The following is a 72,089-nucleotide window of genomic DNA, read 5'->3' as shown; positions in this document are numbered from 1 at the left end:
AATTTTTGTTGAGTGGAGAAATGAGCTCACCAGGTAGGCATGGATTGAGTTGGGGGATGCAAGAGGTTTATCTGAAAGGTATATGCATATAGGGATTGCCTTGTGGCCTGGATTATGTACTAAGGGTTCTTGGGGAATGGTTCCCTATTACAGAAGGAAGGGTGAAGGAGCTTGGGGCAAAGGCTGGTGTTCTGTGATTGCCCGAAGCAAGATAATCTCACAGTTTCTAACTTCTAACAGGGAAGCTAGACTAGAGGACAAAGAGACCTTGATTAACAACTGCAGGGTGAGAGATGTAGCTATCATCTTCCTCCAAGAGGTTACTAGAAAGTACACCTCCTTCCAGTTCCTAAAAGTCAGGGCCATGGCCTTGTCTAGAGTCCTGTCTTGTTTTGAAGAAGTCTGTGCTTTGGCACTAATGTTTGTTTTCCATCTTCAAAACCAAAATATACTCAGTCCTTGGGCAAACTATTCTCTGGTGGGGAAGGCTATTGAAGAAGCTCCAGCAAAAGCTGGACACTGAACCAGAAAGTGCCTTGCGCATTGTCCGAGGCGCCCAGCACAGGGGGATGGGGAGGAGAGAGAATTGTGGTGGTTATCTGCTGTCATCAATAATGTGATAACTGCCAAGTATTATCATTGTCAACATTTCATAGTCATGATGCCTTAACTATGCGCCAGGTGCTTTATTTGATGCCTTTACATGGACATTCTTATTTGTCTCCCAAAACAACCTCATGCAGTGTGGACGACCAGCATCTTCATTTTGCAGACAGGTAACTGACACCTGGGATAAATGACCGAACATTTCTCTGAGCCCAGCAGTCTGCTAAGCAGAGCATAGAGCCCATGGAATCCCACCATGGCTTCAGGAAGCAGGCCCTATGATCATTCCTCTCTTCCCTATGATCCATAAGGTAATGGACACCCTAAGAGGTAAAGTCATGTGCTCAGGTCTAGCAGGAAATGGGGATGGAATTGGAACCCAGGTCTACTTGAGTCAGAAACCCACCAAATCATTCACCTTCCTTCACAGCACATTTCTGCCTCCTCCATCAGATGCGTGTGTCTGCAGGCAACAAGTGATTTAGGCAGTATCTGGGGGTAGTAAGAGCAAGCAAGACAGCCTGAAGTTCAGAAACCTGGAGTGTTTTAACAAAAACAATACAAAAGTGCTCATTAATTTTGCATCTCTTGGGTGCAGGGACTTCACCTGAGTTATCTTGAGTTCTAGCAGTTCCTCTGAGATATGGTAGCCATTACCCGTGTTTTATTTACAACATAAGAAATGGAAACTTCAGAAGGCTAAATCACCTGTCAAGTGTTACTAAGCTGCTCAGTGACGAAGCGGGCTTTGAATCTGGCTCCACCTACTACAGAAATTGCATGGGTCTAGGCTCTTCCTAGAGACCTTTTCCCTGATTTTCATGTCTACACCCATCACCCCCACTTGATCTGCAAACCACAGGGCAAAAGTCTCTGGGAAGATAAAATTACACCCAGAAAGGTTAAATTTTTTATGGCAGTCAAAACAGTTGGCCACATAAGTACTTATAGTCAAGATTCATACCTGGAGCATCATTCCAAAAGGCTGGATTCATGCTTGTGCAGTCAGGAAAGTCCTATCGGGCCTCATGCTCAAAAGAGTCCCATGCGTGGTGTAGTACTATGCTGGTACCATTTTGGAATTCTCAATAAGCTTATCTTTGAACTTTGTGAATGAAGTCGGATGGCAACACTCCAAGCCAGCATCAAGGGTGTGTTAAGGAAGCTGCCACTGCCATTGACTGTTGATGTCATGCATGTCTGTTGAAAAGGTGAAATCAAATAGTTGAGTTTGTGCAGTGCTTCCACTGTTCTGGTAAGAACAGAATACATACACACGCATGGGCTACAAAATACAAATTGTGTAATATTGTTGATTCTGCTCGAGTCAAATGTTCTCACATTTGCACTTAACATGAAGTACAATATAAACACAGGAGCTAAAATTCATGCTAATAATTTACAATTGTAATTATGCTTTACTTAGACTGACATTAAATAACAAATAAAAACCACCATGGCAAGTCAAGGGCAAAGCTGTGGAAGGAAAGAAAAAAAAAAACCAACTTTACATTTTAGTACTTTGAATGGTACTTTTCCTTTTTGATTCTCCAAGTGGCCCTGCATTTCCCTTACACCATCAGCCTTGGTCCCTTGTGAGGACAGCAAGAGGCAGCCATTCCCAGCTTGCTGGTCCGCTCTGGGTTGCTGGGCTAGGGATGGGAGGAAGTGCTGAGCGTGTAGGTCATGGCATTGCTGTTTCAAGACTCCTGTGCTCTCCCAAGACTGCAGCTCTGAGTAGGATCTATTCCTAGTGGGTGCACAAATTTCCTAGGGGTCCAGGACTGAATTATTTAAAGAAAAGTTGTAAGTAAAGTGGCAGAAGGAAGAGAGACCCAGGGGATGTGTGGAGAATTCTTCTCATGGGTTTTGGTGATGGAGGCATGCCTGGCTTCTTTGCTGAGGCTCTGGGAGCAAGGTACCTGCGCACATCTGCTGTGCATCCCATGGCTTGGCTTTCTCTCAGTCGCAGGTTCCTAGGGGTGCCGCTGGGGCTGGAAAGGCAGTGTGTGGTGAGTGTGGCCTCTCTGCAGTATGCAGCTGTGTGGAGGCTGAGGCCCAGCTGGAGCTCATCAGAGGTCTGGCAGGTGGAACACCCTGCAGCATTTTTCTTGCCTGGACACTGGCAGCTCTCTGACTTCAAAGCTGGAACACACTGACCGGGAACACAGTGACCTTGGCAGAATTCCCTCCTATCTCTTCTCTTGCTCTCCAGGAAGAAAGGAGGGAGCCTAGCTCCCTTGCACTGGCTCTGCCATGCATGCAGGGCAGGTTTTCCTTAGGAAAGGAAAGGTTTTCCTTCCCTTGGGGAAAAGGAGGGCCAGTGGCACCTGCCCTCTTAGCACTGGGAAGCCAGACTGGATTCAGCCATACATGGAATTTGGAATTGTGATTCAACTGCATGTCTGTCTGTGAGGTTTTCTCTCTCCAGGCACCAGCTCTGAGACCTGATGATAGGAGTACCTGCTTAGACTTTAGAAAAAATAAAGAGTAGGGCCACCTTGTACCTGCCAGTCCCTGTCATCCAGCCTCTCAAGTGCCATCTGCTTATGGATGAGTCACATTCCATCTGATTGAGCTGACAGTTAGTAAGGACTCATCGAATCTCAATTTCCTCATCTTTAAAATGGAGAGAATAATAGGCACCTCCAAGGGCCTTAACAAGAATAGACGCTAATGCACATAAAGTGCCCAACACAATGCCTGGTGTAAGGCCACAAGCAATCAATAAATGGTAGCTTCTAATATCATCATCAGTTGCCATAATTATCCTAGGCTAACTCATTACATTTATCTCTTGTCTTGACTGATTATTCTAGGAAATGGGTAATGTTATGGACATGACCACTCTTTACCTGGGGACACAGCCTAGGAAGCTATCAAATGATTATCCCACCATCACATTGCTAGGACATGTTGCAAGAGGGCCATACATCCAAGTCTGCCCCCACTCTATCTTGGGGTGTTTTCTTTCTCTCTCTCTCTCACTGTAGGTACATGAATGAGATATGAGTATATTCCCCCCCCCCCTAGTTTGCTTCCATGAACAGTGGAAGTAGAATATAGTTTATGGTGTTGACATCTGTGGAAGGCTTACTATTCTCATTCTCACCATGCATATTGATAATAAACTTAGAGAAAGCTGCTGATGTTTGTAGAGGACTTGATATTTTAAAGATACTTCCACCCATATTGTCTTTTTTTTTTTTTTTAATCCACCATCCTGCTTTTGTAGATGGAAAAACAAAATCCAGAAAATATCGAGCCAATGACTTCATAACGGATAGTTTCTTCTGAATTAAGGCCTTTTTGCAGGGAATGATTAGCAAATTCCTGGGCTATGTCTTTATGTGACGTCCTTTAATCTCAATGATGCCATTTATGGGCTATGTGATCTCAGTCTGTGTCTGTTTCTTCATCTATAAAGTGGGGATGATTATAACAGTATGAAACAATGTATAAAAACTGCTATCAGTGCCTGCCACACATGACAGCTTGATCAATAATAGATACTATTATTAGGTTGAGAAATACTCATGTTCTGCTCCTTTTTGCAGCAGCTGGGTAAAATTGGACTTAAAGACATTGAGTTAGAGAATACCAGGAAGACCAGTGAGCACTTGGGGAACTGGGCAGAAACTCCCAGTGTTCTAGGATAACCAGAAACAACAGGGACCAAGGGAGGGGTCTTGGTTCAGGACCAAGGACAGGACCAAGGACAGTTCCCACTTGCTCCCTGCCCCCCTCACTGGGAACACTCTATTTGTAGGGTAGAAGACAAACCTATCTCAGGCCTTCCCTGCTCTGTCCTTGCCACAATCTCCCAACCCGTCTGCATTTGGCCAGCATTCTTCCTATCTGAAATGCTTCTCTTTCCTCTCTCAGCATGAAATATTTCTAACACAGTAAGAAGCAGGGGAACTGTAACAGTTCTCTTGCGCCTACCCCTTCAATTTAACACATGTTGGCATTTCTGGTGCAATTGATTGTGATATTTTATTTTTTTAAAGGAAACTTGACAGAGGCCATTGACACTCCCTTTGTGTCCCTCCCCATCACATACCTCTCCTTCCCACCCAGAGGTGACCACTGTTGTAAGCTGGTGTGTATCCTCTGGATCTTCCTTTCTTTGCTACCAGGTCCTATCCACTCAACAAAGTCCTATCCACTCACCCACTCCTCCAGCTCATGGTGACCTTTCTTATGGAGTGCTGTTGCACTCAATTTTGGAGGATTTTCTAGGATTTGTCATTTATCATCTTAATCATTTATCAAACATGTGCTGAACAGTCCTTACTCTGAGGCTGAGCTTTTCTATTCACTGGACTTGAGAAAATGAGTTCCACATGGTCTCTGCCTCTGAGCTCATGGGCTGTGGCACATGGCCACAACATTCACACAGGACTTAGATCTCACATAAACACTGGGGCCTTAAGACTGAAGACTGGAAGCAGAAGAGGAGATGAAGTAGAAGTACCCTGACATGTCATGACTTGAATGGCGTTCTCTGAATATATCATCTGGTTTAAAGTTTCACAACACAGGGAAATGACTGTTACTACCTTCCTTTTAACACATGCAAAATCCAGGCTTGGAGAACCACCAAACCAAGAGGATAGTTAGGAAATGCATCTCATATTTGAATTAGGGCTTTCTAAAGCCACTACCTGTCTCTATCAACTCCTTCTTTAGACCATGGGCAACTTGAGACAGAGACTGAGCCTAATTCATCTGTGGTTCCCAAGTGCAGCATTGTCACTTAGCAGATATTTGATCTATTAAAGTTTATGCTGTCATCCGTCTCTAGGGTACGGAGGAAATAAACACATGGGGGCCCTGCCTTTGAGGAGCTTACCATCCAGATGAGAAGGCAAGGAAGGAGTATCTAAATGCCTGTCACCAAACATGAGATTCCTACCCTGAATGGGAGATGAAATTATATTCTCTGTACTGATCTCCCCTTAAAAAACACTGGGACAAAGCACCCGAGACATAGTATGTGGTCGGGACCACTACAGGGGCTAGCCAGGCTGACTCTTCTCTCCCCAGATCTGACATCCCTGGTTCCATATCTATCTTCTCCATCTCCCCTCTCCTCTGTTAACCTTCCAACTTTGGACTCAAAGTTAGGGTTCTCAGCTCTCTTATCTCCTTTTGGTGTTTCTGACTATCTTGATGAAAATGCTCCAGCTTATGACACCCCACCAAGCTAAACCAAACCCCAATCCTTGGTTTTTATTATTCCTTCCATTTGCTACCTCCATTGTCAGGAAGATATGTCTTCAGATGTATGCTACTCCCTAAAGCCCCTTCCAGAACCTGTGTTTCTCCAAAACAGAATCTGGGGTAGGGGGTCTTAACCTCTGGGTGGCATGGATCACCTTGTCAGACTGGTGAAATCCAGGACCCCTCCTCAAGGTAAACTAGTTATCTTGAGATGCACTTACCAATCAGGAGATAGATAGATAGATAGATAGATAACTATTCATCATCTGTTGCTGAGCAATGAAGTTAGCATATTAGAGAAACAGATATCTATTATCTCACAGATTCTGTGGGCTGGGAATCTGAGCATGGCTTAGCTTGGGGCTTCTGGTTAAGGGTCTCTCCTGAAGCTGCAATGTGGGGAGTGGCCAGGGTTGTAGTCTCTTAAGATCGGTTGGGGATAAAATTGCTTTCTAAGCTCACTCACTCACTCTAAGGATTTGGTTTTTCATGGGAGGTTGAACTGAGGGCCTTGGTTCCTCACAGGCTGTTGGCCAGAGGCCACCCTTAGTCCCTCTCCATAGAGCAACTCACACATGGCAGCTGGCTTCATCAGAGTAAGCAGGAGGAAATGAAAGCAAGACAAAAGTCACTGTCTTTGTAGGTTCATTGTGTACACGACCTTTCACTCTTGCCCTACTCTATGTATTAAAATCAGATCACTAGGTTCAGTTCATATTCACAGGAGAGGACCGTCCAGGGTGTGAATACTAAGAGATGGGATCATTAAGGATCATCTCAGGGGCATGATTATGTGGGTATGGCGCACGCTTATTTATGAAGGCATTAAATAAGATCTAAGAGGTCCTATAACTAATGTCATTTTGAAGTAGACACAAATCCCCGCAAAGCTGACACATGACATGGAATTATTGGTGATTCCTACTGATGATAAAACCACAGGTTTTATTAATATTGGGGTTGTCACTTACATCCACTTGTGATAAAAATGCTGAATTTCAGTTGGACGTGGGTGAAAATAAAGGTATATTTTTATCACACCCAAATTCACAGATCCCTGGATATCTGTTCTCTGATCCTTGCAAAGTCCATAGACCCAGGTTAAAATCCCCTGCTCAAGAGATGGAAGGCAGGCATAGATGACTTATTGATGGATCACAGATGATACGGGCCACCTACTCTAAGTAATTCAACCTCCTTGGAGCTAAACTGTATTCCAAGAAGGTTTACAAGGTGACCAGAAGTTAGTGGGGGCACTATGGTCCAGGTTCTGGGTCTCATCCTTACATATTTGTAAAGTCATTTTTTTAGTATACTAAGGTGATTAGGATTTAGATTAAGGATTTAGATTAGGATTAAGATTTCTAAGAGGCTGTTGTATAATACACTCACTCATACACTAGTGCATTCAGTCATTCATACAGTCTTCCATTCTTCCAACACATATTTATTGACCACTACTGTTGGCCAGGCAGAGAGATATATGTTAGGGCCAATAGTATCCAAGATGTAATTTATGATCTCCAGGAGCTCATGATTGTTCACAGTGGTCTGTGACTTCCCTTTCTCACAGATGTGTGTGTGTGACCTTGACTCTATAGAGAACCATTCTCCTTTGCAACTATTCCTGAACTAACTTGCCTCCACATAGAAACTTCCACAGTCTCAGAAGAACTGGAGGGGAAGCGTCTAGCCTGGCTTCCACCTTCCCAAGAAAGAATGGCCTTTCTGACTGGTTAGGCTGCGACGAGGGCCCCTGGCTAGCACTGACATGCTATTTCTTTTTTTCTCTTCAGAGTCACACGTGTTCTCTCGGCTCTTACCTTTTCCATAAGTCAATCTGCTGGAGCAGACCTCACCCTGAGGTAGGGTGAAGGAGGGATAGAAGGAGTGAGGGAGAGAAAGGGAGAGGGGAGGACGGAGGCCTGAAATTTTAGGGTTGCGATGGGGTGAGTGGGCTCCTCAGAAGAGGAAGGAACAGGAAACCTATTCTGGACTCAGTTCTAAGCCATGTTCTTTAATCCATATTTACCACCCTAAGGCAAATAGTCCATCCCTACTTCACTCCCAGGTCTGTGGCCCACCTATAGGTCAGCTAGAGGGGAGAGGGGTAGAATTATCACCAAGCATTTTATCTCTTCCTGTGGCTGTATCCAGGGCACCACACATTTCACCATGCCCTGACCACAGCACATACTTATTTCTCCCATGCCAGAACGTCACTACTAAGGTCATAATTCGTTTCAATAGGCCTTCACTTGACAAATAAGTATTAGGCAACTACTATGTGCCAAACTATGGGCAAGATGCTGGAGATGGGAGAACAGAGACATGGAACAAATAAATAAATAAACAAACCTAGAGCCTGGAAGTACTTCATAAGAAAAAGGCAGCAGGCTGGAGAGAGAATGACCAGAGACACTCATGCTTGACATCGTGGCTAGGGAAGGCCACCCTCTGTGAAGGTGGCATTGGACTGAGATCTGTAGGGAGGAGCAGGGCAGGAGAGGGTTTGCCAGAGAACACTTCAGGTAGAGAGAACTTCATGGGCTCTGAGGCTTGGCATGTCTGAAGAAAGAAAGAGGTGTGTATATGTTTACCCAATTGTGTTCAAAGGAAATACATAGAATATGATGGGTTGGATGTGCCAGTAGTAGTAGATGCATACCTACTAAAATAAGTGTTCTTTCTGTAGCTATGGCATGCTCATTTTGCCTATCACACTTTGGGAAAACTAACCACTTATTTTTGACCCACATCTGAGAACTCAGAGTGATTCTAGAGACTCAATACCTACCAGCCTCAGTGCCTGTGTTTGTAGGACAGAGCTAGGTAACTCTTGTCTCAGACTCCTCGTTATTCTAGACTCTACAGACCCCTGCTTTATGTTGATTGACTATTTTCAGATGAACATACCTATGACTTTCAAGCAATCTGTTTATGTATCTCTTCCTTCATGTAACTTCATACAAAGAGACTGGGTTTCTGCACAGCTTTATGCCTTTTCTTTTTGTCCGTGGGATATCCTCTGCCCTTGAGGTTCTCTGAAATATTCTGAATATCCACCATTTTGCACTAAAATTCTCTTCTATAGCCGTTCATAAGGTTCCACCCAGGGAACCAGGCCTGCCAGCATTTCTTCCTCTTGTCCTTGTCTCTCATTGCCGCTAGGTCAAGCCACATTCCATCCATTTGGCAGACCTTCCTGTCTCCCTCTCCCTCTAGGTTCCCTTTGGCCCCAAATGCTAATCAAAGAGCCCAGAAAGAGGATCTAAAAAGGGGGCTTCCTGGTGGGCATCCGTGAATCACAGGCAGAATCACCGCACAGACAGCCCAACAGGGGCCCTTCTCCCCATGTGATGAGTCATGAGTGGATGGTCACCCAGACAGAGGCTGTGTCAGTCTGTCACTTCCCTCTGCCTGGCCCCAGAGAACACTTCAGGTAGAGAGAACTTCATGGGCTCTGAGGCTTGGCATGTCTGAAGAAAGAAAGAGGTGTGTATATGTTTACCCAATTGTGTTCAAAGGAAAATACATAGAATATGATGGGTTGGATGTCCTTGCATCTGGACCCATGAGAGACATTGGACCCAACTCTCTCAGAAATGTCAACTACTGAGGAAGGTAGGAAAGCTCTGTTTTCTAGAAGGTTGAGCTGCTACTGAAATATTGTAACATATAATGCCAGATGAGTTTGCCATCCTGGCCAGCAGTCACCTAGCCATGTCCTGGTGATTGAGGGCCATCTTCTTCACAAATATATATGCTCTACTTTTCATCTGACTATGTTCTCATGCTTAACATGTCGTTTCATAACAATGTGAACAAATGAAGGCTGCTTCCTACAAGGTGAAGAATAGTGACGGCTTCTGTGAATTAGGCGCCTACTCTCCGAGGCACTTGGCAGCTGTGGTCTTTTACTTCTTTCACTTTCTAACATGGGTACTGCTCACACCGTGGTGTAGACTGGGAAACTGAGGCTTGGGGATCTTCAACAGACTCCAGGCTCTCAGGGTGAGGAAGGGTAAGTTTGGAAGAAAGTGGCCATGTCATCCGTCACCCCAATCAGGACACTTTGGAGAATAAAAGGAGGGACTATTAGGAGTTTTGCCAGACAAAACATGTAAAAGTCGAATGTTCCAGAAAGTCAGACTATATGGATGCCTGTATTTTGAGACAGTCTTTTTGACTTCCAAACCCAGCTTTTTCCCACTCATCCTATTGATTCCTAAGAAGGTCACAGAAGAAACTGGAGGTTAGCTCTCTGCTCCTTTTGTGATAATTTTGCCTATTGATTCTTTCCCCTCTCTTCCCAGCCTGGGATGTTAGGATGAAGTCCAAACCTCTGTGCTTTTATGAAGCCCCCTGAATGATTCGGATGTGCTGCCAGGTGTGAGAACTCTTGAATACAATGCTATAAGCTTTGGGACTATGAAGTCACTTTTGTTCAGTATTGTATCTTAGTCACTGACATAGGCATGCAGCAGGCGCTTGATAAATGTTCCATGAATGAATGAAATCATGTACAGAGGCAAGCAGGGATGAGAGTCACCGTGTGTTGGGGGACGGGATATAAATTAGTTTTGAATGTCCAGCGTGGAAAGAGAAATGAAGGCGAGGTAAACAGCAGGAGCATCTGCCAGGCTAAGCTCTAATCGCATCCTTCATGCAGAGCCACCAAAGATTCTGAGCAGGAAATTGACACTCTGGTTTGCATTTTGGGAAAGAATACTCCCATGGTGGTGTTCTAGGTTCAGGCTGCAAGAAACTAGACACAGAAGGTATTTGAAACATGTTTTCAAAGGGCTACTGAGTGCCCAGCATAATATAACCTTTTACATATTTGAAAAGTCTCCAGGCTGGGGTAGCACCGCCCCTGCTCAGCTTCAGCCTCCAGACACGCCCTCGGCAGTAACCAGTGACCCCAGTGGGGCACCTGAGAGTCACTCTCTCAGGGGACTTGGTGCCCATGGTGTGTTCACTAGCTTCTCCCCCAATACCAGTAACTCCTCCCTGCGGGGGTCTAGCTGTGGAGGTGGGAAGGCCCCCTCAGATTCAGGAAAATGAGGAGCCATCAGCCAAATCGGCCAAATTGGTCCTTTCGCAGGAAGTTCTCCTCCTGCCACTTGCTGTCCGTGGCGTCCATCGGCAGGTGGGGGCACAGCACTGCAGCTCTCCAGCTGGGGACAGGGTACCTGAGGCGGTTTCAGACCCGGCTGTCCGCTTTTGCTCCAGAGGAGTGTTGTTATTATCGCTCTTCCAGAGCAGCCCAGGGGACCGTGCCGTTTGCAGCTCTGTGCCCTGGGGCTTCCCGCAGAGCTTTGCCCAGTCTGGCCGCCAGGACACCAGGCAGCGCGAGATGAAAGACACCGTTCACACTCACAGGAACTGGAATGCTCTCTCTATAAAACCCGTGGATGTGGAGACCAATTCATAAGCTCTTCTCAGTCCAGCGATGAATGGGGGATCCCTGTGACTGACACTTTAATGGGCTTCCCTCCTGAGACAGGCTTCTCCTGAGCCCGTTCTGAAGCCTGGGCTAGGGATGTCCAGGCTCAGCGCTCAAGGGAGTCTGAACGTGCGCTCCTTTCTGTGGCTCCAACCTGTGTCCTCTCTACACCCGCATTCCCCCCTACTCAGATTCCATCCTCTCCTCTAGCACCACCCACTACCCCAAATCATCTGCCATCCTGGACCTCACCTCGTGCCTCCAGCTGAATTCTGACTCAGGAGGTGTCTACCTTTCCGTGGTCCTTCCATAGGCATTTATGTGGGATTTGCCAGGCTTTCTCCTATGCTTTTCACACGGATATTATCATTTAATCTTCAAGCTTGGTCAGCACTTCCTGGCAAGCTTCCACTTGGATCTCTTGGGTCAGAGTGAGTTACCCTCAGCCCTAGCTAGGAGGAGGGCTGGGGACTCTGAGATGGGCTTCCCACCTTCTGCATGGGAGGGGGCAGTGGGGAGGCGAGAGGGAAGAGGCTTTCAAGCCAGCGGCCAGCAGTGTTCGCTCCACAGCTACCACCGTCATTCCCATTTCACAGATTGGGAAACTGAGTCACATGGCTACAGAGTAACTTGGTCAAGATCACTCAGCTAGAAGGGTTGGAGGCATGGTGAAAATCCCAGGCTGACAACGCCCAAGTCTACGCTTGGAATGACCAGTTCTCCTGGGGAGACCTGCACAGGGAGAGGGAGAAGGAGGGGGTCCTGTGGTGTGTGGAGAGATAGAATGTCAAGGTGATGGTCTCTTATCTCAGGAAGAGAATGGAACTGAGGGGGAGTCTGGGTCTCAGAGCCTGAAATAGACATAGTGGAGCATACCGCAGAAATAGAAATAATATTATCAAATTCTTAAGGGACTTTGCATATTGGCTCTAATTCTGATAACAGATTTGTATTATCATCTTCCTTTACATGAGATAATTGAGGCTCACAGAGGCCGTGCAGTTTGCCCAGAGTTCCAGCTGGACACGAATGGGGTCTGTGCGGCCTCCGAGTCCAGCGGATGACTTGCCGTCTCTCCACACTAGCTACTTACAAGGAAAAACCAGAACAGGAGGCACGGGCCGGCTTCTGTGAATCGCATGTTGTTGGAATTCCTGTCCTTCCTCGACCCACATTTGTAAACACAGGCTTTGGAAGCCAAAGTACACAGGGGCAGATGTGAAGAAGCGGTCCAGGCAGGGGAGTCACATGTGTCCTGGCAGTGTGAGTCCTGAAGCATGTGTCCCTAGGGGCTCCTGCAGACTCCCTGGCGGAGCTGTCCTGGGCCCCGCGGTCTGCAGAGGCCGCAGAGTCACTGCGGGGGTCCAGCTACAGCCCGGGCGGTCTGGCAGGGGTGGCGGAGGGTGAGGGCGCCAAGGGGGCAGGGCAGCCAGCTGACAGACCTTCCTTTGCTTCTTCTAGGCTTTTTGCGGAGTCCTCTTGAAGGGAAGTGGGGGCAGGGAATAAGAGAAGATAACTTGTTATGGGAACTAGAAGGTCCCGCTTTAAATAAGGGCTGGCTGTTCATTTACTCAATCATTCAAAACTACTGATGGACCCCTGCCGTGGGTCTGTCTTACTGTGCTGGAGACAGTGCCCGCGCCCGTGGGCTGAAGTCAAATACTTACCCTCAGGGAGTTTCCCATTCAGTGCCCAGAGACAGATAATTGGAAAGAGATGCATAAGCAGATAGCAGATGCTATAGAAAGGAGGGGTGCTGGGTCCAGGGATAAAGATTGAAAAGGCTGGGGAAACTTGCTTTTAGCTCAAGGATGGACAGGGAAGGCTCCCTTGATGCAGGGACACATGAGCAGGGGTCTGAAGAAAGCAAAGCAATAGGCCGGGGAGATATCTGGGACCCAGACAGTCTTGGCAAAGGAATGGCAAGTTCAAATGCCTTGACGGAGGAGTGGGATGTCTGTCTGGGGTGAGTGTGGAGGGTCGGGAGACCAAGGCAAAATCTTGAACTCCACTGTGGACCTATATGCTCAGAATTCTGAAGCTGGGACCCAGTATTCTGTGTTTTACTAAACCTGCCAGGAGATCGTGATGCTGGTTAACGTCTGAGAAACCCTGTTCGAGGGCAGGAGTCAGCCAACATTCTCTGTAAAGCCAGGTGGTAGATCAGATGGTCCTTATTTCGACCACCCCACCTCTGCCTGGTACCATGCCCGTTGCCACAGATGATGATACAGAAATGGGTGGGTGTTGCTGAGTTCCAATAAAACTTATTTTATGTGTTTGCCAATGTCTGTACTAGAGGACTGGTTTGGTCAGCCGTTGCTGCATAACAAATCATCTTCCATACTTCGAGACTTCAAATCACAGCCACGTTTTCCTGTTCAGATACCGGAGGGTTCACTGATTTCGCCTAGGTTTGTCTGAGGGAAAAAGGGTAGAGATACACACTCTACTCCTGGGGAGAATTACGGTCTCATGGCAGTGGGCATGGATACGGCCAAAAAGAGGGATGAAGAATTGAGATCAATAACTCCATTTGTGATGGGGATTAAGTGAAATAACATCTGCAAAGTGCCCAGGGGTATCTGGGCATACGATCCATGCCTTGAAAAGGCTGGCTAGTGTCATCGCTCCTGTTAGCATTATTAATACTTATTCCTTACTTGGTACAGATCAGGGCTGGCAATTAGATATAGAGGTCTATTATTTATTTAATTTTTTTTGAATTTATACTTTTTTTCTTTTTCTTTTCTTTTCTCTCTCTCTCTCTCTCTCTCTTTTTTTTTTTTTTTTGAGGGAGAAAGAGAATCTTAAGCAGACTCCACGCCCAGTGTGGAGGCTGACATGGGGCTCAATCTCACAACCTCGAAATCATAACCTGCACCAAAATCATAAATTGAAGACTTAACCGACTGAGCCCCCCACAAAGCCCTATTCTTTGGAAAGACTGCTCTGGACACCCTCAGTGATACCCATCACTTAACATTAGCACTTACGACAATGAGTGTAGAGAGTTCTCAGGGCGAGCAGCCTGCTGGTTGACAGAACAGCTCGTCCTTGGTGCCGGGAGGCTGTTTGCACAAAGGAGGTGTTGGGACTGGCGTGTCACTTCATAATCAGGTGCTGCTCAGAAACAGGTAACTCATTCTCATTATCTCAGGTTCATTAGGAACTGAGAACTCAGACTCTGGTTTGAAAGAAGAAATGAGTTGCTTGATTAGAGCTCAAATAACTGGCTGCTCTTAATGAATGAGAGCATGTTTGGGGCATATGTCAGGAGGAAAAGGCAAATGACGAAGACAAAAGTGGTCCTTGAGATTTATCCAAACAAGGGAGGGTTATTCTACAGTGTGTCCTAGTCTCAGCACCACTTCCGTCTGACTCCTTCACTGGTAGTTCCCACCTCTACCCAAGTCACCTGCGGCATTAGCAGCAACATCCACATTTCTGGGGCCTAACTCTTAGTGATGTCCATTCGGGAGGGGAAGCGGGGGGACATTTCCTTTGTAGAAGCCTTCTGGTGCTCACGATGAGCAGTCTGATGACGGTGGCTCTGGTCTCTCCAATTGTGTATTTGTAGGTATTCATACCATTGCACAGAAGCTGAAATTCCTACTCACATCTGATTAGAACTGGAGAGTTTTGGATTCTGGGCTCTTAGGGAGCAAAAGCTATGTTTTTGCTTGTTTGTATCCTGGGCAAGGTGCTCGAGAGGGGCGTGATGTTGAGCTGAGCATTTACAAGCCTTCACTTTACAGGACAGGAGACAAGAGGCCCGGGAAGGCCAAGTGACTCACCCAGGGGATGTGCCTGTTACATCCCCCATTCTGTGCCTCCTGCCCCTCGGGGTCTGGCTCTTCCAAGTTTCCTCTTGGGAAGGGAAATCCCAGGAATGAAACATCTCTGACATGTTAGGCCTTGTGCTAGGTGTTTTAAACATGTTATTTCACTTTCTTCTTTAAGAAATAAAACTCATTAAATTAGCATTACTAGCTCCACTTTATAGACGAGAAAATGTGCTGAAAGTCACATAGCTAATGAGCGAAGGAAGTAGAAGTCCCATCAAGGTTTGTTTGGTGGACATACCGATTGGAAGGAAGCAAGAGGACACTTCCGGGGTTCTGACAATGCTCTGATTCTTGATCTGGATACAGGTCACTTGGGAGAGGATTTTTGGCGTGTGAAAATGCATCATTGTGCATTTCTTCTTTGTGCATTTTTCAATGACAAAGTGGGAAAACCAATCCAGGTGTGTCTGGGTTGCAAACTCTTGCCATTTTATTATGCCCTACTGCCTCCTACAATGAGAACTTAGCTCCTGCCCAGTCAACACAAGGAGCATTTCCATGTGGAGACCTGAGTTAGAAATCAGGTCTGGGGTGTCTGGGTGGCTCAGTCAGTTAAGTAATCTGACTCTTGATCTCAGCTCAGGTCATGATCTCTGGGTCCTGAGATTGAGCCCCTGTGGTGGGCTCCCTACTCAGCAAGGAGTCTGCTTGAGATTCTCTCTCTCTCCTTCTGGACCTGCCCTTGCTCACACACACTCTTTCTAAGGTAAATAAATAAAATATTTTTGTTTTAAAAAAATAATTTCCTTTCCTCCCTCCCCACTCCTTCCCTTCTTCCTTCCTCGTCTCCGTCTTTCTCTCTTAACCAGTCTTTTTTTTTTTTCTTCTACATCAACTACCTCTGGGGAGGTCCCAGCAGATGCCCAAATAAGACTTTTTCTGGGATTACTGTTACCGGGCAAATGTGCCGTCTTAGAGCCCACTTTACACAAGACAGAGAAGCTTCCTATGTTGTTGACACGTGCATCTCTATACTCGAAATTCAGGGTTTTCTTTAAAACAAAAACAAAAACAAAAACCAACAACCAAATAAACCAACTTTATCTATGTGCAACTGTGATAGAATGAAGATCATATATTTAAAGTATACAGTTTGATGAGTTTAGACTTACAAGACACTAGGTACAGTGCTTGGCACAAAATAGGAATTTATTTCATGACAGCTACTAGCACAGTGGAAATAATAATTCCCATCACACAGAGGTGTTATGAGGATCAGTGGGAAGAGTCACAGAACCAGGCCATGGAGAAGGCATTCAGTAAGTGGTCACGGTCACCATGGCAGTTTCACCAACCACATACTCCAGCAAGAATGGGAGGTCTAAGACGCCACAGGGAACACTTGGAAGGCAGGACCCAGAAATGGTGTTCAGATATGGCAGATAGGTAGCTGAATCATGATAAGGAACAGAGAAGGAAGAGGTGAATTAGTGTCTTCTTGTGGGAGTGGGCACTTGTTTGGGTACGGTTGGGCCGAGGAGTTCAGTGCTTTGATGGGGATGAAGGAGGAAAATATTCTGAGATCTAGAGAAGATGAGTATATGTGTGTGTGTGTATAAAATAAAGCTCAGTTCAGCATGTTTTATGAAGCTGTTATGGGTGCTGATCCTTGTGCTAGATCCCCAGAAGAAGGCAGAGGGAAGCATGATCCCATGGAGACCTGACTTACAGCCACACCTCCCTTCTCAGAGCTCTGCATATCCAGTTTCAAAAGCACTTTCCTATACATTCTCCCGTTGAATCTTTCAGGGTCCCAAAGTTTGGTTATTAGCATCTCCATTTTACGTATGAGGAAGTAAAGACCTGGAGATACAGGATGCCGGATGAGCAATAATTAAGGGTCAATGAATATGAGGAACAGAACTCAGGCACAAGAGATGTTGGCCCCTGTGCCAGGCTACCCCCTCATGAAGTCCAAAGAGGGGAGATGCCTCTTTTGAGGTCAGCACAGAGGCAGAGTGAGGCCTGGAACCGAGGTCTCTTGACTCTGAGTACACAACTTTCCATTCATCTCACCCATCATTCAAAACATGTCCAGAAGCTGCCTCATCCGGACGTCTCCCCAACGGCTCCGTAGCCCAGAAGAGTTCAGCATTTCTGTAACATTGATGCATCCTCCAAGCTCTTATTGTTACTCCTATTATACTCTATCACCATGTTCTCCCCTTTCCAATTAGGCAGTGAGGGCAGTGCATCCCAGTATCTTCCACGGTGCTTAGGAATTGTGGTGCTTAATAAATGTTGTTTAATGATGATTCAACAACTTCATGAGTGAACAGACTAGGCCAGACAGATCCCATGGAAGGAGAGGAAGCTGGGTTCAACCAGTCAGAGTTAGCGGGGCAGAGAAGGGAGCAAGAAGACAGCATTTCTCATGGAGACCACTTCAGGAGGAAAGATCTGAGGCCAGATGGGCATCCTTGTATCCGCGACCTGGAAGAGGGCAAGGCTCCAGTAGTTTGCATCTTAGGGAGCAGTTTGAAATAAGGCTGAAGATGGAAGCAGAAAGCAAGACATTGTTCCTCTGGGTCTCAGATTTGTCAGATAACACTAAACTGTTCCTTTTGCATTTGGGGCTGCTACTCATTAAGCCTTCCTCTTTGACCTGGAAGTTGCCATTGCTGATTCATGCCTCAGTCACTGCCAGTCTGGATTTTTCTTTAAAGTACCATTCTAGAAACCCCCCACTCCCCCCAAGGCAGACACTTCAGCTGTCATTAGATGCTTATTAAGGGAGTGAGTCAGCGTGGTGGCTTAAACACAATTTCCATCCCACTCCATGCCCCCTTCCCCTCATATCCCTTCCATGCTATTTCAAGCACTCAAACTCACAAGGCTTTGTGGCGGAGTGGAAAGAACATGAGTGCTGAGCTTCCAGACCTCCAAGCAAATCTGTTCTGCAGTTCACTTGCGATGTGACCTTGAACAGAGCGCTTATCCACCCTGGGCTTCAGATTCCTCAACATAATGCAGGGTTGTTGTGAGGATTGAATGGGGTCAAGCATAAAGCTCTTTGCATAGGATTTGGGGTACAGTGGGTATGCAGGAAGTGCCAAAAGTGCCTGTGGTTTGAGGTTCAGATGCCCTGATTTTCCTCACTTCAGGATGGAGATGACAGAGCCGTTTTGATGTGGGTCTCTAGCAGGATCCTGGGAAACTGTTCCCTCTTTCCTTCCTGGTTGGCAGTTATAGATCATCCTTGCAAAATTCCTTTCTGTGGTTCTCTGGGGTGGGAGGGACCCAGCTCAACTGCTCTGGAAACAGGAACCATTCACAGCTTCCTGGTCAGCTGCCAGACCCCATACCACAAGGCCACAAGAACTGGTTTCTGCTTTATGGATTTCACTGGGTTGTCTGTCCCAACACAGAGTTCAGGTCTTTCTTCATACTGACTCTGTGGTGACTTGAACAGGCACCAGATCAAGGACCCTGTAACTGAACGCCCCTACTCAGAGTTGGTGGGGGTGTTTGTGGAATTTTCTCATTTCCTGACATCTAGATGGGGTTCCGGACTCTGCTGAAGGACTCAGCCGTCCCAGCAGCCCTGGACTCCTGTGTGGAGTTCCTACTCTTCTGTTCTTTCCCCCCGTTCTCATTCCAACAGTTCCCTGGGGCACAGACATGCACCAGCATTTTCCTGCCTCCGGCACATCCAGCTCGCTCCCAGCCTGGACATGAACTCAGAGTACGTTTTCCTTTTACCAATATCCCCTGCCCACAGCATTCAGCACTGTTTTGGGGCGCCATCAATACCCAGCGATCCTCTTTTAGCCATGACGTCCCTGTTGGTAGGAGTTAAGGGTACACATATGCCATCCTTCTAAGGCAGAAAGAACCACTCTCACTCCCAAAAAATTAGCTCTAAGGGAGGGAGCTGAGGCACTGAAGTGAGAGTCATAAAACCACTCAAGGATTTTGTAATCTTGGGCAAATCACTTAACTTCTCTGAGCCACAAGCATTCCTATTTGAAAGGGTGGGGGCTGATGCTAATTGCCTCGTGTCCGCCTCCCTCCACTCCCCATTCACTGTGAGAATCAAATGAGATAATGTCTGTGAAAGTGTCCTGTAAACCAGAAGCTGTTATTATGCGGAGCCGACCCATCATTATTAAGAACTGGTTCCCTCTTCCTCCCTGCTCTCCCTCCCTCTCTATCGGTCCCCTGAACTGGCTTGAGGCTGAAGCTCTGTGGAGGGATAACTTTGGAGCCAGAAACTCGAAAAATCCTGCTCTGCTTACCCAGAGTCTTCTGAATTGCTATGATTTGAACATGTGGAACCAAAGAAGGAGAAAGGATCTTGACTCCAGAATCCTTCTTGGCTTGACTTTTTAATATCCCAGTGGGAGCTACCACGTCAAGCTCCACACAGAATCCAGAAAGAAAAATCCTGTTCATGCAGGTGCCCTGGGGTTGCTTTTAGTGTGGGTGCACTTGGCAGGTGTGGCTCCCGAGGACGGCTGCTCTCCTGACCCGCCGATGTTCTCTTCCCTCCTAGAAGCCGCTGCCTCCAGGCTTGCCCCCCTTAATCCATTCATGTGCCCAATGAGCTCTCTGAATTCCAGGCTCTTCCTTAGCTTAAACCCTGCACCATTGCCCTCAGCATTAAGTACAAATGTTCCTTCTTATAGGATTGCTCTTATAGGGGCTCCTGCTGAGCTTCCTAGCCTCACCATGACCTCTCACGCCCTCGGCTTAACCTTCAAGTAGTTCTGCCCATCACGTTTTGGCTTTTCTCCTCTAGAGTGGACTTTCCATCCGGAATTATCATGTGTTCGTCTGTCTCCTCCCAGAAGCTGGAAGCTCCGCTAGGCTGGGCATCACCAGTCTTGCTCAATCCTGCTAGCCATGGCAGCTGGTCGAGGGCCCAGCGATGGATGAATGGACGAACCTAGTGTGTGAGTCTGTGCTCCAGACTTCGTCTCTGGGTGCTGGAGGGCTCAGAGGTCTTCGTGGATGATTCCAGGTGGGCTTGTTTTAGAGAACAACTAATGCATCACCAAAGGAAGTCTGAAAACCTTGATGTTTTTCTTCCAGACCTTCTTCCAGCAGATGCTTCACATTGACTGAGTTTCATGTGTGCTGAGCGTTTTACATGCGTCAGGCACTTCAGTATTCACGAGCGTTCTCAGAAGCCAATGCAGTTATTATCCTGCTGCAATGGATGAGAGGCATGTGGTTCAGAGAGGTTGAGTCATTAGCCCAAGGTCACCCAGCCAACAAGTGAGCCCAAGTCTGGTTTCCTTTAAAACTCATGCTTTTCATCACGGTACCTGGATGTAAGGGATTTGGTATCAGAAAGATCTGGGTCTGAATTCCCAGGACTTATCAGCTGTGCCCCATCCTTTATGATAATGTTCTGTGAATTAAACAAGGTGATGTTTATAAAGCACCTGGTTTTTAGTAGGTCCCCATGTTGAGCTTCCCACATGGTGGGGAACACACCATTTCTTGAGGAAGGGCAATTAATAGGTCCTTTGACAGCTGGTCTATCCTTCAGCGGAGCAGGTATTTGCTCAGGACCATTGGAGAAGATCCAGTCCCTGTGCCACAGGCTCCTCCCCAGCCACTGAAGGCAACTGTCCTACCCCTATTCCTTCCTCTGGAGCCTCACTTCTCTAGGACAAGCCCAGTGCTTCTGCACCTCCTTAAGTAATAATAAGATGAAGACACAGCAAGCGAGGATACTTACTGCAGTGTTGCTCACAGTTGTGAGACATTTGTGGAAAAGGATTAAGAGGTTCAAACTTCAGTTATCCAGTAAGTAAGTACGGCATAGGAAATAAGTCAATAATATTGTAAGGACGTTGGATGGTGACAGGTGGTGACTACACTTGTGGTGAGCACTATGGAATGTATGGAATTGTCCAATCACCTTGCTGCACACCTTCACCTAATATAACACTGCATGTCAACTACACCTCAATAATAAAACAAATTAGGGGAGCCCAGTGGCTCCATCAGTGAAGCATCTGACTCTTCTTTTTTGGCTCAGGTTATGATCTCAGGGTCCCAGGATCAAGCCCTGCATCCGCACTTCTCTGGGAGTCTGCTTGAGATTCTCTTTCCTTCTTCTTCTGCCCCTCTCCCTGCTTGTACTCTCTTTCTCTTTCTAAAAATAAACAAGTCTTGGGGCACCTGGGTGGCTCAGTGGGTTAGAGCCTCTGCCTTCGGTTCAGGTCATGGTCCCAGGGTCCTGGGATCCAGCCCCGCGTCGGGCTCTCTGCTCGGCAGGGAGCCTGCTTCCCTTCCTCTCTCTCTCTGCCTGCGTTTCTGCCTGCTTGTGGTCTCTGTCTGTCAAATAAATAAATAAAATATTTAAAAAATAAATAAATTAAATAAACAAGTCTTTAAAAAAATTAAAAACATTTTAATGTAACCACTTAAATATTCGGAGATAGGGGATTAAGTGACAAGGATACAACATGTCCGCAGTCCAAATGAAAAAATACTAAGTAGCCATCGAGAATGGCTAGACAAACAAACGCTCATTGACCTGGGAAGGTGGTTATGGTGCCTTGACAAATATGCAAAAGGCAAATGTAGAATGTAAAGCATGAACCCCAATTTTGAACAATAGTATTCATCTCTGTATGAAAGAAAATCTGAAAGTATTTAAGAGGGTAAAAGTGCTTATCTCTGGGTCATGAGGTTATGGGGGATTTTCTTCTTGTTCTAAATTTTCTATAGAGGGAGGAAGTATAGCTTAGTGGTTATGAAAATGGCCTTCAGAATCAGGCAGACCTGGTGTTAGTCTATTTTCTGCCACTCGAGAGCTTTGTCACCTTAGTTTCATAATTCGTAAAATAACAAATAGCACCTCCTCTTATATTGTTGAGGAAATGATGAGACTGGTTTTGTTTTTGGAATGTTGACTGTGTGTTAGGTACTCAGCTAACCGATTGTCGTGCATGTTCTCTATCATGATCTCGGCTCTACAGATGTGGAAGCTGAACCCCAGGAAGACCAAGAAACTGGCCCTGTTCCTACATGAAAGATGGCAATGACTTTCCCCATTCTCAGCACCTCAGCCCTTTCAAGGGTGCTGAAGTTTGAGTCTGTCCTCCTGCCATCCACATCTCCCTGCTGACTCATTCTGGACCCACTTTGACTAAAATCCCCAGACATTTTCATACTGGCCATGTCTCTTCTCTCCTTTTCTTGTGCTTTGTTGCTCTCTCTCTTTTTTGTTTTTGGACTTGAGTGAACTTATTATGGAGCCAACAGGTGGATGAGAAGCCTGAGCATTCAAATCATATCATTAACTATGAGGAAGTCTAAGAATAAGCCTTATAATTTGGTAGAGAGAAGTTGCTGATCACACCTACTACACACTGGTGAGCCTAGGGGGAGCAAAATGCATGAGGTTTGCATTTTCCTTTCCAACTCATCTGGAAAGAGCAACTTCTCCTGATGCAAGAGTGGGTAAGCAGAGAGGCTGGTACTGGTCTGGTGAGGCTGTCATTGGCAGAGCTCCTAGAAGACAGCGGTCATTGGAATGGAGTGTGGGATACACCTTTAAAAGCAGGAGCTTGGGTCCCTGGCAGATTTGGGTTCTGATTCCTGCTTTGTCACTTACTGGCTGTGCGGCCCTGAGCACAACTAACCTCTCTGTTCTTCATTTTCTCATCCTCAGAATGTACCCAGTGGTTATTTTTTTGGTGGAATTTTTAAGAGTATCAAAATGAGATCATGTGAATGAAAGGCTCAGTCAGTTCTGGGACAAGTTTTAGTTAGCGTCTTCTCTTCCCTGGGAGCTCTCCATGCCCTCCTGACTCATTGTCTAAATGTTGGAGGATGGAAGAGTCTGAGTACCGAGAGGCTCCGTGATCGGAGCGAGGAGATCACACAGCACCGATATTTCGTGCTGCCGGGGAGAAAGAGAACTCTTAAGGCCAACCTGGCCCCAACTCATCCTTTATCCTCATTTTGACAAATTCCTTTTCTTTTCTTTTCTTTTTTTTTTTTTTAATTTTATAATCAATATGTGTTTTTGGTGAAAAAAAAAAAAACAAATTACTCAGAAGCTTATGGAGAAAATAGTAAAAATTCCTTTTAATTGCCCTGCCAGCCCATTCACATCTCCAGAGATAACTGCACTGAAAAGTGTCCTCTGTGTGCACTTTCCTAGACATTTTATTAGGGATTTATAACACACTCAGACATAGGCTTCCTTGCCAATGCTACAAATGTTTGTGACTTGAACGGTCAGGAAACTTTCAGGAGAAAATAAAATGTGGGCAAAAGAGAGCAGAAGGATGGGTGTATTTGTTATTTCTCCATAGCTTTTCTGCCCAGGGTGAACACTGGGGAACCTAGATGCTTTACTCAGGTTGAAAATGGCTGGGAAGCCTCTTGACATTCTAGATTCCCACATGGCCAAAGTGTCCCTGTAGTCCTTGGGCTGCTGCTTTGGAGGACAATCTATCTCCTGACAAACTTGGCCCCTTTGGCTCAAACGATCCTTCCTCTTCCAAGAGGAAACGGGACAGACCCAGGCGGAAATAAGTGTCTTGATGACAAAGGGCATGAGTCAAAGGACTTGTGAAAATGATCAACATTATTTTAAAACATATGCCAACCCCAGAGGAGGAAGGCGGTTGCTTCTGCTTTCTTTTCTCTTTTGAGAGTGGGTGGAAGTCCTGCAGAGACGGTGTTGGATCCCACACTTTGAGATGGTTCCTATTTAAGGGGTAATGTTGGCCTCCATGCTCCTTTTGGTTTCTCAGTTTTATAGAATGTTCTCAGTTGGAGTCAATCCAAACACTCTTGGGAATGTTGCGGTACCATACAGCATACATGGGTTTTCACTTTATAGTTTCTTCCCCACTCCCCTGCCACAACCCATGTGTTGTGCAGTGTGATTCTAACTAAAGCCAGGAGTACCATGCCTTCTACTTAGTAGGCATCTCACTGCTATACACTGATTTACTCCCAGCGTTTATATTCTACTGACCATCCACTTGTTCATTTGCTCATCAGTCAAATTGTTTTCAAGTGATGCTATTTGCTAGGCTGGACATAAAGGAGGACGTGACCAGCTATCTGTAGAGCTGCAGAAGGGACAGCGTTTCAGCAGAGTAGATGTTTGGGAAGAGTTTCAAACAAGGATGGTGCCAGGCAAATGTGGTGGAAAGGTATTTCATGGAGGGGAAACAGCGTCGAACTACAAAGGCGATACAGGACAAGGAAGGCAAGTTTGTGGGGGTTGAAAGTCATGCTCCAGACTGGCACATGTTGCCCTCCATGGACGAAAGCCCAAGTACCGCTAGAGAAGGATCTACTCTCACTCTATCCGATTGAATTCCCTTGAGCCCCTGATTTACTCAACAAAGATTTATTCAACAGCTACTACTTTGCACTGCGTTGCATGCCAGGAATGAACTGCTGACAATTTTCTTTTTGGCGATTTTCCTTAAGGCCCAGTAAACAATGTTAAAGTTAAAGTTTAACTTGGAAGTGGTTGTTACTTTCTTCAACCCATGACAAAGCATCTTTCTATTTGAGGGGCATCTACTGTGAGGATGGCATTATTCTTCACATTCTGAACAATGCGAGAGAGATTTCGACCCACTCTTTCACCACCTTCTCCAAGTACAAATCCAGACATGAATGGGATTCATCGTTTTACCTACAGACGATATGTTGATACGATCAAACCCTGTTTTTTGATGAATCATGTTTGAAGTCATAACCATGGCTCCAAATGTTATCACTTGCCTCAGCCCTTTTGTGCCATGAGGGAGACAGTGAGTTTTATCAGACAGTTGGAGAGGGACAAGGTGGCAGATGTCCAGACTAATGCATTCTGATGCCTCCATAAATAAAATGTGTGTGTCACACAGACAGTCCACAATCAAAACAATAATGGAATTTACCCTTATAGCAGTGTTCTTGCCCTCAACTTCTACTTCCAACTACCTCCTGCTGAGCTCCAGAGATTAAAGGGCAATAAGCTCAATTCTGGGCACCCTGCCTTTGGTCTCATTCACCTTGGCTGAGTGGTCCTTTCCCTACCTGTCAGTCTTCCAAAAAGGCACACTTAAACTCATTCTAGAATCTTCTTTGAATAGCCCTTTCCCTTGCCACTTTAAGTGTCTGTTTGGTAGACAAAACTGCAAACCCAGATGGGCAATCAGGAATTAAGGGCAACAGTGGTTTGGGATTATTTCAGCTAATTGCTGTCCTGTGTGAAAGATTGCATCATCTGTGACAGCTGGCCTGAGTAATCATTGCTTTTAGCAGCAAGTTTTCCCCTTCCGCACTGTAGGGACTTTCAAGGCTAGTATATCCTATAGAACAGTAAATCTGAAAAGGGACTGCAGACACTTCATTGGTTTTTATGAAAACTAAATGGGATGAAGGCATCAAGTTTTTTTGTTTACAGTAAACATTTGATTTAGCTTAAGTGTTTTTCTTTTCTAGAACCTGTGTAACCCTGATCTCACACAGAGCATCCTGCACTCAACTCCATTATTCTCCACAGCAGAAAGGCCCATCACCGGTGATGTCTTCCTTTCTTTTATCCTAAATTTGGAGGTGGAGAGGGAGTAATGTGATTTGTATATTGTTGCCCAGAATGCTCTGCCAGCCATTAGTTCTTTGCTGACCAGGACACTGAGTTCTGGAACATGATGCAAGGTCTAAGTGGGCTTTCTGGTTTGCTGAGTTATAACCTCATTTATACTAGAGTGACAGTGATTCCTACCTTAACTAAATCAAGGTAGGAGGAGTCCCTGGGCAGAATAGGGAATCAGATGTCCATGTTTATCTCTCTTAGAGTTCTTTGGGAATATGTGATTAGAGCAGGTTTGGTGTTTTTTTGTTTGTTTTTTGTTTTGTTTTGTTTGTTTTTGTTTTTCCTTTTCAGAAAAGGAGGAAGTTACTTCACATTCTTGCTTTCTTCTGCAGACAAAAAAAATCCACCACCCTGTTCCCAAGGGCTCATTTTCCAGTTCTGCTTGGCGCATCCGAGTGTATTGTGAGCCAGCACAAAGACCTTGAGGGAGGAATGCTGCCCAGAGCGCACCCTTCGTATCCCTGCTTCCCGTTACGTGAAATTGTGCCGCCTTCCTGCCCAGCCTGGCCTGGGCTCTGCTTCTTCTCTCATGACGAGTGTGTTTATAGTGGATGCAACATGCTGGGCCACACAGGGAAGCTGCAGGGGGTGTCCAAGTTCACATGTCCTACATTCCAGGCAAATGTTTTTGACATTGAGCAATGGAATGACTCTGCCAGGTTTAGGTCTGTCCGATTGGAATGCAACCGAAAAGGAAAGTCCCGGAGTGATTCAAATACTCACCTCCCCACAACCCCTGCTTATATATATTTTTTAATTCCTTTTTAATTTTCCAATGACCAACTCAGCCCGGCACTCCTACCGACTCTCAGCACTTGTTGGTGCTGATAAGTGCAACTTCCCAACAGATAGGAATGTAAATCAGAACATTTTGTTGAGTCATGTGTACTCAGAGGCTCTTTCCCAAACATTGCCTCAGACCCATAATTGGCAGCTCCCAGGACTCTGCTGGTGACACTGAATGTCCAGGAAAAGCTCAGTTCATTTCTCGAAAAAATGTACTCTCACTCTCTCCATCTGCCTGGTTGTAATATCCTGTTCTTGAGAAAGCCGAACCCCTGGAGGGAGCAGAGGCACAACCGGTTTTGTAGATAAGTTTGAAAAATATGACTATTGGCCTTTCCCACCCACTCTGGTCTCTTAGCAACAGGACAGCTGATGGTATCCACCAGGGGAAGAAAAGCACCGAACATGTGGGGGAGCCTGTCTGAATTCTTGCCTGCAGTCTGATTTATTTAAACCTTCCTGCATTCTTGGGAATGAAGATCCAGGAGTCACGTCATGCTAGCATACCCCTGCCCTTCTTGTGACCTCCAAGAATGAACAGAGAAGGGAAAATCTCAAGATGAGGTGGACATTCTTCTTCTGTAATAATCTGCCTTATCTGGGACAGCCATTTCCTTCGATTCGGGGAGTAACCATTTGAAAACTTGGTCACATTTGTTGAGAGAGGCGGACTGGGGTGTGGTGTTGGAAAGAGCCCAGGGTTGGGGTGTCTGATGCTCCTGGTTCTAAGGGTGACTGTCTCTCATCCCCCATGGGACCCCGGCCATGAAACCCCCAGTGCACTCACCTCTACCCCATGTTGGCTTTCTCATCTTCATAGTAATGACTGGAATGTCCTTTAAGGTACTTTTCAGCACCGAGTGTCTCTCTCTGTGTGTGTGTGTACGTACGCGCACGTGCATTTATAGAAAATTTATATTATATCATGTATCTATCTAATTCTCTCTCTTGACCTTGAGGGTTACTCAATCAAGAACAAGAATTTTGAGGCCAGGCCTGTGTTATTAACCACTACCCTATACTTTGGGGTATGTACACAGAGGTGCCATCCAGTTGGTAATCTATGTTCTATCTGGCACTTTTTATACCTGCATCTATTAATCTAAGGGCTGATGCACAGTAGTAAGGCTTTAATACTTGGAGAGATTTGGGTTCATATTCTTTCTCTGCTTCTTACCAGTTTCATGGCCTTAGCATTTTCAAGTGTGAAATGGGAATAACAAAGCCGGTTGGATCAGGTTGTTCTGGGAATTAGGCGAAGTGATGTGTCTAAAACACCTGACACAGTCTAAAGCCCTTGATACACAGTCAGTGCTTAAAAAAAAAAGGGGAGCAGGGTTGAAGTATTGATTGATTATAGGTTTTCTGTTCGGAGGGACATGCCTGAATTATCAATGAACCTCAAAACATTTCATGACACCCGGAAGACAATTGGGTTTGCTGACTCAAACAGATGCGAGACTTCCACATGTGCACACGTGCGTGCACACGCACATGCACACACACACACACACACACACACCCCAAATGGTGAATGTAATGACTTCATGTTGCTGGAACTTCTTAGTAGGACTCTGCATCTAAGAGCACTAAATCACAGCTAAGACAGCCAATGGGATTTGGCTGTAGTTGGCTGTTTCTTTCACAACTTGAATGCTCTTCAATTACTTTCAAAATATGAACAGTTGTTTTTCAAAGCATTTTTTCTCTTTTTGGACAGATAGTGTGAAGTGAAGTTGTTCCTCTCCCCATCTCTGACTCTGGCTCCTTCTGTGTGTCCCTTTCCTTTTTGTGGAGGACTTAATACAGAGCAGGCCCTGGGCTGGGAGTCTCACTTTCAGTCTTTCAACTGTCTTCAGAGCAACTGTCCTCAGAGAGGTTTCGTTATTCCCATTTCGCAGTGCAGGATCTTGAGCCTCAGAAAGCGTGAGTCATCCAAGACCATCGTTAAGACCCCAGCTGTTACGTGAGAGAACAGGAATTTGAACTCAGATCCCTTTGACTATTACAATGAGAGGGGGATGGGAGGAGAGACCAGTCCATTGTTTGTCTTGATTATTGAACCCACTTTTTTTGTGGGGGGAAGCCACCTACCCCATCTACTCCCTTATTAATATTAGGGAACTCTGGGCACCTACTATGTTCCTGGCTCTGCTAAGTGCACTAGACATGATCTTGTTTAGTGCTATTAACAACCCTACAGGGTAGATACTAAATATTAGAACTGCACACCAGAAGAAGTCCTTATTGAGGTGTAGATAGAATAAGTAATAAGCCCAGGTAACCCAGGCTACCACTGGCACAACTGGGAAATTAACTTAGCTAGTCTGGCTCCAGCGTAAACTCTTCTCATGAGCTAATATACTAATTTCATTTGTGTCCATGAGGGCACATGGTCTCCATTACTCTTGGGAGCATTATTAGGGCTTATCTGAAACTCCACTTCTACTCTTTTTGGTGGTGTCCATCACCAGTTTCTCCTTGGCCCTGAGAACAAACAGTGAGCACTGAGGGTACAGAATCTATTGAACAGTAGGTCAGTAGAGTTTCAACACTGAAAGACTTCTTCAGGCTTTATGGGTTATCTTGTCCCGTGGTTTCTAACTATGGGCCATGCCCTGTTTAGTGAGTTGTAAAAACAACTTCCTAGCTCGTGATCAATATTCCTAGCTCGTGTTCTGTTCCAGCTATGGGTAGAATACAAAACATAGAGCATATTGCATTCAGGGAGAAAATTGTTTCAGTTACCTCTGTGTGTGTGTGAGTGTGTGTGTGTGTGTGTGTGTGTGTGTGTATGTGTGTGTCCTGGGTCACTATGTAAAATGCATTTTTTATTGAGGGCCATGATTGTCCAAGTTTGAAAAGCACAGGTTTCATTCAGTGATTTTCAAATTTTGTTCCATGGCATCCAGTGAGGCCTCAGACATCTTAAGGGAGATTGGGGTGGGAGAAGCTGGATACAAAGGGCTCCAGGAACATCCCCTCTTCTGGCCAAAGTAGTCCCATGTGTATCCGGCTCTTGTGTTGGGTTTTTACGTGGTATTTCATGTTTAAAAACAAAACAAAACAAAAGGCTGTACTGAAAAAAAGAGTTGAAGAGTCATTGATTTACTTCATTGGATTTGTGTTATATTGAGTATTGATTCACTCTTTTGTGACTTCATATGTTAAGCAGAGGACAGCTGTGTGCCCCGTATTATGATCCTGCCATAGAATATCTTGTAGTGTTGGCCAATGTGATCATTGTTGTCCTTAAACGGTTGTTACAACTGACCTGATAACAACCACCTACTTACACCAGATATGGCAAGGAGATAAATGAAGATCTTATTCAGAATTTGGCAACTTCTTTTACGAGATATACAAAGAATTGTTGCAAGGAGGGATATGGAAGGATCAAAGGTGGCTGAAGCAATGGAATTGAAATGGAATTGAAGTGGAATACAAGGGATATTTTAGTTCAGATCAACAGCATAAATACAGACATAGTATGCATTTGCTAGATAATGGTTCATGACTCAGTATCTGAAATTGTTAACAGCCTTCTAACTCTACAAGTCAACGGTGTGGCAGAGGCTAGGACCCAAGGCAAGCCTGACTTACATGCACTGCATTCATGGACAGAGGGTACAGAGTACCTCTGTCAGCGTGATTGCAAACATGCCCAAAGCACTTTGAAGCTTTTTCCATGTGAGACTAGAGTCTGTTTCCCTGCTTCTTGATTTTGAGTTGACCCTGTGATTGGCTTTGGCCAAAAGAATGTGGCAGAAGTGATGGTGTGTCATTTTGAACCTACTCCTCAATCATGCAGGCCCCATTCTGGAACTCTTGATACAGACATGCAAATAGGTCCTGATTAGCCTGCTGGAGGAAGTAGACGATGTGCAGGGAGACCCCAGGTATCATAGCCACGGCCATCCTAGCTCTAGCTCATCTGCTAGCTGAGAGCAGACACTTGAGAAAGCCTAGAGGGGCGCCACCATGCCCAGCTAGTCTGGATCCAGCGTAAACTCTTCTCATGAGCTAATATACTAATTTTATTAATGTCCATGAGGGCACATGGTCTCCATTACTCTTGGGAGCATTATTAGGGTTTATCTGAAACTTCGCTTCTACTCTTTTTGGTGGTGTCCATCACCAGTTTCCATCACAGAATAACTGTCTCGCTGACTCAAAGACTTAGGAGCTAAATTTCAGAGTGTTTTATTAGACATCAAATCCTAACAGATGCATGCACCATCCTGCACTGGCAAATCCACACTGGAAGACGGTACCGAGATCGTGTCTGCCAAAAATATTAGCTAGAAATGTTAACAAACGAGAATGTGTTAGGGGTATGGTGAGGATAAGGGTTCTTAGGACCTATTGGTTAAGAAGTTAGGGAAGCTTAATCTGGAAAGTAAGGGTGTTTATAGGAACATAAGCTCTACATTTTGAGATTTAACATTAGTGGGAGAAGTGGGATAAATTCTTTGTAACTTCTGTGGTCAGTTGAATAATTGGTTGTAATTATCCCATTGCATTTCTTCTTGCCACGTCCTTATGGTAAGAAGACTTTATACTCTTCTCTTGAGACGCTCTTTGACCTTGGGCTTGGGTATGTGACTTGCTTTGGCCAATGAAATGTAGGCAGAAGTTACTTAGTGCTGTGGCAGATTCCCTCTCCTATACTTCTGCCATCACCATAACAACAGTGTGTCCCAGCTGGCCCACTGGTCCCAGAGGAGAGTGAGACACTCATGGAGCAGCACCCTGACCCCCAAGCAAGCAACAGAGCTTTTCCAGCCAGCCCATATATTCATGAGTGAGAAGTTAATGCTTCTTTTTATATACTCCTGGGGTTTTAATATTGATTCATACCTAGTAACAATTGACCAAAATACTTCTGAAATTAAAATTAAGGTCAAATAATAGCTGCATCAAGGAAGCAGACTTGTTTAAGGAGGAGGTTCTTTGGGGTCTAGAATAGAACACATGGAGAAGTTAGGAGTTCCCTATCCACGGAAGAGTCAATCATCAGAAAACCTTAGATGGTGTTTTTAGAATGAGGATCAGACTTTCAGTTCAGAGTGACTGGGACACTCAGCAATTTGGGGAAGGGTTAGCAGATCGTTTCAGTTGTGTTTTGGCACAGGGGGAGGATAGGCATGTGGGTGCAGGGAAGGTGTTGGTTAAGAGGGACAAACACTGTGGGAGATTTGAATGCTCATTCAAGTTTTGACCTTTGGTTCAAACCTGTATCTACTTGTTTTTCAATCTGGAACCTCCCCCTCTTTCCTCTACATTCCACTCATTCCTGAAGTGCCAAGTGGAGGCTGGTTTTCTTTATGGGAAGTTTACCTGACCTTTCCAGCCTCCAGTGACCAACCCAACTCTGGACTCTTCATCTTGGCTGTCTTATCTTCTCCTTGACTTTTTCCAGGCTGAGACTGAAGGTTTCCATGTGCTCACATAGTGTTTCCTCAAATGAAGGGATTTACTGCTCTGGTAATGTGGTCTTGTTTCTCTCTTTAACACTGAAAGCTGGCGGAAGGTAAGGAGTGTGGCTCATTCATCCTGGTACCGCCTCTATCTACCACAGTGCCTGGTACGGCTAGAGCCTCTGTAAATATTTCTTGAATGAATGGATGTGGATTTCTTTCATCCTTTTGGTACAACTGTAAATTCCTAAGAGGCATTTGGTACTTACATTCCCATAGTGTTCCAAAGGCCTGTGCATTTATTCATTGAACAAATACTTGATGAATGAGTCCAATCTCAGCTTACAAAACCCTGTGTCACCTGGCTCCTGCCCTCTCTATGACATCATCTTGTGTAACTTCCCCTCACTGACCTGCTCAAACCATACTGGCTTTTCTCAGTTCTATGAACCCCTAAAACTCATTCCCATCTCAGGGTTTTGGCAGTTCCTCTAGCTGAAATCACTTTCCCTTGAACTTCTATGGCTTCCTCCTTTTTGTCATTCAGATCTCAGGTCACCTCCTTTGAGCATATTGAGGGGCCAACTCATGGGCACTGATTCTCTCCACCATATCTTCTAATTTCAGTTCTATGCATGACATTCATGACTTTCTGATAATTATCTTCTCTTTCCTTTCACCTTCTCTTTTTTGTCTCCCTTTCTTCTTTTATCAGCATGCTTATTTATTGATGGATTGTCTCTCTCGAGTGACATGTAAGCTTCATGACAACAGGTATCTTTTCGGTTTTCCTTACAGCTATATCCCTTATATCTGACAATTAGGTATGAGTGACTGCATTCATGAACGAATGAATGAGTGATTATGGGTCCAACACTCAGCTCTGCACTGTGAATATAATGGGGAGAAAACAGACAAGGATCTTGCCTTCAAGTGTTTTATAATTTTTGTGGAATGAAGGATCAATATATACCTGGTTTGGCAGAAAAACCAAAACCAAACCAATAAGAAACAAACACAAAATAGAACAGATTGGAGTGTATATTGTTCAGTTCACGTACTGATCCACTTCAGAGAACCAAACTCTGGTTCCAAATATGGCTCCTGGCTTTAACTCCAGTGATGAAAATATTCCTGTCACAGGTTCTTCCAGAGTGTTATCGGTGGAGGTGAAGTGATCATGGCTCATTTGCGCACCATGAGCTTTGATTCTTTTGAAGCCACTGTGTGACCCGAGAGGTCTGGTGAGCTATTTTTGCACCGTGTGGTGGTGGATCTATGTGATAATTGGCTGAACCACAGCAAAAGCACAGAGTCAAGGAATGCTATAGACAGGGTGGGTCTTTGGTGGAGGGACAGTTGGTAACCGCTGGGGTTGCTAGAATGTCATCAATGGAGGGTCAGACTTTCATTTCAATCTTTGCTGGATTAGAAAATGAAATAAAAATAAAAATAAAAACAGCCGACGACCAAGCAGTCATTTGTATGCTAGCTGCTAGCAGCCAGTTCCTGAATAGCACCGTTCTGTTCTAGGCCCTTCAACAGGTCCCTGTCAGTACTAGCATCCGAAACAATCGTGGTAGTGAGTGACCGGGGATATGCTCAGGTCTCACGATGGTGCTTTTTGGGACCTGGGTAGCTGAGTGTCTAGGGAGCCAGATTCTACAGGAGCCGTGGAGAAGGGGGCAAGTTTGGCCAGCAAAGGGGTGAGGGCAAGGACAATTACACAACACAGCTCCCAGAGTTAACTCATATCTGTGTCTCATCTGTTTGCCCCTCCCCGCTCCACCTACACAGATGTGCCCTTTAAATATTTATTTGCCCACCTTTGCCATGTGGGGCAGACTTTGTCTCAAAAGTCAACTTGATCCCTTTGAAGGTGTTTACTAATTAGATCAGGCTGGAAAGTTAGGCAACTGCAGATGAACTGATCATGTGTAAGGAAGTTCCTGGGCAGGAGACCCCTAGACAGCCCCAGGGAGGTCGGCTGCAGCTCCCGGCTTCCTTTGTTTATTGGAGGAAGTCCTAATGATTGCCCAATTAAGCTGAATGGCACTGTCTCTGTTTCTGCCATTAGCCCCTGACACAAGTCTAAGGCAGACATCAGAGGGGCAGGAGCCGAAAGGCTAAATGCTCTTAGCAAGCACGATTATGGATCAGTTGCGTGCTGGGCTCACTCTGACATAATCCAAGTGGACTTCTCACTCAGGGACAGAGAATCTGGGCTGGAGGTATTGACTCGAATCTGAGCTTGGCTTGAAAGGGATATTGTTGCAGCAGTAATTCCAGTTCAATAGACCTGCGGGTCACTGCCCTCAAATATTTAAAAATAATATTTGCTTCAGGAGGATCTAGGCACGTGCATGAGTATGTGCATGTGGGGCATGTGTGTGTATGTTTGGGTGTAGAGATCCAGCTGAAAGAGCTTCTAGAAGACGCGAAGCATAATGCGAGGGGGAGGACTTTATTATATTGGGTCTGGAGGCAACCTCAGTCTGAGTTCAGGCTCTTTGGATCCCCTTCAGGCACCTTGGCCATCGTCACTGTTTTGATAGGCAGAGATGAGAGAGAGAAGAGAGAGATAGCGGATGAGGACCACAAGGAATGTGGTCTCAGGGAATTCCTCTTAGAGACTTTTGCTCCCAGGGTCTTTGCCTGTTCCAAGGGTAAGGCCAAGTGCTTCCCACTTCATGGAGCCCCCTGGAGAGCCTGAGAGCATGAGAGCTAGGAGTGATGCCTGCCAGCCTGTGACCAAGTTTGCCTGGCATAGCCCTCCTCTTTCCAACAGATAGATCCCAGAACGTGTCTCTCTGTTTCTGTGAAGCCTGGCTCACCGACTGCCATGGTCCATAATGAAAACTGTTCTTATGTTTACCCCGAGGCCGAAAGTACCTTAGCCTTGTAACCTAGTACCACAGTCTAGGCCTCTGTCCGCAACGTGTATCAAATGACCGAAAAACACATCTCACAGGGAGATCTGAGTTTCTTCTTGATGCCACTCAAGAATGCAGCCTCTCTCAATAAAATGGAGAACAAGTAGCCCAAAGTTTGCTTTGGACAAAGAGCCTGGGGGTGGCAGGCCCTTGAGAGACAGACCAGCCACACCAGCATCCCTCTGTCTGTGGGAGATTTGACTTTCCCTCGGGGTGGGGGTGGGGTTCTTTTTAATCCTTCTGCCACTGTCGCTCTGGCCTCCAGTGTTATTTGCTTCCCAATTTAACCCTTTGGCCCTACCATGGATAAGCCCCCTTCCTGTGTTTCCACCATTTGGGAGTAGATCTTAGTAGCTAGAATTTCTAGGGACAAACCACCTGAATCTGAGGGCCATCACCCCATGAACAATCTGTGTGACCTCAGGAGGGCTACGCATCTCTCCATACCTTCCTGTCGGCTTCTTCAACAGTAAAGTGGGAGCCTATCAATACTTTCGGAGGTTGTCCTAAGGAATTAAGAGAGTTGAGGCAGAGGCCTGAAGGGACTGACTGATTAGCCTAAATGCTCAGAATGGTTGGCTCTTTCTTCCTGCAACATGAAAATGCTCTCTTCCTTCTCAGGCAATGGCAGGGTTGGGAGGGTGGAGGGTAGGTTGGAGGTTAGAAACGATGGATACAAAGTGCCTGGCCCCCAGTGATACGGCTGTCATTATTATTGGCTCCCCAGAACAGATCAGAATGTAAAAAAGATTTTAAAATTTCTTAAGGGATTGCACAAAGAAAATGACCCAGAATTCAGCTTTGACCTTGACATCTCCCTTGACTAGTTCACTCTAAAGGATTACAGGTCTCATAGACTTTCAGGGAGATTACCAGGAAACAAAAGATCCAGGAAGGAAATCTCCTTTTTTAATACTTAATTGCTAAGACACATACCCTTATTCTTGAGGGACTGACCACAGCAGGGATTTTCCACTTTGGAAAAGACCTTTTCCCTTATCCTCAGGGCTTCACCTTTGCCTAACTTCACTTATTTTTAAATTCATTTTTTATTATTTTTTTTTAAATTTAAAGATTCTATTTATTTATTTTGCACAGAGAGAGAGAGAGAGAGAGAGAGAGAGCGAGCAAGAGCATGGGCACAAACAGAGGGAGTGTGGCAGGCAGAGGGAGAAGCATGGTCCCGGCTGAGCAGGGAGCCCGATGTGGCACTCTATCCCAGGACCCTGAGATCATGATCTAAGCCCAAGGCAGATGCTTAACTGACTGAGCCCCCCAGGAGCCCCTGCCTAACTTTAGAAAAGCCCAATTTTAAGGCAATACCACCAACATAGTAGCAATTATGTATCAAGCCATCATCGTACCACCATGCCCCAGGCTTTTATTATATATGTTTGTAATATGTATATTTGCGAATATATGGCCCTATTAACATATTCTATTTTTTAATGTTCTATTTTTGAACAAAAATATAATATTGCTTCCACCTACTATTTTTTTGATCTTCCTTTCTCTGCTTAATAATCTATCATAAATTTCCTGCCAGATCAATGAAATGATTTTTATACCATTTTGCATGATCTACCATAATGACCTTAACAAAAAAGAAGCCTATTTGTAAACACATAAATTGTTTCTAATGTTTCCTCATTATAAACAACACGTGATGACCATCCTCATACTTCTATAGTTTTACACCTAATTGCGGGCATAGAATAAATCACCTGTAGTGGCATCTCTGGTTTAAAATGGATGCACTTTTTGAGGCATTTGATAAGTTTTGTCCAGTTGTCTCTTAAAAGGCTTTACCCAGTTGTTCCCCAAATAATTGATGACAATGCTTTCCAAATTCTTTTTTAAACTTTTTGGCATGTGTAAGAAAGGATAATTTAGGCACACATGAACAAGGGCAGAGGGCAAAGAGAAGAATATGCTGGAAGCCAACCTCCCTGGGGCTGGAGCTTCCCACAGGGCTGAGGGGAACAATGTCCCTGCATGACCTTCTCCCACGTATGCTTGTGAGCTGCTCCGTAATATAGAATAGCTCCTGTCTATAGGGGTTTTCTTAGATCCCAGTAACCCTGGATTCTGGTTTCCCAAAGAAGCCATTTCTCTTAGTGAGCAAGGCTAGGTGGTGGTGTTGGCAGGGGACCAGAGAAAAGGCAGAACGTGGCCCAGACGAAGCGGTATCACCTTGTGAACCTTTAGTGTCGTGTCATTAGCTGTTGTGGCTTAAAACTCAAACACAGTTTTCAGGTGACAATCTCTAAGAAGTCACTAGTTACGTTGGAGGCTAACTCTGGACGTTCCTCCTTCGTCAGCGGAACACAGTGAGTCTGAATGAATCATCATGAAGAGGCATAACTTGTTGGGGCTTCCCAAGACACAGAAAGGAATCTGGCCAACCTTTCTGTTGAAGCATTATGAGAGAGGTGAGCACAACTGCTGATCTTTACGAAGGCAACTGTGGCTTGGAGCCTTTGTGTCCCACTGTGCCTTGTAAAGCTTTTATGAAACCTCTGTCATCCCCTTGGTAGGACCCATGTCATGAAAAAAGATGCTGAGCACGATGAATATGCCATCTATGACTTCTTCCAGGTTTCTGATCCTTCCAGGGACAGGATCTCAGCCTTTTGGGCTCTTGTCAAGAAACCAAATTGCTAAAACCAAGCGACTTATTCCCAGCGGTAAGATCTTGTTTGGTTAGAAGGGTGTAACTATATGTAATTCTGGGGCTTATTGGCTCGGGGGAGAGGTCCCTGGCATCTGCTGGAATTTGTAAATGATGATGCAGGGAGCGAAATGGGGAAGGCAGGCATTTACTGACCTAACACAGACTTGTTAAAAAAAGCGCCAAGTACATGTATGCCGTCTCTCTGCATTAAAAAGAAAATCGATACTGTCAGGAGCGAAATGGATTATGATTCACTGCTCATCCTTTTAGGTAAACATGTGATTGTCCATACTTATGGCAAAGAGCAAAGTTGAGCATAAGTTCATGAAGCCCCACCACATATTTCCCTAGTCATCTACCAGTGGGACTTCTTATGTCTGTGTTTTTCTCTTTATTTCTCTTTCTGTTTTCTCCTTTCTCCTTCTGCCATAGGGGATCATAGAAAACAACAACAAACAAAAAAAGAACAGGATTTACATTTAGATGACCTGGAGTCAAGATGCTGGGAGATACTGGGCTGAGCCTCACTTTTTCCATCTGCAAAATGGACATAACAAGACCTGCTCTTCTGTGTTTGTTCATTCACCACAGGTAAGTTGACTATCAATTAACCATTTAGCAGAAAAATGGAACGTTGGCTCCAAAGCTTAACATGTGTGAACTTTTACATTTTTTTACTTTCTGTTTTAAACGTTCCTCTCCTTTCCCTCTCCTGACTCAATCTTTGGACTTCCAGAGACATTCACAAACATCTTTAGCTCCACTGGTAGATTTATGGAGTCCTGAATTTGGAGATTAGTAGAAGATTGTTTCCTTCTGTTATGGGTGCAAACTACCAATCAGAAAATAGTGCTGGAATTAGAATAATCTTCTTTTCCTTTTATGATGTCTTTTTCATTGTCTCTAAGCTTTTTGTGGCTTTTCTATTTCTATCTGTATCATCCAGACTGCTAGTGGGATAGGCTCCTAATCAGTGTCCTTGATTTGTTCTCTTCCCTTGCCAGCCCATTCTATACATAGTATTCATTCATTCGCTCATTTAGCAAACATGTATTAAGTATCTGTTAGCTTCCAAGAACTATAGTGGGTGCTGGACAGGTGCCTAACTAGTTCAAATTCCTCCCTCAGATTCCCATTGCTTTCAACGTAAATATCAAGCCCCTTAAGCTGGAAATTCAAAATACCTGCATATATCTGTTTCAACTTGCTTTTAAATTCTCTCTCACTACATATTATCTACTCTCCACTCTAGGCTGGGCTAATCTCACTGTCTCTCTGCCTTTGCAGATGTCATTCCAGCTTCTAGGTATACTGTGTCGTCTCTATATTTGTGCAAACCTAATAATGGTCCGTGGTGAGCTAACAAAAGTTAATTCTTTTGTGAAATCCTCCATCTCCCTAGGACCTAACATCACAGTGCCCTACTCAACAAACACTTGCCTGTTTGTTGTTTGGGTCATAGGATAAAATGCAAAAACTGGAAATAATGTACTGTTAGAGTTATCCCAGTAGCTAATTGCTTCCCTCTCATTTTGGGGGATGATTTCAGATGCCAACTTGGTCTAAACCCTTATCAACAATGTCCCCTCCAAGGTGGTTACCATGTGTTCTTCATCCTTCTTCTATCAAAGTCCTCTTGTTATGGAAATGCAGGATTACCTGGTCTTGCCAGGAGACCATAGTATCAGGTGGTAGAAAGAACTGCTGCATTGCGGAGATATCTAGATCTGAGTTCTAATTCTAACCGCAAGCTGAGCAACACTGGAAAAGTTATCTTGCCTCTCTGAGCCTCAGATCCCTTTTCTGTGAAATAGGACACATAAAACCCCTTGCAGGGGCAGTTGTGGAAATCAAATGTGATGACATAACCATAAGAGACTCTTAAATCTCATAAAACAAACTGAGAGTTGCTGGGGGGAAGGGGGTAGGGAGAGGGTGGTTGGGTTATGGACATTGCGGAGGGTATGTGCTATGGTGAGTGCTGTGAAGTGTGTAAACCTGATGATTCATAGACCTGTACCCCTGGGGCTAATAATACATTATATGTTAATAAAAAATTAAAAAAATAAAAATTTAAAAAATGTGAGGACATATGTATATAGCACTCATTACCTTGTTCAATTCATACTACGTGCTTATTAAGTTATAGATGTGATTGATATTTACCATAGATGCTAGAGTGGTCCACATCATCTTTGCAAAAACCACCCTGCTTTCCAGACCCATGTGTGGTGGGTTCTCATAGACTTTCATTTGGGGGCCTGGCTATATCTGACCTCCTGCATTGCTGGTACAGACTCTCTTTTTTTTGTAGTTTTGTTGGAGAGTAGTGGCCTCCACCTACCACAAATGTCAGAGAATTTAGGCTCACCCCACATCCCAAGGCTGCCAGATCTGAGTAAATGTCCAGGGCCTGGCCCATTGGACCCTTCTGCCATCTTGTGTTTCAGATTTGGGATCCAGGCTGTACGTTGTTTGCTTCTGGTTACTTAGAATTCATTCACAATGAAGGCAGCTTTGATAGTGGCATTCAGCTGTATTCTTCCTTCTTCCTACAAGATCATGGTTGAATTTCCTCCTCCTTAATCATCTAGACCACTATGGTTCTCATTCTCTAAGTGCCATGTTGCTGTGAGCCTCATAAGCTTGCTGTAAATCACTACCTAACCCTCCCCACCCCCAGTTTTTCTCCATATGTAACTCGAAACCAAGAACCGAGAATGACATTCTGTGCAGCTCAGGAACTTCTTTCAGTGACCAAGACTCCATGCAGCACTGACGCGATCTTTGGCCTCATCCCAAAGGCACTTCTGCTGCCTTCAACTTGGTAGCTTCACTTGTATTATCTACTTTAAGAACCCCGAAAACAGGAAGAATGTCGAGCTGCCCTCCAGCTCAGCCACTGGCTTCCAAATCCAGCCCGGCCTTCTGTCTTCATGGCATGACATCGCTCACCTGGAATTGTTACCATGTTTCAATCTTTTACTCCTGCCTAAGAAGGGCAGTTCAGCCAGTGAAACTCTACCTTTTCTTTCAACATGGGAACTTGTTTGCAGAAGACATGGGTTCCATCCCACCTTCGCTGTTGATAATCTTTTTTTTTTTTTTAAGATTTTATCCATTTCCTTGACAGAGAGAGAGAGAGAGAGATTGAGAAATCACAAGTAGGCAGAGAAAGAGGGGGAAGCAGGCTCCCCGCTGAGCAGAGAGCCTGATGTGGGGCTCGGTCCCACAACCCTGAGATCATGACCTGAGCCAAAGGCAGAGGCCCAACCCACTGAGCCACCTGGGTGCGCCTGCTGTTGATAATCTTTAGTCAGTTCACCTCTTTGTCCTTCAGTCTCCTCACCCATAAACTGAGCTAAGTAACAGGTGCCAGGGCAGTGTGAGGCAGAAATAAAATGATTGTCATGCCGGGATCTTTGTAAAGCGAGACTGAGGTGGTGATAATCACCACATGGTGCTGTGAATATTTTTCACGATAGCAGTGATAATAGAATCAATGGTGTGAATATTAGGAAGGACTGGGTGGGTTTGCGGGGTTTGGTTATTAGCGGCTGATAACTGTGCATCGATTGACGTTGGGGGGCTAAGGGGTTATCATTTTTCTTAATCGAGTAGTGACCTCTTCTGGAGAATGAAAGAGGCAAGCACACATCTGCACCAAGACAAGCAACGACAGAATGGATGGTCCCCAGGGGGAGAAGATCTCAGGGTAGATGTTTGCCCTGAGCAGCCAAATGGAAAACAAAAACAAATGAACTGAAACTGAAAATGATTTGCTCAGAGCTCTCCCTGAGAGAGCCATCATAGGCAGAGCTGTTGAAACTTTGGAGACCCAGTCCATGCCTTGTGGTAAGATCCCTGGTCAGGAAAGCTACCCAGATCCAGAGATCCAAGAGCAGGTTTTAGGAAGAATGGCTAAAAAAAAAAAAAAAAAAAAAAAGAAGTCCATACAGCAAATGTATTTTTGTGTATTCCTAACTGGAGGAGAAAAGGAAGATTATTTCAGATGCACAAAGCAAGGTTAAAAGTGACGTCAAATAGAACAAATGACTTTTGCTCAATGATCCCTCCTCAGGGGCAGGAAAGGGGCAAGCTCTTCTTATAGTCTTGTCAACTGTACTGGGAGTAAGTAAAGCCAGAAGAATGTTTTTTAGTGTTGTTGTTGTTTTTCTCCACCAAATGTCACCATATTCATCTGTTCCTTCAGACTCTTGGAAGGAGAGAGAAGAACCTCCAGTCAGCCTTCTTGGTGACTCTAGCCACCACTGCATTCCTCTTTTTTGTGCACCTCTGGGACTTAAGCTGGGCTAGATCGTGGAGCATTTGATCAGACCCAGTCTCTGTTTGGCTGTCCTGTGTCACACATTCAGAGGATACAGGCACGGTTTCCATTTAGATTCATGGGCAGCAAGGTGCAGGTTGATGGAAATCTTATTATCCTACCCCTTGTTCAATGGGATCAGAAGAACTGGACCCAGAGAGTGGAAGGGAGTTACTCAAGTCGAGAGATAGATATCCAAGTTGAGAGATAGAGAGTTACCAAGTCTAAACTGGTTCAGATTAAAACTGGGTTCTTCAACCAGTTAGCAGTCATGCCTCTTCCACCTCCCTCCAACCACCCCTCTGCATACTAATCAACTAGTTGCATTCATCAAGCCTGTGTATTAGGTTGCTTAATAGTATAGGAGCTACAATTTGTTAAGCAACTGCTGCAGGCTAGTCTCTGTTCATTCATTTAGCAAAGATTTATTGACTACAATGTGCCAGACACTGGAGATACAGTAGTAAGGAAAAAAAAAATTATAAGCTCAGCCATTGGCAGTGATTTCATCAATAGATAAAATGAAAACTGGAATCTCTGGATCCTCGGGATTGGATGCTGTAGGAAGCCGCAATGATGGGGGAAGCTCTTAATCCAGGAGAAATTCTGTAAGGAACAGTCATATTCTACTCCTCTAGAAGCTCAGGACTAACATCCCAGAGCTATCCTAGCCTCCTCTTATTTGCTTATGCCCTATATCCTCTCCAGCAGCAAATCTGGTTAGCTTTGCATCTGAAATATGTCCAGAATCTACCCATGTCTCACCACCTTGGTACTGTCTGTCTTGTCCAAATGCCCCCAAGCTCGTGCCTGCATTGCTGGGACATGATCTCCCTGCTTCCACTCTGGCCTCCAAAGGATCAAATACGTTCAGACAATTCTGGGTCATAAATTTGTCCAAGTCTTTTAGAGCAGAACTTCTCAGGGACTTCCATGTTCTAATCAATATACTGGATCTCCAAGAACAGACTACTATATATATATATATAATTACTAACATATACTATGTTAGAATATAGAAATTAACATATTGCAGACATGCTTAACCACACAGAATTTTTTTCTTATAGTGTTTCATGCAACTGCTGCACCCTAGAACACACTGTGGATAACCCAGAAAATGTCTGTGAAACAATATCATATAAAGTATTATTATTACCCTACAGGATGAGCCAATGGTGGACAGAGCCATCCGCAACAGCTTTGCTGAACTGGGAGTCAGGTCAAGATTTAGCCCCAGTGAGATGCTTATGAGCTGTGTGGCTTTGGGCAACTTATTTCATCTTTCTGAGCCTGGTTTCCTCATCTGCAACATGCAGATAATAATCCCTGTCCTGCCCACTTTGCCAGGATTCTTTGAGAGAATCCAGTGGGATAATGGATCTCAAAGAAGGGGCATCCCCTCCCCCCACTTAACCAAACCAAACCAAACCAAACCAAACCCAGTGCCATCACTGTGATCCCCGGGGAAACCTAGACAAACATTCATATTTCTGGTTATACCATCTCTACACTTAATCATAATTGAAGAGCAGCAAATTAACATTTGGCTTATTTATTTCAGAGATGGGGAGTAAAACCCAAGAAGCTGCTGGCCATTGGCTAGAAATCAAACAAAACAAAGAATTAATTGGAACTAAGGCTGTACAGAGTGCTAATCTATACCAGTCATGGGAACAGGCAAGAAAAGCCAGGGGCCCAGGCAGCATAGACGGAGAACGTCAAGAGCAAGGACTGCGTGAAAAGGCCTGGGAGGTAAGAGAACCCATAGAGGGAAGGCTAGGAAACTGTAGCTGAAGGATTTATTATCCTCTTAACTCATGGTGTGGAGATGGTGCCCCACGCAGAGTCACTGAATGTCACCGGGCTGTGGTAATACAGTGAGGGTCAGTGGGGCAGTGTGAAAACTGTAAACTGGCAAAATTCTAGGTCTTTGTAAGGTGTAACCTGGTTCAGAGTGCCTGGCTCAGACCAGGTCAGCAAGCTCTTCGGCAGCCCCCTTTCATACCCAAACACTGCCAGGTTCTCTTTTCCTCTAGGGCTTTGCCTATGACTGAGCCCGTGAACTTGGGCTCAGGCCTCTGATCCCCTGGACTAACTCACAGTCTACAAATACAACTTGCGTTTGTGGCCCAAGCCTCTGATGATGGTGATGACAAAAATGATGGTATTAATAATGGTAATAAAAAATAGAGCATTTGTATGGAAACCTAGAAAGCCACTCCTATCCAACTCCCTCAAGGGGGTCATATGAATAAATAAATGGCCAGTGGGTGTTCTTTCATTTTTGTTATGTGCCCACGTATCAGGAAGTTTAAACCCAAAGTGCTTTCTCCACCTAGCCCCAAACTTTAAGATGGAGGCAACAGTGCCCTAAGCCAGAACTCGATAGAATGAAAAAGGTTTCTGTTTGCACAGAGTTGTTTACCAGGATTACTAAGCAAACAGGAGGAATGGAACAAATGATAAAAAACAGTCTTTGGTGCTTTCCTGTGGGATTTTCTGAGGTCTTTCAAAGCATGTCCAGTGACTGCTGAAATTGACTTCTTGGAGAAAAGAGAAGAGGAAGGAAAATGAGCACATTATCATGAATCTTGTCTCTTGAGGGTTTTAGGGACGTAGCTGACTAGGACTGTTCCTAGCCTTTGCTGAACATTCCTTTTTTGGGATGACTTGTAGTTGGGTACATAGGCCAGGGGTGTTCCCTGGAAACATGGGTAGGCTGAGGCCAGGGAAAGCTGATTGAGTGGAATGTCCTGGCCTTTCTCAGAAATGAGGGTCTACCAAGGAAGCGTCCAGATGGTGGTACAACCAGGCAGGCAGGGAGTGCTGGCTGGGCTCTGGTGATCAATGGTGGCACTGGAATTGCTGGGAGCAGTAAGGGATACAAATATTTAGGTAGCTGCTGGGTTTCTCACAACGAGGAGACTCAGCCTACAAAACAAACTGACAGCTCTCTCAGTTTGTGGCAAACATTATTGTCCCCACTGAACAGATTAGGAAACTGAGTCTCAGGGATTGCATTGAACTTGTCTAAGATTACCCAGACAGAACCTAGTAGGGCCTGCATCCAAATTCTGAGCTTATTTATTTATTTGAGAGAGAGAGAGAGAGAGAGAGAGAGCATGTGGACAGGCAGGGGGAGGGGCAGGCAGAGAGAGAGAGGGAGAAGCTCCCAGGACTCATGGATCATGACCTGAGCCAAAGGCAGATGCTGAACTGACTGAGCCACGCAGGTGCCCCACCAGTTCTGAGCTTTCAATGACACGTCCTGAGCTTTTTTCCCTAGAGCATGAATCTGGGAAGTCTGATCTTTTCTCAGCCACCAGTCTGAGGATTCAATGTGTTTGGCTTATGGTCATTATCTAATTACTGGTTTTCTCTGAAGCTTGCCTTCATTTCTGGGCAGCTCCCAGAACAGAGACACATTCAGTAGACAGTAGATGCTGTTTCTGGGGGCTGAGGGATGCAGCAGAGTGAGAAGATACAGGTTAAATTAAATGACACTAAGGGCTTAAGAACCCCTTAAGTTTTAAGAACTCACAAACAGAGCACTCATTAAGTGCAAGGCAGAATGCCGAAGGCTCTCAGCAGGAGCTCACCCTTCCTTGCAATAACTTTATGAGGTACATCATTGTCATGTCCATTACAGATGAAGAGACTGAGGCTCACAGAGATTGACTTGTCCAAGTTTGCACAGCCAGAAAGAAGAAGAGCTGGGAATTGACAAGATGTAGTCTGAGCACTTAAGCCTGCCTTTGTAAATACTTGTCAAATATTAAGATGATACCCGTGGTTCTCAAAGTGGTCCTAAGACCAGTGTTGATATCAACCAAGAACATTTTAGGGATATTGAATCAGAAACTCTGGAGGTGGGGCCCAGTCCTCCAGGTGGTAGCAGTCTTCCTGTATCCTGATACACACTCATGTCTGAGGACATATATGCTGTATTGCTGTGCTGTAAGGCAGAAGGGACATACACAGAGCACTGTGGCCACCAGATGAGCCTAGTCTAGGGAAGATGGCTTTCCAGAACTTGCTGTTGTATTGGTTTGTGGACCACACCTGGTGGAGTAGAGCAGAAACAGAATTTCTCCAGAGAGAGGATTTGATGAGAAAAAAAGGTGGGAAGGGGTGACATCACAGCCACCTTCTAAGAATACAATGTGTTTGTAGGACATGTATCATTTATCCACGAAGGCTCCCTGATGTTAGGTGACTTGGCCAAGGCCATGTAACTAGTGACAGATAATGAACTCAGAGCCCAGTCCCTGACTCCTTCTGGAGTATGCAGCAACTGCATCTCCCCCAGAGCATGCTGAGTCATAGATGTTTTAGAGATTCTCTCTGAATCATGGGAAACTCTTCTTGGTAATAGCTACAACCTTCTGACAAAGATAGGGAGGATAAAAACAGAGGAGGGAGAAAATAAGGGGCAGAAAGGGACAGAGAGGAGATAGGGAGACATTACATTCTGGAAACCCACAACTGTCTCCACATCTTGGTCTTCATTGTCACCATTTACTGGACTGCAAATACTCTAGAGTGGTACCAGATGTACAGAGCAGCACAGCTGAACTTACATTTGATTCCTGGTTTTGCCAGTGACCCTATGCAGTTTACTTAACCTCCCAGAGATTGGATTCTCACCTACAAAATGAGGATCTTTATAATTCTGGCCTCATCAGATTTGAGGGAAGTTTTAAGGGAGTTAATGCATGTAAAACCATTAACAGATTACCTGGCTTGTGTAGGAGGTGCTCAATAAATGTGCACCAGAATTGAAAGTGTATAAATAATCCCCCATTAAGTTACTTTCTAGGGATAATGGTTAATGTAAGAACAATATGCAAGTCTGGGCCAGAGTGGAATTGTTTGAAAGGACATAGGGGAGGCTGAGGCTGTTACCCATGGGCCATCTTCATTTTTCCTGTACAGAATTCATGATGAAATAAATAATTTCTCTTTGAAATGTCCTCAGTGATTCCCCTGTCCAGGGTACTCCCACCCCACAGTGCAGCCCTGACCCCACTCAGAATGGCATTCAGGTCCTCAGGCCTTCAGGCTCTCTCTTCCTCCACAGCACTCCTTCCTCTCCTTCCTCTGGTTCCCTGGCCATTGCAATACAGGGTCTCATTCCAGTTCTCAGCTGTAGCTCATTTTCTGCCAGTAAGAACACCCACAGCCTAGAACAGAACAATGTAGTGAGGGCAAAAACAGTGGTGCATCATAAGAGGTGTGGCTGATGGCTGGGGCCCAGACCATCCCTAGCATTTAGAAGAGGTTGGAATTCATAATCTCTCATTCTTCCTCTGCCTATGTGACCAAGATACTTGAGCACATTCATAAAAATAGAGAAAAGCTAACATTTGTTTGAGCATTTTGCTATATACCAGGCACCCATCTCAGTGCCATATGTGTATTTACTCAAATAATGCTCAGAATAACCCTACAATAGAACTACTTTTATACCCCCCATTTACACATGAGAAAATGCAGGCACAGAGAGGTTGGGTAACTGGTCCAGGGTCATTCAGCTAGTAAGCGGATTTAAATGCAAGCATTTTGATGACAGAGCTTTCCCTTTTAACCACTATATGAAGGGACAGCAGGTATTGGCAAGAGTAAAAAAATAAAAGTCTCATTTCTAATATATATTTTGTCAAAATTGTATAAATATGAATGTTGTTATTAACATAGTTCTTAGAAAAAAGCATGGAGCAAAGGTGATCTATGTGGATTTTCAAGGGACTGGAGTTGTTTTGGGATCACCTATGGCATTAGGGCCAATTGAGGTCTGGAGAAAAACACCCTGAGAATTGGGATTTTATTAACACTCCCCATCCCCACACCTCTGTTCTCAGTGGAAAGTGAAAATGCACATCTTGAGATGCCTGGAAGGGAACAGAAATCATCCAGATGGAAAATGCAGAAGGCGGGTGTGTGTGTGTTAAGGCCAAGGAGCGGTTGCCCTTCTTACACAGAGCATGGAGAGATTTGAACGAGTTCCTTCATATTAGCTGTATTTCTTAACATCAGCTAGTAGAACCAATTCTCTGACTCTGCCAGGAATCTGTCCCTGAACAAAGCTCCCTTAAGAGCCTACCTAGAGCAGGGCCTCAGTGTTTTATATTTCTGTAATTTTATTGTAAAAGAATCAGTAGACAGTGTATCTGTCAGTTTTGCTACATAACAAAGAACCCCTACCCCAGATCTCAGTGGCTTATAATAACGAAAATTTATTTTCCATTTATGGCACAGAATGGATGCCTACAGCCCAGGAATTGCTGTGCTCCAGGCTGTGTGTTGATTAGGGGTCAGGTCCATAGGTCTTCTTTGTCTGTGATTGCATAAGAAGGAGCAGGCCCTATGGGCAGAGTGCTATTCTGACAGAAAAAAGGAGTGCAAGAAACCAAGTTCAGGTATGCCATCACCTTAGACCTTTGTAGGGATGTGGTTCACAATCCAATGGCCAAAGCAATTTCAGTCAGCCAAATCTGACAGTAGAGTAGGAAAATTTACTGGCTTGGTAGAGAGTGTGGCAAGGGTGTGGAAGTATAATCCTTCTATAGAAGACTGATCTGCAATGCAAGTTGTGACAGGGATTATTTTTAAAACCACGCAATTAAAGGGCCCTTCTCCAGCTTTGTTAATTCAGTGGGTCAGAATAAGTAATAACAACAGTGATAGTAATAATAATAAAGATAATGACCAATATTATTCTTTGCCTTTTATGAGCCAAAAATGATGTTAAGTGCTTACGTGTATGATGCTGTTTAATCCTACAACTACTCTGTGAGATGGGGACAATTATCATCTTCCTTTTATAGGTGAAGAAATAGAAACTCGGAGACATTCAGAAACCTCCCTAGGTTATACAGTTAATAAATAGAGGAGCAGGGTTATGGACCCATGAAATGTAACTCCTGTGTCCCAAGACTTCTTTAGTTTCTCGAATATGCCAATATCTCCCCTGTCTCAGGGCCTTTGCACTTCCTTTCTCCTTAACTTGAATTAAAATTTCTCACATTTATTCACTTCATTTTTCAAGTTTCAGTAGAAACATCACTTCCTCAAAGAGGATCCATGATGGACTCTTTTGAGTCTCTTAGATTTTTTTCAGCTTTATCTGACCTTCTTTGCTGTGGCAGCTAGCTTGATGGAGAACCCAATGTCCTACATACATCTTGACCTCCTAACACCTCAGGCTGTCTCAGCTACCCTCAGGGAAAACAGGAGATGGGAAGAAGCCAGGAGATAAATTTCTCTCTGTTCCTTCTCCTGGATGGGCTCTCCAAGTTGCAGTTGTCCCAGATGGCTCCTCTATCTGAGCCATTAGCTATATTTTCTTGCAAGGCTGGTGCCAGCTTGGTAAAGCACCACTCTGCATGTGCTTTCCCTCATTCCTTCACTCCCCCTTGTAATGTTGTCCTAGACTCCCTCACCCAATAAAGCATTAGTAAGTGAGATTTACTGTAGGCTTTGCTGTCTTGGGAACTCAGCCTAAGGGACCCTCTCTTCCCACTTAAACTTGACCACACGTTTTTTCACTTGAGTGCTCTGTTCTTTTGTCTCACAGCTTTTTCTAGCACAAATGGTCATCATATTTAACATATGCATTTGTATGATTATCTGTTTTACAACAATTTCTTTCCATCCAACATAAGTTCCATGAGACAAAGATTATACAGTGTTGTTTACCACTGTGTCACCTGTACTTTGTGCATGGCCTGCACATAGTAGCCCATCAACAAATACTCATAAATTAATGTGCATGTCTGAATCCTTGTTCTGTCTGCTTTGAGCAAGTTACTAAACCTTCATAAGCTTGGGTGCCTGGGTGGCTCAGTCATTAAGTATCTGCCTTCAGCTCAGTTCATGAACCTAGTGTCCTGGGATTGAGCCCCATATTGAGCCCCATATCCCATATTAGGCTCCCTGCTCAGTGGAGAGCCTGCTTCTGTCTCTTCAGCTCCCCTGTGCTTGTATTTCCTCTCTCGTTCTCTCTTTAAATTTTTTAAAAAAATCTTCAAAACTTCATTTTCATGAAGCTTCACTTTCCTTCCTTTTTGGAAAAATAGGACTGGGTACCTACTCCACAGGTCCTGAGAACCAAAAGTGGTGATAAATGTAGATGTTCAATAACTGATAATAATCGCTAATATTATTATGTCAGACCAGCACCCTGTGATCTTTTCCTATAAAGGGCCAGACAGTAAATATTTTAGGCTTTGTGGAAGAAATGCTCCCTGTCACAGACTCAACTCTGTCATTGTGGTGAGAAAACAACTGTAGGTAATGTGCAAACAAATAGGTGTGGCTGTGTTCCAATAAAACTTTATTTACAAAAACAGGTGACAGGCCATCTTTTGCCCTCAGGTTGTAGTTTGCTGAGGCCTGTACCATATGGCCTGAGCAGTGTGAATCTAAAGGGTTGTGCTAGGTCACATCAACAGGCAAATATTCCTGAACTTTCTAGACAGGGCCTTTCCTTTCCTTTCTTTTCAGTGTTAAAGATAAGTAATATTTTCCTGGCAATGACAGGGTACGTTCAAGGAAATCTTATTCTCAGAATTTGTGTTTGTTTATAATACCTCTCTAACAAGTGTGAGTGGTGAGAGCTCTCCTGCATATTTTCCCTCCAGCTTTTTGTTATCCAGGACTAGTGCACCTTCTTTACATACATGAAGCTAGTCTGTGGTGAGAAAAATGGAAATTTGGAACACTGGAACTTTGCAGTTCTCCTAAGAAGAACCTTACTTATATGGTAAATCTTTTAAGAATAAGTGGTTTCCTGCAAAAGATATTAAAGATAAACTCTTCTTTCTAAAATTTGGTCAAGTCTTGGGAGAAGAGCATATTTCATATGCATATACATACATTGTATACATATACATGTGTACGTCCATATGTGTGGTGTGTGTGTGTGTGTGTGTGTGTGTGTGTATGGATCAAGAGAACAAGACAAGTGTGCTATAGAGAAAATATTAGTAGTTTCTTAGGTCTTGCTATTTGTCAGATATGTGAGAGAAGGCCAAGACAGCACGGCTGATACTTTATCAAGAACCACCCATTGCAAAATAGAGGTGCTTTTAACAGAAGAAGAAGGAATGGAGTCTAGAGATTTAAAAATTGCAGCAGGTTTGGCTAGATGGGAAGTGGCTGCTTCATCTTACCCTTGCAGTTATCCGCTTGCCTCTCTTATGCTGATGAGAAAAGATGTTGTGAAAAGTACCTTGCCCATTGCTTCATACAAAATAGAGCTGGGATAAATGGATGCCGTACATTTCCATCTTTCTTTATTGTTATTATTAATAAAGCATGACACTCCACCAATCCTACCAACGGTTAAGCCTATCTGAACTGATCACATGTTGGCTGGATTCTGATGCATGTCACCTTTTGATGTGGTATTGAAGACCCATGCTCTGCATGTCTTTCCATGCATCCTTAGAGTTTCAGCAGTGACTATCCTCATGGTTGCAAAACAACTGCCTCTGCTTTAAGGATCATGTCCTCTCGGCATTGTTTCAGACAAAATGAAAGAAAGTAGGCAGCAGAAAGTGTCTCCTCCTTATATACTTCCTTTGTGCTGGAGAAGGAAATCTTCCCAAGAAGGCCCCTTGCAAACTTCTTTTGATGTGCCATTGATCAGAAATGTGTCACATATCTAACCCTAAACCAGTCGCTTCTAAAGGGAGTGTGGTAACTGTGAGTGCCTGAGAAGAGTCATGATTCATCCACTGGGGCTGGAACAAGGAAAGAGGAGGCAGGACACATGGGCAGGCTGGGTCTGTGGTACCTTTATTTATTTATTTATTTTTGGTTATTTCCTTCTTATGGCTGGTTGGTTTACCAGTTCCTAACCCAGTGTTTGACCTAAAATAAGCATTCAGTATATATTTAGTGGGGACTGAGTAAAGTAATGTGTGGATAAAACATGACTAGAATATCCTTCTCTTTGCCTCTCTCCTTATTTATTCTTTTGGTTTCCGCATTTCTCTGATTCTCATGTGGGCAGTTCTAGAACTATTCTTTCTATCTGCAGATGATGCTTCCCAAATTTGATAACACAATAAGAGGCGAATATGGCCTATCACACAGTCCATTTGTAGCTTTTGGTATGGGTTGATCAGTGCAGCCAAGGAGAAGACAGGTAGGTGAGGCTGGTAGTGCATTCAAGGACTTGTATGCATAGTCAAGACAGGAAACCAAGGTAGTCCATTCCCTTCAGTCCTCTTCCCGGACAGTTTCCTGTGAGTTTTTAAACTCCTTTATTAGAATGTCAACAAAGTAACAGGGATCTGTGGAAAATATTAAAGATATATGGTTTGGTATGCACTAAGTATCTTGGAAGCTTTTGTTATCAAGGATTTAATGAGATAATTATAAACTCCTTCCACTTAGCTCATAGCTCAAAAGGTCTAAACACCCTTTCTAGGTATCACCTTGTTAATCTAGTTTGAATGAAGTACTTGGAAATAGTTCTTTAAACTAGTGACTATCCTGGGTTATTCATGATTTCAGTCTTATTTACCCCACACTGTTGGACCAAAGTGGGGACTTTATGCTCAATCTTGGAGTATGCCTGGGAAGGAGATAGAATGATGAGTAATCGTCTAATCTGAATGGAATCTGATGTCTATCACTTATTAGTTATGACATACTGGGCAAGTTGCTTAATACATCCAAGCCTCAATTTTCTCTTCTACAAAATGGGACAATAATTGAGGGTGGTTCTGGCACAGTGACCACAACAAAGAAAGGGTGAAACAAATGCTATCTGTAGTTACCGTTGCCACAAGCTGTAGTCATCAGTTTGCCACTGAAATGAGCACTTTTTAACAAAGACATCTGCAGTTGTCATCTTTGAAAAAAGGTAATGCCTTTTGGGAAAACCCAAAGTCAGCCCACCCAACAATAGCCAGCCAATACTTGTAAGGCACTGTTTGTATTCTTGCTTGGTGCTGGGCTGCCAAGAATGACTTTGGTCACTTAAGAGTGGTTAAAAAATATCTGTAGAACTTGATATTTATTTTGCAGAGATGAAGTTCTTTGGGTAAAACTGACTGATCATGTCACCCAAAGTGACCCCTTCATATTGAATCGATTCTGAATTGATTCTTTCTTGCAGTTGGGTGTGAAACCAGAAGTATGTCATGTGGCAACATGGAGAAGAGAGTAGTTAAGCAGCTGGACAAAGTCAATCTTCACCATGTCTTTCCATCCACTGAGACATTGTCACTTTAGACAAACCTGCTCATTATTCTGGGCCTCTTGATCTCTAACATGAGCATTAAATACCCACCCATAGCATTTACCTGGCTATTGCAGAGTAAAAGATGAAATGATTTCATTGTAATTATTATTATGGTTACTTATGATGGTCTGAGAGGAGAGTTCTCTCAGATGCTAGAAAGCTCTTTGGTCAAGGAGCATGAGAACAATTGTTCTTCTATGACCAGTTCTTTCCAACTCTCCAGTCAATTCAAACTAGCTAAAGGGATATGTTTAAAAATATTTCTGACTTGACCACCTGGAACACTGAATGGACTAGTGTAGAAGTTTAGGTCTTCTGAGAAGCACACACTAAGGCAGGGTTTGGTACCCAAGACAGTCACTGGAGGAAGCACCTGTGAAGAGAAAGAGAGAGGAAGTAGGAGGAAACAGGGAGAGCTTTTAGACCCTGATGCTGGTCTCACACCTGTGAAAGGAGAGGAGGAAGGAAAGGACCAGCAGAAAAAGTCTGAGATGGGGCACCTGGTTTGCTCAGTGGGTTAAAGCCTCTGCCTTCAGTTCAGGTCATGATCTCAGGGTCCTGGGATCGAGCCCCACATCAGGCTCTCTGCTCAACAAGGAGCCTGCTTCCCCCCTCACGCCCGCCTGCCTCTCTGTCTACTTGTGATCTCTGTCTGTAAAATAAATAAATAAAATCTTAAAAAAAAATAAATAAAGGACTTTGCCTTGATCGGAGCCTCAAGCAGAGGACCGAATAAGGGCAAAAAAGAAAGAAAGAAAGAAAGAAAGAAAGAAAGAAAGCAAGCGATGGAAGCACTTCTCTAAGATTCAGTATTTGGACAGAGCCCAAACTGCCCATGCGAGCAGTTCCATGTCCCAAAGAAATGGGTCTGGACTTGATACCTTGTCATGCTCAGTCACTGGAAGCCAGTAGCCTGTGGGGGGTGTATCCTTGGCATCGACACAGTAGCAGGACCAGCAGCTGGGACTTTCAGTCAACAGTGCTTCCATTACAGGAGACCTGTGCAATACAATTTCATGGCTACCCAGTAAACTGTCAGATATTTCCTTTTTGAACACATATCTTAAGGAGTTTGAGAAACAAAACAGGACATTTGTGATAGTATAGGTTTAGTACCCCAAATTAATGTTCCATTGCCTTCTCTGACTTTCACTTCCCCCTCTATTTCAGCTAGACCAATCATGTTGAAAACCCCACCCAGGTTTGTAGAGTTCCTCATTTGACAATTAAAAAAAAAAAAGTATATGAATAAGTCACATGTACTTCTTTTGTTTTATTTATTTATTTATTTATTTATTTATTGAAGGGATTGTTTGGTTTCTTGGGTTTTCTTGGATTTCATGTTTCTCCTTCTTTCCCCATTGATCACTGCCTGCCCTTCATAGCTGTGTTCCTGATGCCTAATGTGATGTTTGTGGAATAAATGGATGAATATTTTAGTGAACAGGCTATAAAACACAAATCCCCTTCAAGTCTGTGAGCTCCTTTGTGTCAGAGTCTTTGTCTTAGGGCAATGACATATAATGGAAAGACCATAGGTTTTATTCTATGATTTATTCATGATCTTTGGCAAATTGCACCACCTCTTTGACCCCAGGTTTCCCTTTTTGGACTAATAAAGCTAGTAATGGTATCTATCTTACTGAAATGTAAATGACAGAGTGATCATACATGTGAAGCTCTTAGCACAGTTCCTGGCACATTGTAGGTGCTTACTAAATGATGGATAATGAATGAATAAGCCTAAAGAATGCATAGCACATAAACCTTTGTTCCTTTCCCTGCCTCTCTGCAATGGCCCAACTTCTACCTAGTCACAAAGGATCCAGGCAAGAACAAGTGGATGGATTGGATTGGAACATAACAGCAAACAAGCCAATATCGAGGACCTATTGTGTGCAGCTACTGGGCGAATCACTGTAAGACAAGTGGAGATGACTGAGATATATTCCCTCTCTCAAAGAAGTGACATCTCAACGTAGCATTAGGCGTTTGAAGATCTTGATGGATGGACACACGGGGTGAAAGACAGCATCATCACAGGATGAAGATAGTGGTTTGGAGACTGTTGAGGAGACCAGGATGTGGAGAAACAGGGAAAGATGTAGCTGGAAAGTTGCTTGGGATCAAACCCATGAGGATTCTGAATGTCCGGCAGAGGAAATTAGACTTGATTCTGTAGATAATGATATGTCAATCAAGGTGCTTGACAAGGTAAGTGAACAGCAATTTCTGCTCCGTGGATCATCATCAAGTGTTCTGCCCAGTGAAGAAAGAAGAACTGCAGTAATTCAAGGTACTGATTTTGAGTTCCTTGTTCACCTCGAATTTCTCTTCACTGATCAGGTCTCTTTACATATTATTTTTAGAACTTTTAAAATGGCAGCCACAGGAAAACAATATCCAAAGCAGAAGAAAAAGGGAACCAAAATGAAGGGGAATACCTTCTTCAGCAAATACTAGCTATTTACTTTGGGTTTCGTCACTGATCCCAGGACAGAAATGAATGAAAATTTACCCAAAAGAAACATGAGTGTGAAGAGTTAAACCAAAAAAAAAAAAAAAAAAGTGCTTTGGACTTTTACTTTAAAATACACTTTTGAGGGGCACCTGTGTGGCTTAGTGGGTTAGGCCTCTGCCTTCGGCTTAGGTCATGATCTTGGGGTCCTGGGATCAAGCTCTGCATCGGGCTCTCTGCTTGGCGAGGAGCCAGTTTTTCCCTCTCTCTCTGCCTGCCTCTCTGCCTACTTGTGATCTCTCTCTCTCTGTCAAATAAAATAAAATAAAATATTTTAAAATACTCTTTTTTTGAATTTAACGATCTGTAACTTTTCTCCACTCTCTCCACTCAGCAAGCTTCTCGAGCACACTTCTCCTCCTCATGTTCTGGAGAACAATGGATGTTTCACATAAAAAATAGGTGTAAGTCACTGTGTGAATAAAATGAATAAATATGATGTGTCTTGAAACAGTACTTCTTTGGAAGCTGTATTCTTCCCTTAGCCTGAGGGGATGAGTAGCTTACATTTGCGTGTTGCCTTGGTGTTTGAAGGCTTCGGTGAACACATAGCTCATTTGATTTTTTGCAGATTTTTTTTTTAATTGTGAAAAAGGTGTTTGTACACTGTACAAATTTGCCATTTCTCCTTCTTTTACCCCAGGGTAAATCAAAAAGAATCGTATAATCAATGAATCACAATGAACATCTCTTAGCTGGTCACCCTGCCCTTTCTAGTCTTTTATTTATGCTACATCCAGGGTCAACTTTCAGGAACTCACATGCATATTGTCCTTTGGTAACTTTCCTCATGTGGTTGCATGATAAAGTTCCAGTCCCCTCACAAGGTGGGCGAGTGTCTCTACCATGAAGATTTCTCTACATTTCTAGTTATATATCTTCTCTCATTGTAGGCTCTAAATTGAAGTCACTCTTCAGTTTACAGAACAGTCAATGCTTGGTCACCTCTCTAGGCCTTTGTTTACACTGTTTCCTTGGAATTGAGTATTTTCCACCCAAGAATCAGCCTATCTTGGGGCAGACCGTAGAGAGCCAAGGATGTAATCTGGGGCAGTTCTATGGCAACCAGGCCTGTCTGTTCCCCTTCATTCCTTGCAAATGTCAGATTCATCTATTATTGTGAAGAATGAGAAATCCAAGGGGAGGGCTACCCATCTATGCCACAGTCTCCAGTCTGCTGAGCATCTTCTATGTACTGGGTGCTGGGAATATAGCAATGAATCATCCTTTGGGGAACTTGCAGCTAGCAGGGAAGATAAGGCCAGTCCGTGAACTCCCAGAACACCAGGCAGTAAGTTATAAGAAGAATATGTATAAATAGAGGGTTCCATATAAAGCTCAGAGGAGGGAGAAACTAAATTAAGCTGAAGCATTCAGAAAAGACATTTTGGAGCATTTGCTATGTGACTTGGACCTTGAAAATGGGAAAGATTTAAATACGTGCAGATGGCTTGGGAAGTGGGGGAGTATTGGTGCCAGAGTTCATTTTGTGCAAAGGCAAGGCGGTGGAAGAAAGCCGGGTTTTCAGAGAGAACAAAGAGACCAGCTTAGCAAGAACAAGGAAGAACTGAAGAAGTAAAAGGAGGAAAGAGAACAAGGCCAGGTGATGGAAGAAGCAGAGGTGTGAGATGGAAACAGACCTGAAGATTCCCAGACATGAAGCTAGCTGGAAACGCAGAACGCATCAGGTTGGAAGAAGATTGCCTGGTGGCAGAACCGCAGAACTTGGTTGGAACACTGCTTGTTTGCTTTGGACACCAGCAAAGAGATCCCAATACCTTGGAGTTGTGTCAGAGTACGTTTGTTCATCTTGTCCTTCTTCAGAGTTTGTTAGAAACATGTATCCTGAAATGAGTGGGGCCACTTGTTGATCAGATGTTGACAAGATCTCAATATTGAAAAGAAAAAGCTGAAGGAATGCCAGGTTATTCTGTGTGTACATGTGTTCACATTCTTGCGGAGATCAAGGGGCTTGGCCAACATCATCTCTTTAAGCTTTCATGCTCCAATAGGGACTTTTTAAGGGAGGAGATTAAAATACATGGGCCATAGAAGAAAACACTACATGAGAATGTATGTAACCAAAGAATTGCCTGTATTTGGATATTCTCTAAGTAGGACAGTACCTGGTTGGCTGAAGGTGGACATTGACTCTTGGGCTGATTGAACTCTGATTATATCCTGAGTTCACCATCTGTCACTGCTCTTCTGAAATTATAAAAAAATTAGGTCTTATGTCTATTCAACAAACATTTTCTGTGCCACAGCTAGATATCAAGATATGCGTTGTGTGCTAAGGTAGGGGTTGTAGATGGAGGCACAAAATGAAATTGAAATGGCCTTTCTTCTTGAGGTTGGTGCAGTCTGATGGGACAGACACATATGTGCATATATTTTCAACACAATGTTTTAGTGGATAAGATAGCAGGAAGCATAGGGTGCCATGGGAGCCCCAAGGAGGAACACACACCCTTAGCCTGAACTAAGGGTATTGGGAATGGCCAGGGAGGATTGTCTAAGGGAACTGATACATCAGTATCTCCTCTACTATTGGTCCAGCTTTAAAATTACAGCCTCTCAAAGCTGACAAGCCCTGAAGTTACAGTACCCATCAAACTTAATTATCATCCCTTGTGTCATTATCTGATCTACTATAAACCTCAAAGGACAGAGACTGTTTCTATTTTGCTCCTAATATGTCTTCACCATGTAACAGTACCCACACTGGGTAGGTACCTTATAAATATGGGTTGGTGTTAAGGAAGAAAATGTTAGCACATGCATTTCAACCTCTCTAAGTGTTAAGGGGAATTCTGTTGTAATATTTAATGACTGCTTTCTGCATTCCTAACTCTGAGCCAAGTCTAAAAAGAAACAACAAAAAAGGAAAAGTGCGTTGGAATGTTTGGACCAAACCGAAATTTGGACATCAGCTGATTCTATCCCTCATTTCTACAGATAGAAAGTTGAAGTGCAGAGAAGTTACATTGTAACTATTAATGCAAGGTCATCCAGGTGATTAGTGGGAGGACTCTAAAATCCAGCTATCCTGATTTCCAGTCCTCAGTTCCTTGCTGTGAGTCATTCCTATTCTTAATCAGTTACAGATATGTAGGGGGAAAATGCAAAGAATTCGGGGAAGGACTCATTTTTTCTGCTACCACACAGAATGCTTCCAAATTCTAAAGGAGTCTTATTCTACAGGCAAGGCTTTAACAGATTATTTCATGTGATAGGATTATGTTCTACAAAAACCAAAAAAAAAAAAAAAAAAAAATCAAGGGATGCTTTCTTAGGTGATAAGTAATTGCTTCTGACGGGAGCACCTTCCACTTTGTAAAAAAGACCTGTTTCCTGTGCTTTCATCTGATATCTCTGTGAGGCTCTAGAGGGAAAAGTTGGGAACAAATGCTTGCTCCAGCTGTAATATTTCCTTGAAAAGGGAAGCTTGAAATCCTTGAGGGATCCCACTGTTCTTTCAAAATTGATTTTGACACTGTAGAACTACATTCTAACTGACTTTCATGCCAAAATATATCGTGACTCGTGGTTGGGTAGTTTATAGAATATTTACAAGTAAGCTTTCATATCAAAAGCAGAAAAAAAAAAAGAAAGAAAAAGTTCATATCCCATGACCTGAGTTTTATCCTTAAATAGTGTTTTCTAAAGGGGCAATAGGAAGAAACTGTGAGAGCAAAAGATGAACTGGGGGATGGATTAATTAAAGGATGATTAATTAAGTAAGATACTGTCATAGCAGAACACATTTAAATGACAACAATGCAGGGAAAACAAAATAAGAAAATGTTTATTGTGTTATCAACAATAAAAATTGCATGTTATACACAAACGATGAATCTTGGGTCACTACATCAAAAACTAATGAGGTACTGTATGGTGACTAACATAACATAATAAAAAAATAAAAGTTAAAAAATTAAAAAAATCCAAAACAACAAAAAATTCGTGGTTTCTAACATGTATTAAACAAGCACTCACTATGGGCTGGGCTCCGTTGTAAGCCTTTACAGGAGTCCATGCATCCAATCTTCAGAGCAGCCCATGAGGAAAGTACAGTTAATGTCCTCATTTTAAAAAGAGTGGAATTACTGAGTATTTACCCCAGAGGTACAGATGTAGTGAAAAGAAGGGCCATCTATACCCCAGCATTCATAGCAACAATGGCCACAGTTGCCAAATTGAGGAAAGAACCAAAATGCACTTCAACAGATGAATGGATAAAGAAGATATGGTTCATATATACAATGGAATATTATGCCTCCATCAGAAAGGATGAATACTCAATTTCATATCAACATGGATGTGACTGGAAGGGATTATGCTGAGTGAAATAAGTCAAGCAGAGAGAGTCAAATATCATATGGTTTCACTTACTTGTGGAGCATAAGGAATAAAACGGAGGACATTGGGAGAAGGTAGATGGGGAAAGTCAGGGGGGGAGATGAACCATGAGAGACTGTGGAGTCTGAGAAACAAACTGAGGGTTTTGGAGGGGTGCAGGTTGGGGGGTTGGGTGAGCCTTGTGGTGGTTATTAAGGAGGGCACGTATTGCATGGAGTACTGGGTGTGGTGCATAAACAATGAATCTTGGACACTGAAAAAATAAAATAAAGTTTAAATATTAAAAAAAAAACCCCAAACCAAATATCTCAACTGTATTATAAGTATTAGTTTTGAATGCATAAAGATTTTCAGTCATATTTTATCATTGGATATACAACATATACTTTATGGTTGCCCAGCAACACAGATATACTTAATGCCACTAATTTTACACTTCAAAATGCTCAAAATGGTAAATTTTATGTTATGTATATTTTACCACAATAAAAACATACACTTTCATATATTTAAAAAATAAAAATAAATAAAAAGAGTGGAGCAAGACATACAAAACTAACGTAACTTGTTTTGGATCATATTCTAGAGAGTGGTGGAGTTTAAAACATATGTAGACTGACTCTAGAGCCTATGCTTTCTTTATTTTTAAGTTAAAAATTTAAATACTAAAGTAATATATATCCTGTGAGCATACCACTTGGTCCCCAAATTCCACTTACATGACTGAGACTCATACAAATATTTATGTACAAGGATGTTCATTAAACCATTACTTATACTAATGGAAATTGGAAATAATCCAAATGCTGAATTATTAGGGATATATTAAGTGCTCAATTTAAAAATGAAAAAAAAGAAAGCAAAGCTCAAAGCAGAAAATAATATCATTCATAATCCCTATGCTCTGAAATAACCACAAAGAAATCTGAGCAAAAATTTCCAGCTTTTTTTTTTTTTTTTTTTTTTTTTTTTTTACATTTTGTTTCTGACACAAAATTGGGATCATACTGGATGTATTGCTTTATAACCTTACCTTTCTATGTGGACAACATTATAAATCACTTTCAAGCCATTAGTTCTTCTTTAATCACTTATTATAATGGCTTCACAGTACTCCATTATTTGTACATACGATGATTTATTTAACAAACTTTTATTGTTGGATCTGCTCTCTTCTAACCATTATCCCATGATGCCTCAATGGATGGTAACCCATCAATCCTAGAAAGTAGTTCAGGGTTTCTGACTCCGAGTTCATGACCTTACATGATCTGCCCTAACTATTACAACTTAATCTCCCTGGGTGTTACTTCAACTAATCCTGAATTAGAATCCCAAATAGAATCCCTTGCTCTAGAAGAGTAACTTAGCATCTCTTATAGCACCCATGGAATTCCTCTTTTTAAAAAAGATTTATTTATTTATTTATTTATTTATTTGACAGACAGATCACAAGTAGGTAGAGAGGCAGGCAGAGAGAGAGAGAGGAAGGGAAGCAGGCTCCCTGCTGAGCAGAGCAGAGAGTCTGAGGCAGGGCTTGATCCCAGGACCTGGAGACCAGGACCTGCACCAAAGGCAAAGGCTTTAACCCACTGAGCCACCCAGGCACCCCTGGAATTCCTCTTATTGCATGTGTTTATCTCTCTGCTGACCTAGCTGGACCCTACTGGACTGAACACTTCTTGCAAGTGGAACTTCTGCCAGAATAAACTTCCTAAAGCCACATGACAGTATACTATTTTGTACTTAGTTGTTGCTCAGTACATGTTTATGGAATAAATAAAAACAATACATTATTATTTTTCATAGTGTAAGATTGTAAATAATTTAAATAGCTAACAATAGGGATCAAATTGAATAAACTGTGATATGTCAGTATTAAAGAATTTTGAGCAATAATTAAAAGGGAAAACATAACAAAAGAGAAAATGTCTGTAAATAATGTTAACCAAAGAGGCACATAACATATACTTAGACGTATGGTATAGTTTCAGGCATTTAAAATTGCAGGCAAAAAACAAAAATAAAATAACAAAAAATGAAATAAAATATAATAGCAGGTATACAGGCTAACAATTTGAAGGGAGTTTTGAAGAGGTATGAAGAGTAGGTGGTTTGTTTGAATGGACATAATAGGTAACATTTTCTTTTCTTAACTTCCTATAGTATTTAAAAAAAAGAGGTAGTAAATGAATGAATCACATTTATCAACATATTTACATTTTTTAGATGATTTCGTGGAATAATGGGATATAAAGCACAAGCTTGTTCTTAAATAACTTCTTTCAAGTATTTTCGGTATTACCAGAAGTGCATTAAGCTCTTTATGTACTTTTTATGGTATAATTCTCAAAACCAGCCAAGAAAGTGGGTAGTTTTAGAACACTAAAGCACAGGGTTATAAAACAGTTTGCTCAAGATGACACACCTAGGAAATGTCAGAATTACAACTTATGGGCAGGTATGTTGGAATTCAAAGCTCACACATGAAAGTTCACAAACATGAAAGTATAATACTAGATATGTTAAGATTGGTTCACTGGGTGTTACATTCAACTAGTGACTCATTGAACATTATATATAAAAAAAACAAAAGAATGATGTACTACTATACGTTGGCTAATTGAATTTAAATAAAAAAAAAGTTTGGGATTCAGAGAGAGAAATATCAACTCATTAATTAAAAAAAAAAGAGCATACTTTCATGAGGCCTAGGTTTTGTTTTAGATCAGTACCTAGATGTATGAGATACCATTGAGAAGAAATGTGTTATAACTCCATCACTGTGTACGCGTACGCTTCCACCTTAGTTGTCCAATCAATTTCTGCTTCTCCTGTAAGACTCCAATGCCTCTTCTTTGGAAAACACTTCCAAAGTGTTTGCTCATGCAAATACCCCTACTTTGATTCTTAAGGCTTCTTCTCCAAAATTTGCATTAGCATTATACTGTCACATTCTCTGGAATGTGAGCTTCTCCTTGTGGGAAATGTCTTGTTAATTTCTGTGACTTTGTGTCCACCTGGAACAATGGCTAGCGCATATGCATTTCTCTGTTTCTTTAATGAGCCTTGTTGTCACTCTTCCATCACAAACATTCTTTAGAAAACAAACCTCCAACCCCTCAAATGTGGCATTACAATTTATTCCTGCTAAATGACAATGTAAACATAATGGCTGTGGTTACCCAGCTGTTCCTGTGGAAAGCTTGCTTTCTTTAAAACCAGGCACATACTTTGATTTGCCACATTTCTAAAGCACTTAGGTGCCACAGCTTCTTTGTTTCATATTTGGTCTCATGGTAGCAGTGTCCCAGTGCTCCCTAAGGTCTTTTTTTTTTTTTTTTGGACAGATTCTTCTTCTGTCTCCTGGAACCACTCTAAAGTGAAATATAACATTCTGCTCAACACCTTTTTTGTATGGGATAAGTAAGTCATGTTTCTGAGGAAGGATGATTTTGTTTCTTACGAGTTAGACACTATGATGCACTATCCAGGTCTCTGTCTATGCCCCCCTCTTTTTTTCTCCCGTCCTTCTCTTCCCTCCTCCGTCTCTAAGATAACATAGTCCTTCATTGCTTCCCCCCCTTCCCCCGCCATGAGTCCTTTGTATTCTTCACCCAAGATACTACATTTGACTACTTCACTTGTTCACAACCCAACATGGCCTTTAGCCCTTCAATCTCTGTGGTGCCAACCTTAATCTCCAAGACTTTCCAGTGAATAGATAATCAAGCTTCATTAACTTACTATAAAGTTTCTAAGAAAGAAAATTTGGCTCATTTGGAGTTGGGTATCTACTGTGTCCAATAAGTTGACATCAACTTAGAGAGGGTCTCAGGGGAGAAGGCACATGGTAAGTTTAAAAAGGAGGCTGGGAATAACTGCTAAATTGATTGACGGGACATTGACAGCAATTTCTAACTTCTCCTTCCTGCTTCTCTAGACTATTTCTCATATTGATTCTCTTTTGTTTCTCTCTTCCTGCTGTTTTTGCCCACATACATTCTTGCTTAGATTACTGTGACAGACTCTGATTTGGTCTCCTTGCTCTGATCTTTTCCTCCATGCTAATACAAATTCCAGATTGCTACTTCTAAAAACCATGAAGTGACCATGTCATTTTCCTCATTTGGAGCCCTCCTTGGCCTCTTACTACTTACATATAAAGTTCAAACTCCTTAAGATGCTATGTATATTCTTTTAAAACAAGATACCTCACTTACCTCCTCCAAACGTCTGTTCATTATGCTTGGTCCAACAGCTTTGAATGGTTTGCTTCTCACAAGCCCACATGTCCCAGCTCTCTTCTTCTCTGGGAGCTTCTGCAGCTCACAGGATAAGAGTGGCCATAGCAGAGCTTGTCTCAAAGTATATATAAGAGTAGCCATAACAGAGCTTGTCTCAAAGAATGGTTGTTGAATGAATAATGTATGAAGAGATATGAGTAGACTACAAGACCAAGAGCTCTGGTCTTGACATTGGCATTCTTATTCTCCTATCTTATCAAGTTTTCCCAAACCATACTTCTTGAATCCCCAGGAACACACACACACACACACACACACACACACACCCAGAAACACATATTGTGGGGGCTACAATGGGAAAAATAAAAACTATATTTAGTCTTCTTATTAATCATAGGTTCAACAAAATGTCAAGGTTTTCTAATTCTGCTGAAATGAAATCAATTTAGTGTAGTAACACAACCTCATGCTAATTAGAAGCTCTAATTGGCATCTTCAATTAACAAAACTGTGAAACATTAAAATTGCTTAATGTTGTATTTTTAAAAAATAGATACACAATCTTTAAGAAACTTAAAACCTGTTGGGATAAAAATAATTGGTATAGAAACTGGAAACTGCCTTTAAAAATCTGGAACCTAGTTTATATATCTGTAAAGTGGAAATTAATCAATCTCTTCCGTAACTTCTAGCTAAGATTTATAACCCAGGAACAGACTAAAACAACCTCACATCTTATCAGGGATTGGCCTATATGAGGGACTAAATGAACACTTGTTGATTGAATAACTGACCAAGCTCTGAGCAGTATCTGCAAAGTAAGATAAAGGATTATACCCAAGGATATAGGTGAGCTATTTAGGGAATGGTTAGACCATACTGACTTCTATGAAGGAGAAAGAACTGAGAGGCCACTTGGAAACACATAGTTGGGAAGCTGAATAACTGTATTGCTGGTGGGAAGGGAATTAATAGGAATTCAAGGAACCAAGAACTCCATTGGCAATGGGCACAGAGCAGATATTGAGTACAAATAGGTAATAATTTTTAGAAAGAAGAAAAAGAAATGCAATTACTGCCCCCTGAATTGAACTACCCAGTCTTGCTGCCCATAAGTCTATTTCTTCAGTGCATGAATGAAGAAATAAATAGAACATGACCCATGCTAACTGAAGCAAAGACTCAAAATAAAATTTGTAAGGACATGATGGTGATGATGATGCTTATCAACATTTTATGATCATCTGCTATGTACAAGACACCTTATTTAATGGAGGAGAACATAATAAAAGAAGGGAAAATGATAGATTAAGCAGATTTAAATGAGATTATTAATGTAAGGACCTTAATCTAGTAGAAATCAATCAACATTAAGTCCTCCTTTTTCCCATTTAAGTAAAATAGATCTATATTTGAATACAAGCACTTGATTACTAGCCACATGACCCTCAACAAGTTGCTTAACCTCTCTAAAGTCAGATTTATTGTGCTTAAAATGGGGAAAGGAATACTTAGTTTACAACATTATTATAAGAATAAGTGAAATGTTATATGTAGACATAATTTATTAGTTGTTATGCAAATATGGGATTTCAAATATTAGCTACTCGTGTTTCTCAACAGTGAGATAAAATGTATACACACAACGATGAATAATAAGCAGTGGATAATTGTGTCAAAACGGTAGTAAGAAAAGTCATGTGGCAAAAATTGAATGAGAGGAGGCAGGAGAAATAATGGAGACCAAATCACATTGGGTCTAGTAGGTCACTGTGTACAAAAAACTTTGAGTTTTTATTTGATTGAAATTGGGAGCCAGGGCAATATTTTTAGTAGGAGGGTGGCATAAAATAATGTATGTTTTAAGTGGATACTTGGCTTCTGTGCTTAGAATCAACTAAAGGGGTTAAAAAAGAAGGGGTGAAGCCTAGAAGATTATTGCAGTAATGCAGGCAAAAGATGATGGTTTGGACTAGAGTTGCAGTGGTGGGGTTGGTGAGGAATTATTGGATTCTGGTATTTTTTGAAACTAGAACCAGGAGTATTTCTGGACCGAGAAAGAGCGACAGCACAGATGACTCCTATTTTTAGATTCTAGCCTTAGCAGCCAGAAGGATGAGAATGCCATCCACTGAGATGGGGAAGCTGCAGATAGCCTAGGCTTGGGGAGGAAGGATCAGGAACTCGGTTTAGGACATGTTGAGCTGGACAGGCTGGTTAGGTATCCAAGTGGACATATCAAGTACAACGTTGAATACACTAATCTGGAATTTGAGAGATGGGGCCAGCCTAGAGATATACATTTGGACATTGTTGGCATATGGATAGAAGGTAATTAAAGAGCAGCAGTGAAGCTGACAACTGTTATTTCCCCAAGACTGATTTCACTTTGTTTTAGCCTAGGTCCAAGAAGTGAAGTTTCTTCCTTCCTCTCTCCTCCCTCTGTTCTTTCCATCCCTCTGCCCTCCCCTCGTGACTCCTTGCTTCTGCACAGAATAGGACCATCCATCCACATCTTTTGTCCCTCGTGCTTTGTTAGTTTATCTTTCCACCTCTGTTCAGCTTCTCCGGTACTTTGACTGCCATAATTTGTTGGGATTTTGGTTTGAGCCTCAGAAGGAGACAATGAAGCTAAGTGATGCAGGAAGTGAACTCATGACCTTAGATTTGGAAGACGGAGAAACCAGAGACAGCAGATTTTTGCACTCGTTCCCACAGAGTTAGGTGTTAATCACACCCCTACCTTCAGCAAAACCCCCATCATAAGTGCAAGTTTATTTACTCTATATTCTGGGGGACAAATCCTTGTTATTTTTAGAGAGGATACAGTAGAAATAGAAGAATTACCTTTTGCCTTCGAGTAGTGGATGCCTTAGTGGGGGAAGTCATATTTACTCATGAGAAATCATATGATGCATTCAAGAGAAAAAAATAGGACAATTGGTGGATGGAAGTGTTGCTAAGAAATAAGCTATTCCTATTTGACCAACACATTTCAGATTAAATGTCATACCATCTGCAAAGTCTTCTTTAGCTCCCCATAAGAATGGCCAATGATCTGTAATCATGCACCAGAAAATAACTCTTACTATTTTATGATTTATTTTATTACTCCAGAAATACTGCACCTTCCTTGTTAAAAAAAAAAATCAAAACAAACAAACAAACAAACAAACAAAAAACAAAGAAAATTTCATGATCAGAGATGACCATGATACTGTCCTTTGGATATTTTTTCTATAGATTTGTTTTATATAGATTTATTTTACAAAAATAGAGATCATGCTGTACTTCTCTGTAGACCCTTTTCTCACTTGACAGTAGAACTGAAGAATTTTCCATGTCACTCACTCCCTGCCTACAACATCATTTGATTACCAGCCCCTTATGATTACCATGGCTATACTATGTTGATGGAGGTTGTGGCTTGTTTTATTTTATCACTCTTCAGCCTCCAGGACAGTGAGGAGTAAAGGGATGTTCTCACCATCACAGAGTATTAGAGAGTTTAAAGCTCCCTCAGGCAACATCTCACTAATTTCCTATTCTGCAGATGGGAAAGCCAAGGCTCAAATGTTAAATGGAAGGACAGGTCAGATGGTCAGAAAGCTGCAGAACCAGAACTGAAACCAAGTGCCTGGACTCCAAGCCCAATGTTCTTTCAGTACAGCATCCGGAACCTGAGTCAACCCAATATCTGTCAAGTAGATGTGTAATACAAGAAGAGGGTAGATTTTGGCAAGAGAAGTTTGGGGAGGAGATGACAGCAGGGGTCTCTTGTGGTTCCTTTGGCACTTTCGGTTTTACTTCAGACCCAGAGACCCCAGAGGGGTGAAATTGCAGGGTGAGGTGTGGAAAAGATCTCATGAGCTCAGGTTTGCAGAACCCACAGTTGTACAATAGCTCAGCTCAAGCCAACACCCTGAGAGGTGCAAAAAAGCCCTAGGAGAGTATATGGCCACCCAGATTCTCAATTCTGGTTTCACATCATATCTGAAGGGTTCCCACCCCTTAGCAGTGAGCCCTATGAAACTTATTAACATTTCAACTTTACTCATGGTCAGAGATGATTTGAGGTGTTGATTTTGGCAGCACCAGAATGTTCCTGACTTCCTGGAATCACTCTCTTAAGCCTCCCAGCTATAGAGGGAAGCCCCACTACACTTAACAGTGAATGAGGAGCAAAGAATGCTGGGAGTTCCAGGCTGCTGTGGGAAAAAGACACCATCCCTCAAGCTCCTCCACATTTTCATTGGTGGGATCTAACTAAAGTGCACAGCTGGTCAGGCCATTCCTTGCCTAAACCCTCCCATGACCTCAGGGTAGAGGCCTACCCTGCTGTGTGGCACATAAGACCCTCTACAACCTGGCTTTTGCCCACCTCTTTCTCCTCTCTGTTATTTTGTCTTCAGCAACAGAACTTCCCATAGGTCCTGGCACTGAGTCATCCTATTTTTCATCTTGTTCCTACTTTCTGGAATGCATTTCCTCTTTTTAAATTTATGGCTAATCCTACTTATCTGGGTTTGGTCCCCTTCTCTCTATTTAAATAACTCTAAAATTCTATAATCTGTGATAGTTTCTGAAATGTTCTTGCCAATTTTCAGGCAAATGATTGACCATTCTCTTAAATCTATACTCCTGTCTACGATCAATGTTAATTCCCACAGTGGTATGATTCAAGTCCCTGGATACCTGCTAAACATGCAGCATCAATGTAGCGAGAGCAACGATTTACCAGATTTAGAATCTAGAAAGGACCTGCTGCTTATTTTTCCCAGCTGCAAATTATTTGTATGGCATAGAGGTTTTCTCTAGCACTGCACTTAAGATATTTACTTAAATATTGGCAGTGATAAAATGGTGGGTAAGAAATTGCACATTCATCAAAAGTAGGAGGCCTGATAGAGTGCATAAACATGGTACTCATCTCAAAATTAAATTACCATATGTACATGGTTTGGCTTGTCATTTATGTACTTGTATATTTATATACCCATCATCCTTAATCACCTACAAGAATGAATGAGTGCATTTAAGAACAAATGTTTGCAACATAAGCTAATGGTTAATTGAAAATTTCTTCTTGGAGGAGAAATCCAAAAGGCAACACCAGAGAAAACAAAAGCATTTTAAAGGAACAACAAGACTTGCTAATATCATACAGTTTGATTTTAGCTGAACCTAAAGATAATTCCTGGTTAGATATCTCAAAATTATTCTTTTTAAAGCACAGCATCCCCAGCACAGACAGACAGCTCAGCTTATCAGGACGAATACTGAATTTAGCATCAGGACATTTGAGGCCAACTCCTTTTGCAGACTTTCCTGGGTGTGTAATCCGGAGAAATTCATGTAACTTCTCCAAGTTTCTGTTTTCTCATATTTAATATGAGAATAATGCCGCAAACTTGCTATTACATTTGAAAAACATCAAATACATGAAGCAACTTTGAGGTGCTAACTAAATGTAATTTACGTGCATATGATACTCTTCTAACCCCATTAGCATTTTCTAAAACTCAAGGTCATATAGTGCAGAAATGTTACTGGTGCTACTATTTCAACAATAACAACAAAACAACTACTAGTACCAATAATAGTAATACCAGATAATTATTGGAAATTGATTCCATGCCTGCATTGTTTCAGCATTCTATTTATTTATTTATTTTTATTTTTATTTTAAAATCTTTTTATTTATTTATTTATTTTATTTTATTTTTTAGATTATTTATTTATTTGACAGAGAGAGATGACAAGCAAGCAGAGAGGCCGGCAGAGAGGGAGGAGGAAGCAGGCTCCCTGCTGAGCAGAGAGCCCGATGCGGGGCTCGATCCCAGGACCCTGGGATCATGACCTGAGACAAAGGCAGCGGCTTAACCCACTGAGCCACCCAGGCGCCCCTGTTTCAGCATTTTAAATGAATTAAACATTTATACCTCATAAATCCCTTAAGAAGTAGCTACCATTATTTTCTCATTTTACAGGCAAGATGCTGGGGACCCAGAGAAGTTAAGTAACTGGCCAAAAATCACAGAGCTAGTAATTCTAAGACTGATATTTGAACCCAAGCTTGGACTCTGGAATCCAGGCACTAATAATTACAGCCTGTTCTAATAATTATAGTCCAGGAAACTTACAGTTAGATCGTGCCTTGTTCTTTCATAAAGATAGTTTCACTTGATCTCTGTAGCGGTCCTGTGAAATAGAGGTCGGTGATGACCCTTACTTTACAGGTATACAATTTGGGTAAAAAAGTTGAAGGGATTACACCAAAGTCACCCTACTCTGGAATAGTGAAATTAGATGGTCATCCCATTGTAGTGGGGACTTCTCCCATGCTGTTTTTGGCTCTCTTCTGCTTTTATTGGCACCTCCTTCCCTGAGCACACCTTCTTGCACACCTTCTCTGAGGACTCCAGTTGAGTCCTGGTATGTTTTTATTTGTTTTAACAGTTCCCTCTTCTGTCTCATTCTCTCCAACCCTTGGTCTATGATGCACGAGACTAGTTGTTTCATTGTCTACAGAAACATCACCTGGTTCTGTAGAGCTTAGAGTGAGCTCCAGTGGACTTCTAGCCCAGATGTCCTTGGCACTTATGGAAGTCACCATTGGGAGGATGGCACCTCTGATGTCAAGGTCACCTCCTGCCTGGGTGCTGAGCTCACCCTTTTTTCCTTGCTTCCTCTGGAGGAAACACAAGGCTTATCCTTAAACAGAGCATCCACTAAGTCATCGCTCTCTGCAAATTTTTAGACATGCACCCTGTTTCCTGCTGTCTGTGGTTTTGAACTTTCCCTCACCTGGCCTTGATTAACATGTCTAAACCTTCCAGACTGCTGTCTCTCACTTAGGCCATTTTTTTCTCTGGGCTCTCATAGCACCCTAAATTTTCTTTATTTATTTGAGAGAGAGAGAAGGAGCATGGGGAGTGTCAGAGGGAGAGAGAGAGAGAGAAGCAGACTCCCTGCTGAGCAGGAAGCCCAATGTGAGGCTTGATTTCAGGACCCAGAAATCATGACCTGAGCCCAAGGCAGATACTTAATGGACTGAGCCACCAATCTCTTTAAAAAAAGACTCTTTGCTCATCTTAGCATTTGTTACACTATCTTAAAATGACTCGTTTCATTATTCCTCTCCTTCAGTGTGCACTGACCTCTTTTGAGGGCAGTGGTTTCTGGCATCCCCTATAATGTCTGGCACAGAGTAGGTGCTTAATAAATGGCTGTTGATTAAATGCTTATATCTGTCTCCAAAAACACCAAGAATCTTGAAGGGATCTCTTCACTGACATCCCTGCCTTCGAGACTGTGAGTTTTCTGAAGGCAGACATTTGGCCCTGCTCAATATCGCATCCTCAGTGGCCGACTTGCAGGAGGCACTCAGGCAAGGAGGAATGACCAGAATTTCAGATCCTCTAATACTGCTCTTCAGCCTGTCCTCAGCTTGCCCTCCCTCCCCTGAAATGCATCTTTCTCAATGATTGCTCTGTCTCCCATTTTCTCTTTATTTCTAACGTCTTCATTTATGGTCTGATCTACATAATTTAGCATTTGCATATATCACGGTCTCATTTTTCCTGTGTGTTATGTGTTCCAAGTCCTCTCCTGCCAGTGAAAATATAAGTGTAAACTTAAATGGGATAACTCTTTTTTGTATTAGCACAACTTCAACCCGTCTTCTTTTTTGTATTTCAAAAATAAGGCTTTCATTAATGATAAACACCCATATTGAATAAGCTCATGAAATGTGCTACTGTGTATGTGCTTTATATATAGATAGATCATTTTTTTTAAAGATTTTATGTATTTAGTTAACACAGAGAGAGAGGTCCTAAGTAGGCAGAGAGGCAG

At 43.1% G+C, this 72,089-nt stretch overlaps 1 long non-coding RNA gene across 1 annotated transcript; it reads left to right on the top strand.

The window, feature by feature from the left end:
- The first annotated feature begins 35,946 nt into the window (after positions 1-35,946).
- On the top strand, positions 35,947-56,003 carry LOC131827999 (uncharacterized). Its single transcript, XR_009352173.1, has 5 exons — positions 35,947-37,276; positions 37,382-37,531; positions 37,951-38,109; positions 43,410-43,600; positions 54,920-56,003. It is a non-coding gene; the product is annotated as an uncharacterized LOC131827999 (long non-coding RNA).
- Positions 56,004-72,089: the final 16,086 nt, after the last annotated feature.

Source organism: Mustela lutreola, chromosome 3 (genome assembly GCF_030435805.1).
Source record: "Mustela lutreola isolate mMusLut2 chromosome 3, mMusLut2.pri, whole genome shotgun sequence".
Classification (NCBI taxonomy): Eukaryota; Metazoa; Chordata; class Mammalia; order Carnivora; family Mustelidae; genus Mustela; species Mustela lutreola.
The sequence above is the reverse complement of the archived record's forward strand: the minus strand, read 5'-3'. Positions and strand labels throughout refer to the sequence as shown.